This window comes from Pyxicephalus adspersus, chromosome 4, assembly GCF_032062135.1.
Source record: "Pyxicephalus adspersus chromosome 4, UCB_Pads_2.0, whole genome shotgun sequence".
Classification (NCBI taxonomy): domain Eukaryota; kingdom Metazoa; phylum Chordata; class Amphibia; order Anura; family Pyxicephalidae; genus Pyxicephalus; species Pyxicephalus adspersus.
The window spans coordinates 7,132,185-7,192,250 of NC_092861.1; the positions used below are offsets into that span (position 1 = coordinate 7,132,185).

At 41.0% G+C, this 60,066-nt stretch overlaps 1 protein-coding gene across 1 annotated transcript; it reads right to left on the bottom strand.

The window, feature by feature from the left end:
* Positions 1-313: 313 nt before the first annotated feature.
* On the bottom strand, positions 314-58,984 carry DPYSL5 (dihydropyrimidinase like 5). The gene is made up of 13 exons (XM_072407301.1): positions 58,815-58,984; positions 40,758-41,022; positions 20,867-21,025; positions 19,619-19,798; positions 19,047-19,132; positions 18,555-18,557; positions 14,475-14,575; positions 13,367-13,523; positions 12,987-13,128; positions 11,745-11,887; positions 9,860-10,067; positions 9,161-9,329; positions 314-8,251 (listed from the first exon to the last, which is right to left on the bottom strand). Exons 2-13 carry the CDS (start codon positions 41,016-41,018, stop codon positions 8,166-8,168), a joined length of 1,695 nt encoding a protein of 564 aa, XP_072263402.1. The 5' UTR covers positions 41,019-41,022; positions 58,815-58,984; the 3' UTR covers positions 314-8,165.
* Between the last annotated feature and the right edge of the window lie 1,082 nt (positions 58,985-60,066).

Below are 60,066 nucleotides of genomic sequence, written 5' to 3' on the forward strand. Positions count from 1 at the left end.
ATGTCATTGTTCTGGACCTCCAAGTTTTTGTGTGTCTGTTGTGGATCAGTTCCTGTACCCCCAATGATCCACGTTACAGTGTTCCATCCCCAGTCTGGGAATGTAATAAAACCTCTCATGGGTCAGGGAATCTTTCACTTGGCAGTACCATGTGTTGAGGTGAATGAATCCTGATTCTTGTGTCAGCCTGGGGGTGAGAGGATGGCATTGTGCCTATTATAATATTTTTTTCATGGCTTTCGGACATTATTCCGTGGACTTCAGATTTGTTACATTGTAATCAACACTCAGAAATAATGGAGGCAACACCAAGGACATTCCAACTTTTAATGAAAACTTGTTCCAGAATCCACTAGCCCTGTCTATGGCAATGCCACAGGGCAGAACACTTTACACGTTGGCACGGTGGTGGAGTGATGAGCTGGCAGGGGGAGATGGAGTGAGGGGTGGGTAACGAGTCATTGAAGTTAAACAGATCCCGGAGGAGGAAGAGGTGATGTATGATGGAATTTAGTGCAACTCACTTTTAGCACCAATAAGCCAGCAGGATGAGGCATGTGATGGGTGCCACAGATGGGGGGGCACAAGGTTTGGGGAGATATTGTGGGTGACATACTTTTTGCCTCTCTACCTCCCTCCTAAATTTAAAACAGCACAGAAACAATAAAAATAACACAAATTCCAGCTACAACACCACAACTCCAACATACACACAATGAGCAAACCATACAGCTAGGGATCAGGGCGTTGTATACCAACCAGCCTGGAGGATTTGACATCTGGAGGGACTACAAGTCACAACATTCTCCGCCAGATCTTATATTATCCAATCCTAATGGATACAAAAAATTGACCATTTTAGTTTAAAATAAAATTCTGAATTCTGATTGGTTGCTCAGGGTATGGCAGGTACATCATCTACTTGTGTTGTTTTACTAAACAAGTCTGCACCCCCCACCCACACACACACACATACTGCAATCATAGATCCGGAAATTCATTGTAGTAAATAGTAAATTTCCTTGAAATGTACTGACCAATCAAATGAGAGTTACCACCTAGGGCTACAATTACATTTTTTAATATATCATATTGTATGAGAAAATCCTTCCAGCATCTACTGATCTAATACTACAGTTTTAAAGAGAATCCTTCTCTTTCTACAATACCCTGTATATGTAGAGAATCCTTCCTCTTGTCACCTGCAGTTTCAAGAAGAATCCTTCCTATGGCAATCACATTTTCATAAACATGCATTTATTTTTATATCTAGTGTTTTATCTATTACCACTGTTTGCTATCTAAAGTATACACCAAGGCCATGATTTCAGACTGCTTCCTGTCTTACTCTTCTGATCTAGCAACACATTTTGGTAAGGAATCCTTCCTACTGCAAACTATAATTACAGCTCTATGTCCATGGTTTTTCAGAATCCTCCCATTGTATCTTTCAGTCTAGTAATACAGTTTGGTAAAAATCCTTCACATTGCATGCTGAAATCACAACTCAATTTTTAAAACAAATACAAATCACAAACAATTTTTATAGTCTGTGAGATTCAACTGATCGAACATTCTTCCTACCTCATACTAATATCCCACTCGAAGATCTGAGAGACTCTGCCCCTCCTATCTGCTCATTTATTACTAAAGTTTTGTAAAGAATCCTTCTGCATGCATACTAAAACCACAGCTTTGCATTTATGATCTGAGAAACTCCTTCCTATCTATTGTCCGATCTGTAACTACAGTTCGGTAAAGAATCCTTCCAACTGAATACCTAAATCATATATCCATGTTCATGTTCCAAGAAAATAATTATAATTTTATATTCTAATCTAATACTACAGGTAAGTAAAGAATCCTTCCTACCATTTGCTAAAATCACACTTCTAGTGTGATATTAGAGGACCATTCCCCCAATATGTTTTTCTCTAGTACTAAAGTATAAAAAAATCTTTCTAGTGCCCATAGCAGTAGCATCACCTTTTATATACATCTGTTACAGGGTTACTTACACTAATCCTATACACTACTTAACCAATCAATCACTGCATTGAAGAAAATCCTTCCTATTAAATACTCCAATCACAGCTCTGTGTGAGTGTTTCTCACACAGGTCTAAGTCTATAGAGGTAATCCTTTCCCTCTTTATATCCATTGATCTGACTCTACGGTTTTATAGAGAATCCTTCCTACTGTATACTGTCATCACACCTCCTTTTACAGAAAGAATTCTTCCCTTCTTTGTTTCCTGATTCCTGACTTGCCAGTTTTAAAGAAAATCTGTACTATATATTGCCAAGCACACATCAGAATTTGGAATCTTTCCAGTTCTATCTATTTATATGATGCTACTGTTTTATAGGTAATGCCTCCTAGTGTATCACACCTTTTACAAAGAGAATGCCTCCTGTTCTCTATTCAATTGATCTGATCCACAGTTTCATAGAGAATGCTTCCCGGCCATCACACCTTTTACACAAAGAATTCTTACCATTCTTTATTTCCATTGATCTGATTCTACATATTTATAAAAAAAAATCCTTCCCACTGTACACTGCCATTACACCTTTTACAAAGAGATTGCCTCCTGTTCTCAATTCCATTGATCTGATTCTTTACTCTCATAGAGAATCCTTCCCAGCCATCACACTTCCTCATCTAATTCTACAGCGTTATAGAGAATCCTTCCTACTTTAAACAACCATCACCCTTTAACATTTTAACCCCCTTTTTTAGGTATGTTGTAGCATTGCAGACAGTCCTCACACTCACTGTACAGAACTGTTGAAGGAATAAATTGGTGTCTCCACCAAGAACAAGCAGCCTTTCCATAAAGTCCTCCTAGGAAATGTCTCCTCACGTTTCTCCTTGGTTCTGACAAAGAGGGGAAAAATGAAGCAAATTTCCCAGATTCCGTCTCCAATTTTACAAATTCTCTTTACTGATATTTTCCCCAAAGTTTTGCCAATTTATGACTTGACCCTGAGATGTCCCCCATGGAGAGAAAAGTGAGAAGGTCTCCAACCACCCCAATATGCTCCTCCCGATGATGGAGATGATTTTCCACAGATCTGTCTACTTTTTGACTATTTTATTGTCGCAGCTTTCATATAAATTTTTTTCAACTGGATAAAAATTGGTTGGAAATTTGGAAGAAATTGTGATGACCACCCTGTCAATCTTCATAAATCATCTCTGTAGGGCCAATAAACCACCAACGTTGGTCAAGACTTTGGGATTGGCAGATCGGCCATAGCCGGATGATAAAAAAAGGTTTTGCATTTACAAGTAGATTGGTAGGTCTGAGGGCTTGCAAAGCTTGGTGGTGGCCAAAAAAAATGTTGATTGATTTCAGTGCAAATTTTTTTTTGCATAGTGATGTTTTGAGATAGAGTTCCTGACTTTTCCTAGATAGATCTCCTGGCTTTGCTTGGCACCAATGAGGTATGGGCTCTCTGTAGATTGATGGAGATCTTGGTTTTATTTGGTTGGATGGATCTCCTGGCATTCCTTAGAACTGAGGAACTCTGGGCTCTCTGTAGATCAGGGGTCGGCAAACTTTTTGGACTTCTAGGCCATTTCAGGAGGTCAAGAAGGCACACTAGGCCAGAAGAAACAAGGTGTCCAAGGAAAGGTTTTTCCCAACCTTGACAGCAAGCGAGCAGCCTCAGTCTTCCGCTCATCCCCATTGTAGTCTCTGTACTTGTACGCGTGCTTGGCATCGAATTGCCATTCGAGATTCAACTGCTTGAAAGTGCTGTTGGTGTTGTTGCACACTAAACACACAGCTTTGTTGCCGAGTTGTACGAAGAATAATTTGTCAGTCCATTCAGGATTGAAGACACAACGTTCGAGGTCAAACAGACTAGTAGCTACGCGTTGCTTATCTTAAGGTATAGTAATTGGGGTTACTGCACAGGAACTCGAGGATATCAAGGGAACTCGCGCTAACGCGACAATTCAATTAGGGCGGATCCAACAATAAATAACTAGGCCAGACTGGAATACTAGCTAGGCTGTATCCGGCCTAAAGGCCTGAGTTTGCCTACTTCTGCTGTAGACTGATGGAGATCTTGGTTTTATTTGGTTGGATGGATCTCCTGGCTTTCTCATCACTGAGCTCTGGGCTGTCTGTAGATTCATGGAGATCTTGGCTTTATTTGGTTGGATGGATCTCCTGGATTTGCTTAGCACCGAACAGTTCCAGGCTCTCTGTAGATGGATGGAGATCTTGGTTTTATTTGCTTGGATGGATCTCCCGGTTTTTACTAAGGATGGATCTCCTGGCATTCCTTAGAACTGAGGAACTCTGGTTGAACATGTGTCTTGGCTTTGCATAGGACTAAAGAGCTCTTGGCTTAATGCAATAGAGCGCTTGGTTTTATTTAAAACAATGAAGCCCTTGGTCATGTGTAGAGCAATTGGTTTCTTGGTTTACATAGCGCCTTGGAGCTAATGGTTTATTTAGCCCAGTGAAACCATTGGCATTCTATATAGCAATTGCTCTCCAGGCTTTTCTTAGTGCTATGGAGCTCCAAATTTTATGCGCAGTAATGGGTTTCTTGGCATAACTTTCCTGTGGAGCTCGTGCCTTACACTATGAATTCCTTAGTGCTCTGAAACTCTTGGCTTACTATGTGTCATGGAGCTCTTGTACTGCTTAGTTCTATAGAGCTCTTGACCATAGCAAAATGTAGCTATTGAGTTTGTGTACTTTATGTAGAGCTATAGGGCTCCCGGCTTACTTAGAACTTTAATGCTCTTGGCTTACTTGATGTTATGAAGCTCTCAGGTTTACATAACACATTGGAGTTCTTGAGATTATGATGAGCAATAGATCTTGTGGATTTACTTGGAACATCTTAGCTTTTAGCTTATGTGGTGCTATTGAGCTCTCGAGTCTATGTAGCACAAAGAGGCTTTTGGCTTATTTAGCATGATTAAGCTCCAGACCTTACTTATATCAGTGAAGCCATTGGCTTGAAAAAAAAAAACACCCAAACCATCATTAATCCACATTGAGCAAGTTATTTACCAGGTATTTCCCAAGATAGCATTCTTGTTTCCATACACAGGGCAACTATAGAAGTCTACTTTTGACCTAACAACTTAATGCATGGGTTATATGACCACATATGGTAATCTTTTCTATTAAATGGAGGCTGCATATGATGGCTCCAGAACTCCTGGAAAAACTGAATGGGCTTGGTCTTGAAGCTCTGTCTTGTCCATTTCCTACATTAGTGTACAGAGCTACAGAGGAAAATTCATACCAAGAATGGTGGTTGGTCTTTTTGGGTAATGAGTCTGCATGTCATGCCTCCCATGTACACTATAAAACCAAATGTATGTGGACACCAAATTACATGAGTTGAGATGATCAGTAAATGGTAAATAGCCATTTTTGGTTATTGTATGCTTCCTCCTTGCGGTAAGTTTAGTGAATGCTCTTTTCTGTTCCATTACGTCCATCTCCTACGGCCTAAAGTCAACTCCATAAAGTCAAGGTTGGGTGACTTTGGTGTCCTGCACAGAACCCTGAGCTCAACCCTACCGAACACCTTTAGGATGACTTAAGCTACGTACACACTTCCAATTATTATCGTTGGTAAACGAACGACCAACGATCCTGCACGATATCTGCGAACGATCGTATAGCACCGATCCTGTACATACAGATAACGACACGATCGTTCGTAGATATTGTACACACAATAGATGCGATCGTTTGAACGATACAGGAAGTTACGTGCACCGCAGGAACGTTCGTTCATCACGCATGCTCAGACCATGGACGATCTATGAACGAGCTTACACACGAACGATGGTCAACGATCGTCGTCCAATCCAAACCGCCGGTCCGGTCGTTCATTTCCAACGACTTTCCTCGTTCGTCGGCGTCGTTGGTTACTTTTTTTACGAAGGATTTTTGCCCAATCGATCGTTCGTCGTTCATTTTGAACGATAAAAATTGGAAGTGTGTACGCAGCTTTAGAAAGCTGATTGTTAGCCAACATCTGACCAACGTTAGGTTCTGCTCATGCTTGATGGCATTTAAAGAACAAAGGCTGATATACAATATCAGTGCCCATTGTTTTAAAATGGGATGTCCATCAAGCTCGTGTAGGTGTGATGGTAAGGTGTCCACAAACCTCTGGTCATATAATATATAGAATGTTCTTCATCACTATCATGTATATTGTTTTAGAACAATTTGGTTTTGGATCTTTATCGTGAATTCCCCCATAGTCTCCTACAAATTTATCTCAAATGACTCAAGTCTGTAGGTGGATGGAAGATACAACGATATAATGACTCCTGAACAACATTTAATGCACACACAATTCTACATTGATTCTCTATGAGCAGATCACCTTACAAATCATATTTTTATACACAGAAGAACAGAGGCGTAGTGTGAATTCCCAGCACTCCCCAAGGTTCTGCTTACATTATTGCTGTGAGAAGGGAAGCAAGGGGGCAGCTGGATGCAGCCCAGTAATGGAGAAGCCCTTTGATAATGATGACATATATGTGTGACATATATGTGTAAAGCTGAGGCAGCCATAGCTCGTGCCAAGAGAGGAAGTATTCTGTATTACCATTTGCAGCCACTGTGCGGTGCTATAGAGTGCTGAACTGGCTATAGTATCCATATCCAGTGGTTAAATATAGGACACTCAGGGTCTGAATATTTGCTGCTGACAATAAAATACACCCCAACAAGGTGCCAAGACATTACTAGCTACAATCAGTTAAAATGCCAACCTACCTGATGCTCCATCTCACAGAACTGTGTGCTTGCTGTATACATTTCTACCCTATTTGAAGACCCATTAATATAGGAGAAGAGAATAGATTAGCACATATTGGTGGTGTTGGTTTGCTGCACATTTAAAACTTTAATTACCTGGAGGTTTCTCCATCCTGGGAATTACTACCTAGGTTAGCAAGGCTCTCGAATTTATAATAGACTGGGGCTAATTCAACAAAACGGGACTGTTGCCTAAAGGGCCAATCAACATATTTGCCTAATCTTCCAATAAAATAAAAAAAAGTAATTACCTGCTGCTGATTATTGCTCCCTATTTTTTTTCCCCTGGTTCTGTAGTGATTCACGGAGACAATTTTGCCATCCGCTCCCAGTTTCATTTGTGGATGGCGCTCTCTAGTGTTTAGACATGGTACTCCAGCTGCCACTATATATGTCTCTACCCTCACCGCATTACTAGGAAATGAATAAACTCAGCGAGCACAAAAAACATCATCAAATATACAAACACAAAAACATAATATAAATAAATACCTAAACAACAAATTGTTCTATATTACAAAAATGTATAAAAGAAAAAGCTGCAAAATCAACTGTGTAATAAATAATGCAAAGTAAAAAGATGGGTGAAAAAAAAAATAGAAATAAATAAAAAAGCCACCGCTCAGAGGAAAGTTATCTCTTCACCCTCCTTGCACTGAAAATAAAGGGGCCACATCATGTGCAGGGTCCAATGAATTATTAGCAACACTTTGGGTGGGAAAAAAAAAGAACCAATCGGATTGATCTACAAAATATAAATTTTGCCCCTTGTGAAATTGTAGAATAAATACTCATGGGGGAAGCTTTATAATAAGATACATTTGCATGTCTGATATTATTTTCATTAACACACCATCTAAGAAAGGATTAAGGATCTGTTTTAGATAATAGCTCGGCCAATCACAGGTTGGCATTTGGGAAGGCTGCAGGTCACCAATTGCACATCTACTCCTGCACCATGGCACCGATGGAGCACAAAGACAGTACCACTCACACTGCTGAGTCATGCCTTGCACACACACATGGCACAGGACATACCAATGGTTCACACTATAACAAGATTGGAAATTAGAACGTTGGTGGTGGAGGAATTCACAAGCAAGTTCTGGGCAGGTAATGGTGAGTTTACGGTCAGCCAGATGGGTCATCACTGTCCATCCTCAGGAAGGGGCACTGTAGTTTGGTGTTGGCAGATGTAGAGTCACAGTGGATTTCTCTCTTGCTCTCTCAACGTATTACAGGTGAATGTTTGTGATTTGTGACTGGGGGGTAGGAAGTTGTGTGGATCTCCTGCAGGAGTGGGGTGTAGTGGACCAGAGGATCAGAGGGTGTCGATCAGCGATGATTACCAGATCCCACTGGATCTGCCTCCAGGGGGTGCCAGAATCCTAGCCGAGGCTCGTTTTGGGACATGGTCATCGATCTGAGCACCTAAAGAGAGGAAGAGAATGCTATAATGATATATGGTATTATAATTTAGATTTGATTTATCCTCACTTCATTCTGAGTGGATTAAAACTGCCCTCCAGCCAAACCTTTAATAAATCTACCCTCCAGTCTCGCTTTCTTTAAATCTGCCTTCCTGCCTTCCCTTTATCAAATCTACCCTTCAGTTCATTACAGCTGTACAGACTGCTCTTCGGTTCTAAAATGTCATACCCTGCTAGTCAGATAGAGCCCCTCCCCTAGCCCCTCCCTCTCCAGCCTAACTATTTGTGTCCCAAAATGTCAAGAGAAAATAAAACTGGGGTTAGTCAGTATCTTTTGCCCCTCTTTATGGGTAAAGTATGTTGTATTTTTGAGTTGGGCCAAGTCGCTCTTAAATAATCTTTTGTGCATTATTGTTGGCCACCAGTAGATAGTGCTGTGTCCAGACTCTAATAGTGAATCAGAAGGCAAGAGTTTGTTACACACTTTACATGAGGACAGAGCACCATCTACTGGTGTGACTCGACTGTAAATAAGATATTTTTAATAGCATTTTGGCACATACTGAAGTATATACAGTAAAGCTTTTTTTAAAAAAATAATTGTATTATCATGTTGACAAAGGGGAAGTGGAGGACAGGGAAAAATTATTAACTGCTTAAGCATCAGCTTTAATTTTTTTCCACAAATAGACGGATAAGCCATACATTAGAGTGAACCTTCATTCAGTGAACATCATAGCTAGCTTTTTAGCCTTGGTCAGGTTTCAAACAGGCTATTCCTCCAAAGCCACTTCTCTTTATTTCTTGCCTGACTGGGGTTCTCTGATGTCATAATGTAAATTTCAGAACTAGCAGGACCCTTTTGCAAAGTAAAATGTACCCTCAAATGTAAACACCCCTCCCTTCTTACCAGACAAGCTAAAGCTGGACTCGTGGAGGTCGCGCATGCCTCCGTGGCGGGTGCTTGGTCGAGTGGGAGTGTCTGCCATCGGACTTCCTGTCTCTTTTTTTCCAGAATGCACCACCACGGCTACATCTCCCTGATACGGAGTGCGGTCTACACACTTTAGGCTCATAATCTAAATAAAAGAAGAGAGAGAGTGGTGTCCTAGTTTTGGTATAATTGTCAGCAATATGAGAAGGAGGGCAAAACATTGAATCTCCTTACAGAGGGTGTGTCCTGTCCCTCCTCGCTACTGCTCACACCCTCCTTAGCAATGCCTGTTGTTTTTTACATACAGCAGCCATACCAGCCACTGCTGTAAAATAGGTTTTCTGGCACAGTGTTTATAAACAGATAAAAATACAAAGTAACATCATTACTTTTGCATCCACTTTGTCCCATTCATCTGTAGATCAATGGAGGAGTTTATGATGTCAGGTAAGCCAAACCACCCTACACCTAACAATGCCAATCAGTATTCCTGAGGAATTCCGAGAAAGCTGCGTCAGGAGCACAATTCTTTAAAGATCTTGGGTACTGTCTGGGAAAGCGCTACTATATAGCATACAGCTGCTGTGTGCTGCAAGCTCCTCATAAATAATAACATAACTCAATAAATGCATTTGCGTATTCCCTGTCTCCCACGTCAATGAGACCCCTACTCACCTTTTCTTTCTGGATCATCTTCTTATACAGGAAATCTGGGTAAGTCCTCATCGGGAAGAAGGAGCCAGAGCCCTCGGCACACATGAAAACCCCATTCTCATACACCACACGTCCATGGCTAATGGTGACCAGTGGCACTCCGTGGCATCGCATGTTTTCATAAGGGTTGAAATCTCCAGCCTGGACCTGGGTACTGGCGGAAATGGTCCTGCAGAGCAGATACAAATAGACATTCTGCAATAAACAGCCTATAGGTCTATCAAACCAATGTACTGTATATACTCAAATATAAACCAATCTGAATATAAACCAAGGTACATATTTTTACCTAAAAAAAACAGGAAAATTACAAAGGCTTGAGTATAAATCTAGGGCTAAAAATGCTAAAGTCATATTTGAAACAGTAATAACAAAAAAGCTTTTATGGATGTGACTAAATACATCCATAATGTGGTATTTTTTAAAACATGTATTTAAAAAACAAAATAATTACAATTAAATCGGCCCATTTCACTTTTGAGTTGGTTATGATGTGTCACTTGCATGTTTTGTGCATTACTGCTGGCCACCTGAGGATGATGCTGTGTCTTCATGTAACGTTTTACAAACTCTCAGATGGCAAGAGATTGTTATACACACGACATGAGTACACAGTGCCATCTACAGACCAAAGTATAAACCAAGATTTATTTTCTTTTCAGGTTAAAAAACTTTGGTTCACTCAGGTTTAAATATACAGTATCTAAGATCAATTGGAAGATCTGATGCTTTAACATTTTACCCTGAGTACAGCACAAGTTAGGAAAACACAATCTAAAGATCTTCCATTAGTACAGAAGCGCTTTTCATGGCATTCAGAGGTTGCTCATTGTGTGAGAGCAGTGGTCAGACTCTCCTACAGAGTAGCTTGTTTATATGTTCTATGGTGATCGGGCAACATTTGTAAATTAGGTGAGGGCAATTTATAATTCTCTGTGAATAGAAGAGATGGAATATTCTTGAATTGAATAAGGAGGTTGCTGAGAAGTGCACTATAAAGTGTTGGGTCTGTAAATGTGTCCTAAAATGTGGTTTAATATTATTATTTATGTATGAGATTGCAGCGTAGGACTAAAAGACGGAAAGGAATCCATTATATTTGTATCAGGCAGATGGAAAGTAAGTATAAATGGTCGTTCATGTGCATTTCCAGTGCGTCTCTATTGGCTGGTGATGGTAACAAGCATTAACATACTGTATTTCCTGCAGGCTCCAGTCTCATTCATGAGCAACAACATTCACATGAGTGAAACAAAATCAAGGTTACATTCATCTGGGAATTTTTCCACATAAATTTTGCACATAAAATATAGATTTTGTTGTTTTTTTTCTGTACATGGTGTAATATTCATAGTTCAGTTATTAATATATACACCCATTTATATCACTTTCATGACTATATACAAAATGACTTAAAAAAAAAAAGAGCCCAGATACTTTTCATGCAATTTGCACAAATGTAAATACTCCAATGGCTATATGATGTCAGATTTATGGTGACGGTTTTATGACTGCATCATGTAAATAAAGAATAGGGACAGAAATAGAAATTTACAACTGGATTCTCTGAATTAAACAGCAACAGCAGTCAATCAAACAACAGTCAAACAATCAGTTTGTTATATGTAGCACAGGATTTCCAATTCTGTTCAGCAAGTGTTGTGTCATTTGCTCCATTCTTTCTCATTTGGCAATGAATCGGCATGACCAACCTGCCTAATGAGCGGTCAGACCGGAAGATGCCATTATTCATTTGCATGGATGTCAAAAATGCCTGAACATTAATATAAAATCCATTTCATGCAGAAGTACAGGTAACCTTTCCAATATCCTAGTTATTACATACCTGGTGGCTTCTGGATCCCACACCACAATGTCGGCGTCCGCTCCAGGGATAATGCGCCCCTTACGTGGGTACATGTTGTGAATCTTGGCTGCGTTGGAGCTCGTCACCGCTACGAATCTGTTCTCATCCATCTTTCCTCCCACCTGCAATACAAATAATTACAAAGTAAGTCAGGTTGAAAAAAAGACATTAATCCATCAAGTTCAACCACTGGGGAAATAAACATATCCCAGATAAAAACCCTATGGACATAGTTGATCCAGAGGAAGAAAAAAAAAACCCAGGTACAATTTAAAATACATCATCATGTAGAGACGAGGGCCACTGTAAGCCAAATGACCTCATGAAATAACTTCAAGAATAAACATACAATGCAGTGTTCAACCAAGATTTTTTTTTTTTAAGCCGAGTTAGAAGAATTTGTAGGTGGGTGGCAGATCCTGTATTGTGACCCAACTACTCAGTAACCACCTAAAAACATCTGGGCAGTTACTGAAAAGTGCTGGGTGGTGTGCCCAGCTAAAAGGGACTGGGGAAAACACTGCACGGTTTATCAGGGAAATTACAGCATAAAAAACTATGGTTTGCATATTATATTTGATTCATTGATTGCCAATACTTACGGCGTGTAACCTGTCATAACCCCAAGCTGAAGATTCCACCACAATGTAACATTCCCCGGGCTTGAACAATCACAGTGGTGGTAAACGTTTGCCATCATCACCTAGTATACATCACATTATGGTGCTCATTTACCTTTTTTTCTTTTTAGCTCACTGCAGAGGTGACAAAACCAGGAACTTGTCATGGCTGCATGCCCCAAAGCCGCCATCTTTGCTGCTGACTCCTGTGATCCACTTTGGACACTGGCAGCCACTGATGATGTAATTCCTGCAGTTTATTGTCCCTAAATCCAGGTCTTTTGTCAACCGTGCCTGGAATAAAGCCAGGCCCTAAGCTACATGGCGACTGGAGTTTAATTCCAGTTCTATTCCAAAGGTTGGTAGTCATATGATCCACTACACTGGAAATTTCTCTTTGTTCCTGGTGGTGAACAGATCATCGAATAGAAAAGCAGGGTGACTATATGCTTGATGATGGTTGGGCATTAACGTGAACCTACATGAACTGGAATCTAATATAGCAAGGATGATAGCTCCATCCACAGAACACCACTATGAATCAAAGAAAAGGGACACATGAGGGTTGGATTGCACCATATTCACACATTCTTACACTCACCACTCCTTTCTCCCAAATGACGCTCATGCGGTCCTGAACTCCGCCCATTCCCTGTGGAATCTTGGTGAAGTCCTCTTTGCCCATGGCTTTCTGTTTGGTGGTGAAGGTTCTGTGGTCTGAAGACACCACGTTGAGGGTGTCACTGGTGGGAAGACACGGGTGATTATTTATAATCAAAGTCTATATATAAATCAGAAAACTTGGCACCATGCAATGCTTTTGGGTTGCTGTGATGGTTCAGGATACTGAAATGTAAATTTGTTACAATGTTACAATATTTGGGTTACAAGGAAGTCGGCAGTGTAAATAATTGTGGTATTACCTAACCTTTTGTAAAATTAGGTATGTTGGTAGATTAGGGCTGAACAGCCTCCACTTACTTGGCCAGCAGGCTCATGAGGTAGTTGGGGGTGTAGGGGTCCAGTCGGAGAGGAGGGACGGTGACGTAGCCTGCAGCTTGTGACCACTCCTGGTGGTAGTAGTGGAGACCGTTCAAGGTAGCGTGGGCTGTGGTGGTCTCTCCATAGACGATCTTACCTGGAGGTTAAAGTTGATTTTGGTGATCACTAGTAATTCTGTCTAAACCTTGTGAACAGTTGTGATTTTGTCTGATCCTGGTGATCAGGATAGATTATGTCTGATATTGGTGATCTGGTGTAATTCTTTTTTTTTTTCTATGATTCACATGACCAGGTGGGATTTTGTATAACACCAGTGATCTGGTTTCATAATTGTCTGTGATCTGGATATATATCTGGTGGTTGGCTGCGATCTTGATATGTGTCTGCTGATTGGCTGTGATCTTGATATGTGTCTGCTGATTGGCTGTGATCTGGATATATGTCTGCTGATTGGCTGTGATCTGGATATATGTCCGGTGTTTGGCTGTGATCTGGATATATACATGTTGATTGGCTGTGATCTGGATATATACATGTTGATTGGCTGTGATCTGGATATATGTCCGGTGATGTCTGTGATAAATGTCCAGCGATTGTGTGCATGGTGATTGGCTGTGATTTGTATATATGTCTAGTGATTGGCTGTGATCTGTATATATGTCTGGTGGTTGACTTTAATCCAGATGCATATCTGGTGGTTGGCTGTGATATGAATATGTGCATGGTGATAGGCTGTTATCTAGATAAATGTCCAGTGATTGGCTGTGATCTGGATATATGTCAGGTGGTTGGCTGCAATCTGGATATGTGCATGGTGATTGGCTGTGATCTGTAAATATGTCTGGTATTTGGCTGTGATCTGTATATATGTCTGGTGGTTGGCTGTTATCTGGATATGTGCATGGTGATTGGCTGTGATCTGTATATACGTCTGGTGGTTGGTTGTGATCTGGTTATATGTCCAGTGATTGGATGTAATCTGGATATGTGCATGGTGATTGGGTGTGGCTGTGTTGATTGGCTGTGATCCTGCACAGCCCAGACACCAGTGATCAGGTAACACATACACACAGCTGAGGGTTCTCACCTTGCATTTTGGCAGAGGCAATGACATCACCTGCTGACATACTGGAAATGTTCACCAAGTAGACAGGGCAGAAGGTCTGAGAAGCAGAGACAGAGAGGCGGCTACAAGATTAGTACCGGCAGACACACAATGGTTAGACTGAGAAGGACCACAACACAAACGATTACATTAACAGACATACACAAACCACGGGAGAGCAAAGTCCATCCTAAAACCCAACTGGCCAAATGCAAATAATTTCCTGTCCCATCTCCTGTCCACAACCAGACATGTCAGATTAATGTTTGATTCTCAGCAGTTCAGGCAGATCTACAGGAATTTTTGCGGACTAATTTCTCTTGGAGATAAATTTCAATATTCAAACAACACAGGGTGAGCAGTCAGAAAGGTGAAAAGAAAAGTTCATAGCAGATGACAAACACCATGCAAGTCACATTCTAGGCCTGGTACATCAGGTGTGCACTATGGAGCAATAGAGGAGGGTTGTATAGTACCCATTGTGGTATCAGACTCATGAAAGACCTTTTGAGCTGGAAAAAGTGAATAATGGGCAAGAATCATTTCCAACCAGAGACGTTAGGCTTTGGCCAAATTGCTGTCTTTATGAAGTACCTGTCACACTTACCACCTCCTCACTAAAGTACCTCTCTCCTGCGTATGTGGGCAGTTCTGACCCCTGTCGTGCCTACACATGGCCAATCAGGAGATAGGCTCTTGATAAGCCCCTGGCTATTTATCTGTCTCAGTCACAGTGTTCGTGCAAAGTGACTCCACACTACTGTGAGCCCCCTAGCACCGCTACTGTCCCACCCAGCTATTGCCCGATTGTCTCCCAGTTCAGCTCCTGTTCTAACCTCTTGTTGTCCAGTTTGCTGTGCCCTTGGCTGTTCCCTGGTGCTTTTTCCTGTATTGCCGTTCCTGCGTCCCCAGTGTCTTCCTGTGTCTCCTGCATTCCTTTTGCCCTTGGTGACCCCCGTGTCACCTGTACCTCCAGTGTCTGTATTGTTTGTGTTACCCTGTCTTCAGGACCCCTCGTGTCACTGGCTTTGTTCCTGATCTCTCCTTTTTGCTGCCACGGCCTCTGCTTTATTTGACTATTCTCTGGCCTTCTGATTCAGTAGCACACATTGTTCTGGCCGCCCTGGTGTGCCCAGGGATAACAACATGGCAACAGCCTGCAGTGTAACACTCTCACCTCTAGAGGCTCTAGAGAAGACCAGGCTGCTGCTTAGATTCTGCGCCTTGGCAAGCTGTAGCGCCCCCTAGAGGCACTGTCTCTCAAACCGTGACAGTACCCAGATACCACTCATCTATGCCCAGATAACATTACAATAAGTGAGCATGGTCACCCTAGGACAGAAAGTGTGTTACTGGTGAGATCACTAGGTGAATAAAAAAGATACTAAAAACTAATGCAGACACCATATCCCAGGTCTGGTAAACTGCAATATATTGAATGGTCACATGGACATGGGTTCAAAGACATGGCACAAGGGTCACTCAGATCACAAGCCACAGCGCAACAATCACAATCATTGCGGGAGTTCCGAATTCCTAAATATTAACGGGGACCTATGGGCAGCACGTACTCCACCTACTTTCAAAAAAACAACAACATTGGTAAATGCAACAAATATTTCATCCATCTGTGAGCTCATCATGACTTTCAACAGTTATTAATTTTATTATTATATCTTATATTACTTTTCATAACCGATAGTAGTTACAAATCCATCTAGACTTGTTCTGGACCTTTGGGCAGCTCAGATCAGTAGTTAAATGTCTTTAACATTACAGAATTATTTCAGTGGCATATAACACACACATTTAATGGTCCAGAACAGAGCTTTGATGGTGCAGTCACCATTCAGTAAGTGATGATTCTCAGATTGCTAGGTTGGTATAATAAAAAATGTTCTGCTTCCAGCCTCTAGAGAGCGATGTTGCAGCAAGAAAACTCCCAAAGCATCAGCCAGGTTACAAGAAAAAATGAAATCTTTAAATTTTGCAGCAGTAATTACATGAAAACTGACTCATAGTATTTCTTTATAGTTTGCAGTACACCTGAAATAGGAAAGTTTGAGTGTTAGTAGTGTGAGCTAGCAAGCGCTATTGCAGTGAACAGTAATGCAAATCCTTATGAAGGACCAGTTATAAAGACATCTTTGTAAGAATCTAGATTTCCACCCTAATGTAATGACCTCATGGGGTTAGGTGGTTAGATGTGTGTGCTGTTATTTTGTTACTTTCTCACCCCATTAGCCCAGTGTTGGGCTACCAAGCAGGTTGCCCTTTCCGCTGCCTGTGCTCAGGGATGATGAATGTCACTATATCTAAAACTGTAACTAATAAACTATAACTAAAACTGTCAATGAACATGCGCATGGCTTTCTTTCATGTTATCCTGACAGCACTTTTATTATTATATATATTGAATAAAAACCACACTGACACGAGTATAAGCCGTAGGCACAAAATGAGTCTGTCACTGCTACTATTCAAAACTATAATCAACTGAGATGCCAATAAATTTATAAGAATCAAATAAATTCATATCTATTCATATATAATTAATATTCATTAAGCATGCTTGGATGCTATGCATTGATGTGATTTTGTGTAATCCTCTTTATTGTTAGCTTCATCTGTTGCTGCAATGTTTTTGTGCCTGGTTTGTAATGACAGTTTCTGTTGTTTAGCAATCCTTCAGCAATGTTTTGTCATTTTTTCCACAATATTGATATCTATTCATAAATACATTTATTTTTAAAACATTTGCTGGGGGTAAAAAAAAGACACATGAGCTCAACCTATATATCTTTTTTTTTTCTTTCTTTTTACAGGTTAAAGTATTTTGTACTTTTAAATTATGTTGGATCACTTAGTTATAAATAATCACTTGTAAGTTATTGTTGTTGGTAAGTTATAAATGTCACTATATCCTCATACCAATACATTGTTACAAACAATGTCTCAGATGGCAAGAAACTGTATATTCTGTGTTATAAAAGCAAACCGGGAAACCTTACAGGCTAATACTCGGCTTGACACTTCTATTCTGATTCAGAAAGAATACAAGTAAATAATTAAAAAAAAAAAAGTTAATAAATTATTACAAATTGGTGACTGTTTTTAAGTCACAGAGAGGACCTTACCCCCCTAGCGGTATTCCCGAGTGTGACTCAGGGTGGATTTACCATGCAAAAAGCGGTAATCCTGAGTCACACTCGGGGTCGCTTTAAACTTCAAAAACCCACTTACCTTGTTCCGTCGGCATCCCCCGGCCTCCTGCTGGTCTCTGCAGGTCCTCTGGACACGTCTTCTTTCTTCTTTCTTCAGGTGGCGAATACAGAGATGTTCTCTGGGGTTTTCAGGTGTTGTCGGTGCCTGCGTCGGTGCAGGCGGGAGGAGCGGCGGGAAATTCAATTAATTTTGTATTGGATTCAATACAAAATAGCTGTATTGAGTCCAATACAAAGAAATCTTTAAATAATATATATATATAATTATATTATATATATATATATGTTATACATGCTACTGTACAGTTATATTACAGGTTTTTTAACATTTTTTTTAATTTAAAGTTTATTATTAATTGCATTAAATATTGGACATATTTTGGTGAGTTATGCCTAAGAATTATACGCCTACAATGTAAAATACATTTCCATGCAAAAAAATGTAACGCTTTTTGCTTGGAAATACGGACAGAAATAAAACGCTAGGGGGGTTAACAGTAGAATGATGCTCACTCATAATCAAATAAGCAGGCAAGGGTTGGGGAGGTGAAAAGAAGTGTAGATAGCTATATAGTGTCGTTGAAAGTGGATCACAGTGGTGCAATATTCCTCCATTTATTTACATATGTGAATTTTACCTGTTTGTTGTATCAAACATCTCGGTGTTTATTATTCTAAAGATCCTATTTCACAGCTTTCTAATTTCAGGGTTCAAGAGGACACTGAAGGTTCCTTGGTCAACTCTTGATGAAAGTACTATTACCAACCTAAAACCATCATTTAACCAATGATAGTTCTGTAGCCATGAGGACAGCCGTGTGGACTCCATCATAAATACTGACTGAAAAGTCCATTTGCCCAGCTGGGCTATGCAGAATCACAATTCTAATGTTCTGTGTCTTGGTTCTCCAATTAGATTTAGACATTTGCTAACAGTTGCTGGATGACAGGAGAATGGCCCACCTTAGATGAATGGAGTGGCAGAGACATACCACCATTCCTGGACTATGATTTGTAGAGCAGATGCTCGGAGTAACGAGATGTTCTGTACTGTCTGGGGGAATTCAATGCACACCTTGTGAGATATTTGAATAACGCAGACATTATATTACTATAAGGCACCTACTAAACCCTCCGACACTATCAAACAGATTGTGGGCTTGGTGTTTTGTAAGTCTCAGAAATCACAGTGGTAAACTATCAGCACTAAGTAATACAATGGCATTTCAGAAATACAAGATGATAATAATAATTGGTCAGATGTTACCACTGATTTCTACTATAAAAAAAACACTCCAACTGTAAGTTGTCCTTCTGGCACTAGAATGACCAGACTGATTTATTTACCTCCTCGGGTCGGCTAATCTCGATGCCCTCAGGGCCAGTGATCCCCAGATCCAAGGTCTCCTTGGCACCCTATAAAAGAAGTAGTAAGAAATGTGTTCTTAATATAAAAAGACCATGTTCTCTCTAACCCCTTTTTAGCTGGACGCCCCACCCCGCACTTTTCAAAATCCCCCCGAATGTTTTTGAGTAGTCACTAAGAAGTTGGATCATAATACAAAGAAGATGGGACATTCTAAACGGGTGAGCATTAAAATGTTGGAACAAAGTATGAGGGAGGGCAAAAAGCTGACGGAATTATAGGGGTTACTGGATACCTTTGACAACAACAAGGAACACTAAATGTAATTGTTGCCCTGCCATTTTTTGACCACCCACCGACAGATTCTTCTCACCAAGTTGGAATTGTGGAGAGAAGACTACAGTATACAGACAGAACCTAGAAAGCACTTCACTTCTGGAAGCCTCCACTGAGTAAATTGTCTCTCTCTGCCCCTGTACCACCAATCCCATGCCAACTGGACAATTGCTAACAGTTATTGTATGATAGGTCCTCACCTCAGACACCAGGTCTCCATTCTCCGCATGGACTCTGGCCACAGCCCCCAGGTCTTTACAGTGTCGGAACACCTGGTAGAGCTCATTGTCCCGCAGCATGTACAAATCCTTATAGGTCATGAACATTTGGAAGGAGTTGACTCCCTTCTCTCGTACTAAGGTCTCCATCTCAAACTTCACCTGCAGGAAAGAGACACTTGGAGGTTATTATTAAGCCAATATGTGCAAAACCAGCTCATCAAAAATTGGTCATCAGAGCCCATCAATGTCTGGTATGAACGTTTCTGCATGGCCAATGGAAATGTATGCTTCTGACAAAAAAAACTCATCTTACAAAGCTGGAGAGGACAGGTAGTTGTGTCACCCAATCCTATGCCTGGGTCTTACGAGATCGGGTGACGTTACAAGGAGAAGGAAGAAGACGGAAGAAAATGGTGGTGCTCGGTGTCCAACCTGCTCACCGTCAAGAAGAAAGACTGGACAGCACAGGACTGATTGGACCAGGATCGCAGAGGGATTGGTGGCTTTTTTAATGGAAGTTCCACTTTACACCTGATTATCATGGATAAAAAAATCTTTACCCTTGCAGTAGGTTGCCCTCCCCAGTGCAAGGGTTAGCTGCTCGTTTACTTAAGTAATAACAAAAAAGGTGGCATACTAACTCATTCCTCACTCCTTCAGAAGGCAACACTCTTCTCCACTGTAAAATGCCCTGGGTTGTAAGAGGACCCTATGTGTCCCCCTGTACTCTACAGGACTGCTGGTCCTGCATTGTACGGGATGACTTTAGAGAGTTATGATTGGTCCAGCAGCTAAGGAAATAGGCTTTGGGGTTGCACAAAGAGGACTAAGCCTGCAGGAACGAGCCATGAGGTTAGTATATAAATTTATTCATCATCACCTACACAAAACAAGCAGTTAGCTCTTGCAGTGACAAGGAGGTAAAGATTTTTTCTGTTTTTCCTCTATTTTGGTTTGCTTAAAAAAACATTGGAAGTATTTTTCTATGTAAGTTTATTATAGATAGACCTCATCATACTTCCTGTGTTATCTCAAGGAGATGGTTTCTACTTTCTAGTACTTGTCATGGGCTACAGAATGGTTAGTCTTTATGCTGTAGGTATCTGAGAATGTGTACAGTTGAGTAGTTTAACAAAAGATTTTGGGCACCGATGACAACTGGGCTAGCGTACCTGTTTTGGTAATTTTGCTTTGACTTGCACTTGAACCATATTTATGAGCTATTACCTTGGGTCCCCACCAGGTGACACCCATATGCAGAGCATAGTCACAGCAAACTTTGGGGTCGGCGAGGCTCCTGCACTTCTCATAGGCATCCAGCAAGGAGATGTCCTTATCCGGAAGAACATGACCGATGACCATGGTGGTGCCGCCCATCAGTGCTGCCTGCAGAATACAGAAATGAAGGCTGGTTAGTGATCGATGAGTACAACTTTAATTATGATTTTACTTCTTCCATCTTTGACCCCATTGAGAAGATATTCTCTCACTTAGGTGACTTTGTTCTGGCAACGCAACAAATAGGGAAATACACAGCAATACAAACCTGTTCCAATCCCCATATTCCATCCAAATGAAAGATGGAAGTTGGTAGAAGAAGGATTATACTCCCCTCAATGCCTCCTACCTTCCCAGACTCTTCAGTATTCAACACAGACGTGTTGGATGTTACATCATATATATAACCCTATAGACAAAGTTGATCCAGAGGAAGGCAAAAAAAAAAAAATACCCCCAGTACAATTTGCTCCAACGGGAGAAAAAATTCCTTCCTGTTTCCCAGAGGGAATCGGATGTTCCCTGGATCAACAGTTTCTGTTATCTTTACTTTAAAACTTTATTCCCCAGTTATATTCTGTGCTTCTAGAAAAGCATTCAGCTTTTTCCTAAAGCAATCTATAGAACTTGCTGAAACTACTTCCACATTTTCACAGACCTTACTGTGAAGAATATGGAATACACTCAGGATGTCTATGTACCCACCACATGCCAAGCTCCCATCCTCCCTTCATCTATATCATCTCCTGTATTGAGGTATAGCTCATACGATGGAACCAATATGTCCAGTGGGGAACACAACCAGTCAAATGTCAAAAACTGTTATGGAGGCTTTGGTGTCAGAACACTGAAGGTCACACAGGCCACTGGAGACATAAGTATAAAAGCTCTTCTACTGCAGCAAACCTTTAAATGGATGGACAGGGTGAAAGGAAAAGTTTATTGGGAGAAACACAATGGCTTCCATTGTTGCCCTTTACCATACTAAACCATCGATTATAATTCTGCAGGGAGTTTTTTTTTCTGTCTGTGGAATTTATTATATTATCTATGGCATTTATTTATGAATGTTAGTTGTTTTTTTTTTTTGAGAATAAAAAGAATACCACTGTGTGTTTACAATGAGACTGCATTTAGAAAGAACCGGTATCGTTATTGGAATTGGAATTTACATATGGTTTATTAAGAACATCAGCTGTTTCATTGCATACTTTTCAATATTTTCATAAACAGGTGAAGTTCTTGAGAGCAATGACATAACATCTGTGCATCATGATCATCTGTATTGCTCTCTTGTCACTTAAGCTCTCTTGTCATTGCTCTTGGCCACATGCCAAGGTGGTGATTCTTTTGCACTGGGGAATGTAGACGCCCTCTGGTTCCCCTCCATCCCTTTGATAGCTCAGCTGGTAGAGCGGAGGACTATGATGTAAACATAGCAATCCTTAGCTGCTGGTTCAATTCCTCCTCAAAGGAAAATTTTGCTCCAGTCTCTCTCCAATTTAATCTCAAGGTTATCGCCAACTCTTCAAAAAAGCATTCAGGAGGCACTATATGGACCTTGCAACTTGCTGTTCATGTCACTTTGGCCCAGTCCACTTTCCATCACCAACTGCTAGGCCTGTCTAGGGAAGCCTTTTTTTGCCTTACTTTGGATCGTCCCGGGTCCAAGCTAAGCATTGGCGTCGGACTGGAATGCACTTGCTTTGGTTCTCCACAGACGATTCTCCAAGGTGGAGTTCAACAAGCCCATGGCCAAGAAACTCAATAGGCGTATACATCCTGAGGAACTCAATGAGAAAATTATTGGGAACACCTGTACACATAATTATTCATGCAATCAAACATGTGGCAGTAGATCAATAATTAATTCATGCAGATTTAGGTTGGATACTTCAGTTAATTGTAAAAATGAAACACCAAAATCATTTCTATAATGTGAGTGTAGCAGGATTGTTCATACCAGATGGACTGGTTTGAGATCTTCTTTAACTGCTGATCTTCTGGGATTTTCACACACAGCAGAGTTTACAGAGAATGGTGTAAAAAACAAAAAAACATTCATCAAGCAACAGTTTTGTGAATGTAAACGCCTTGTTGATGAAAGAGCTTAGAAAGAATGGCCTGACTGGTTGGAGTGGATAGAAAAGCTATGATAACTTATACAACTGTGAAGGTCAGGAAAGCGTCTCATAATGCACAACAACCCTGTAAATTAAGACTATTATGATAGCAAGCATAGGCCTGTCCAAGTATTGGTATATTATTCACAATACATTATTTAAAAAGTGTAAATGTCTTTGTATACTAACCTACAGAGACTCAATGAGTGAGAAAACAAAAACAATGATGACCAGGATCACCCCTGAAGAAGCTTACAGATGAGAAGATTTTACTGAAAATGTTTAGTTGAAACCTAAACATTCCATCTTTTCTATACTTTGTATTTGGTACCCAGCATTCCAGATGAAGAACGTTACAGGATTGCTTAGGGTTATTGTATCCACCGAGAGACATTTGGGGAATTATTTTGGTTTCCACGGACAGAAAAGTGTACTAATGCCCAATATTTTGAGAGTTATGGCAGGGGAACATACATGCTCTACATGGTGGATAAGCTGCGTGTGACTGTCTAAGAATAAGAATAACATTACATATGGATAAAGAACATTATTGCAGATCTGCAGAAGACAATTTAAACACAAGTCCAAGCATGGACTGTCAGCTTCAGGTCAAAAGTCAATACTGGGTAACAGTAAACCAACATATCTACCAGAATCTAAAATGGGTGTTGGGATTTCATGTTGTTGTGCAATCAGTATCTATGTTGACAAATTTCATGGTGATTACATTGAGATGACTGTTACATGAAGAATAGAAATGTTGAAGTGTGCTCCTGATACTCATTAGAACTTAGAGGGCTGCTTAGAAAAGCAAGGGACCTTCAACAAAATAGTCCAAATCCAGGTGAAAGTGACTGCCCACTTCTAGCTATATCAGAACTTGGATGAATGAGAACATTCATGCACAGTGGACAAGCATTACAATCCATACAGGAGTACCAGGAGCTGTCCACGGCTCTGGTGCTGAAAGCCGGGTCTGATTTCTTCACAATTTCAACTTTTTTCTCCATTTCAACAAAATTCAGATTTCACAGATTGGTGGTTCTTCAGTAATGCCAATGATCCAACCTGCTCTACCACCAGGATCAAGAGCGTCTTTTAGGAGACGTTCTTCCGAAATACAGCACTTGGGTGATTGATACTATGGTTCTCTGGATGTTTGAAGATGAAGTGCTACTGACCTCTCAGAAGGCCACCTTATACCTAAAATGTTTTTTTTAAATGTATCTATGGAAAGAAAAAAAAAACTTATCCCTATAGGGTTAATAATTGCAATTATGAGGTCATTACTTAATTTCAAAAGTTTTGTCATAGGTCATAGTTTAACTAGTCAGGAATAAAAATTTGATCTCACAGGCCAACAACAGGGCTTGGCCCATGGAAGCTTCATGTTGGTTAACTCTCAAGCTTTCTGTCTGTTCACAATCAGTGTGTGTTGTGGGTGAATTTGATGTTTTGGTTCAGATGCGTTAGGCTTCCACCATAGGAACATCAAAATGGGATTGGCAATGATTTTGGCTCAGTTATTTACCTCATACTGGTGGATATGTGGAACATTAATATTTGGTTTATTGGAGGTGTTATGGATATTTGCTGCTTCCCTCTAGAGCAGTACCTGAAGGTGAATATTGTGGGACAGTAGAGCGTCCAGGCCACTGTGGCTGCAGCCATACACTGCAATGAGAACGGCTGGTACATCAAGGAGAACCCCCTGGTCTTCCTGTTCCTGGGATCCACCAGAATCTGCAAAACTGAACAGGCCAAACAGACGTCTCGCTACCTGTACAAGGGCGTCAAGAAAGGATTCATCCCGTTGGATATGTCCAAGTTCCAGGAGAAGCACAAGCTGGCCAAGTTGGTTCCCTTCCTGGGTACTTCAGACATGAAGAAGGAAGACAGCTGACCAAGAAGCTGAGGGAGTCCCCCCAACACGGTAGTCTTGATGAAGTGGATAATGCGCACCCTGATGTGCTCACTGTTATGCTGTAGCTCTTCGACGAGGGTCGGCTGACAGATGGGAATGTAAAGAGCATTGAATGCAAAGACGCCCAGTATGCTTGGACAGGAAGCCCAGGAAATAAACAGACACAGACTAACTGAAAAGCTGCATGACATTCAGGTCAAAAAGAAAATCACCATCTCCAAGAAGTTCATGGATATCTGCTGGCTTTATGTGAGTTTTAAACTTTGCGTTCTTTTATCTTTTTTTCCAGTGCTGGACACAACGATGATGGATTGGGCATGATCACAACTCACTTGGTGTAAATGGACACAAAAAGAAGTATATGGCCACCTGGATCAGCCTTAGCAGCTTCAGGAAAATGAAAAATATATATTTAGGTATGTGGGCAGCTCTATCATCATAAATTAGAAAGAAAATGTAATTCTACATTACTGCATCAGAAAACTGGGAACGGCCAACAGCTGAGGGTTTATACCAATGAAGAAGAATTTTAGCAACAACATGGTATGTAGCTGAATTCTACAACACATGTAAAAAATACTGAAATTATAGAGAAAATACAGTATTTTATAAAAAAAAAAAAAAAAAAAATTGTTCCTCTTGTAAAAAGCTATACCAGAAAAAAATCAACATTTCATAAATAAATAATGGAAAGCAAAAATGTTTGCAGAGAGCAGAATACAAGAGCAGCCAATGTAATTTAGCAATTACTGCATCAGGGATTGCTGGCTTTATGTTCTGCATATGAACTAAAAGGAATCTTACAAAGAGATAACATATCTGGATATAAACCACAGAGGTCATGGTCTCTGCCCTTTCAATTTTCTAGTGTCAGGCCATTGTTGGCAGTGTCAGTGACATTACGATCTGGTACCATTGTGTGAAAAGAAAGGACTTTTTTTTTCCTCATACTAATATACTGCAAAATAATGTGTTTAGAACATGCATAATGATACATATTAAAATGCATACAGTAACATGGGTCGTAGGAGAAACATGGAAGACTATGGGAAACATAGACAATGTTCTCATCCTAGAATTATACTCTATAATGGCTTTTCACAGCCTTTAACATGGAGGAACCCTTAAAATAACTTCTGGGTGTGGTGGTCAGTGTGAAGAATGGGAATTGGTAAGAATTTCACCCTTACAGATAGCCTAAAACATCAGTGGTATCACCCAAACCTGAAAGGTCCTAATTGGTAATTGCTCAAGGAACCCCTTGCAACCTTTGGAAAAGGTAGGGTTCCATGGAACCTTGGTTGAGAAACACTGGTCTACATGGACAACAGTTTGTAGACTCCTAACCATCACATCTTTTCAAACCTCATCAAACGTGTTGAAGATCCCTTTCCAAACCAATGAGCATTGTTATGCAGTTGGCCTTGCTTTGGGCCACATAGAGGATATCCTCTGTTATCATTCTACCCAGTTTGAAGCACTTTGTCTGTCTTGGAAACCCAAGAAGATATCCTCATGTCACCTCATAAGATGTCCTCTCCCTCTCCAAACCACGAGAAGAACAGGTGAGCCTCCATATCTCAACCAACAGGTACTCACAGCCATAAACAACTATCGTATATTACTCATCTTTCAATATCACCAGGCTGGTATTTATCACAGTCCCTAAGTACATTCTGAAGATGAGGATTTCCTCTAAAATGTTTCCTTATCTCCTACTTTTCCATTGATAATATTCACCCCTATCATTCCAGAGTCCAATGCCAGAACCCCAATGGCTATCACAGGCTTCCTTATGGTTCTATGCTGGGGGTGTGACCTGGCAACAGAAGAAGGCAGAGGTGGGCTTAATGCCAAAGTCCCTACTGGTCACTAGGACTGGAATAGAAAAGAGTTCCTTTATACACCTAGAAGTGAAATTGAATTTACTGGGTATAACTGGACACCGGTACCTTTCTGTGTCAGACTTTTCCCACCTTTACGCCTCCTGACACCTTAGGACATTGTTTCTCGACCTTTCTAACTTTCAGGTCTTCAGAGAACCCCTGCTATTCACAGCTCACAGTATATAAGTGTGGTGTTCTGTGGGAAGAATCCATTTTACATTGCTGGTCATTGGAAACAATATCACCCTTACAGACAGCCAAATAGATCATTGATGTCACTTAAACTGACCTGAGAGGCACAAACTGCCTATTGTTCAAGGAACCCCCAGCAACCTCTGGAGGATCCCTAGGGATCCACGGAACCTTTGTTGAGAAAGGTCTGTCTTAGCATGGAATCACTGAAACACAATGAACCCTACTGGTTTGCTGCATGGACCCTTCCACTCTTAGTTGTATTTCTGGAGTTCAGAGAATTATTGCTGTATAAAGAGTAGGTACACATGAAATTGATGGTTTAGTTTTTTTGGGCGTGCCCAGACCCAGTGGGGTTGATGTACTAAAGAAATGTATGCCTGTAAATGATCAGATTGCAGGCAATACTTCACTTAGCTTAGTGAATGAGATGACACTGACCTGGCGTCAACTGTCCAATCACGTGTGTTCTTTTAGATCCCCTTACCCCTAATTGGGTATTCTTTGCAAAGTGAATTTTCACTGCTAAACTAAGTAAAATATTCCCAACAAGTTAATCATTCATCTTGCAAAACAAATGGCCTATATTCCGTTAGTGGTTCAACCGCAATGGGGCTGATTTACTAAAGGAATACAGGTTGTTCACTCACCAAGGTAAATCAGGAATTTAATATATTTAACATTCAGAATAAAGGAATGCACAGGATTGGATGGTTGAAGTCAGCTGAGCTTCATCCCATTCACGTAGCTAAGTGAGCTAAATCCTCATGCAAAGGACATAATTCATATTGCTAGGTGAATGGCTTATATTTGCTTAGTAATTCAACCCCAACATCTTCAATAACGATTTAGCGGTGAATATTTCATGTGAATATTATATTTATACCCTTTACAAATCATCAAAGCTAGAAAACCTTTTCTGGAATTAAATGATCAAACACATAATTCCGTGCCCGGGGATTTATCGGCTGCTGTTTAGGTGCAGAAGGAATAATATCCCTCGTTGGTCTGCTTGGATTCTGATTGGTTACTATAATAACTCTGTTGCTGTAAATGAATAATCTCCCTTTTATTATATCATAGTATAGCTGAATATTGCCTGTTGTTTTTTTCCTTTAATTAAATCCCTTGTTATCTTGTGCCCGTCGATTGCATCGGGTGATGTCAGCGCCGAATCTCTTTATACAGACACACGGAGGTGTGGATGCTGGACGATGATAAAAAAAAAAAGAGACAAGATCAGAATATTTAATCTCCCCCCCGGCTCATCGTTGCTGCTGAGCGATTATCTCTGTAGAATAGAGCTGAATTTCCATTCCTTGTCCTCAAGACAAAGCCCTGGACTGGCTCCCATGGGGGGCGCTGTTACCAGGGAAACTGGGCAGTCCCGCTCACGTGAGGAGCCCGGATTTCTGTACAGAGGGGCTGGTGGGTCAACGAGAGTTTACTGAGCTGGTGAGGGCACGAGTGGGGGGGACGTAGTAAAGGGAGACTGTTTTTGTATTTTTAATCGACCCCAGTATTTAGAGGTAATGGAAAATCAATCACTACTATTGGAAATGCATGGATCTGGAGAATGTTTAGTGAATGTCAGATTCACTGCTTTATAAATAGTTTGCTCTGTGTATTGAAAACAATAGATTATGCATTCAGTAAAGAGCAGGAGGCAACCTTTGTGACAACGGAAGACTTTGTGGGTGTAATTTGTTTGGAATGGTCATTGGTCCTAACCTCCTGGGCGGTAACCTAGAGTGTGGCTCGGGGTAGAAAAAAACAGCTGATAGCGGTAACCCCGAGCCACACTCAAGAGTAGCTAAAAAAGATATTAAATAAAGACTTACCTGGTCCCACTGGCGTCCTCCAATGTCCTGCCCATCCAACAACATCCTCTGGCCACGTCCTCTTCCTTCGATATGTCCCCCGGTGAGTGTGCTCACATTGTCCGGGAGTTTCCAGGGACGTCGGTGGGCAGAAGTTCAAATTATTTTGTATTGCATTCAATACAAAATAACTGTATTGAATGCAATACACTGGATTTATACGGCTTAAAGCGGTACATTGTCTTTCATGAAAATGTATTTTACAGTATAATATAATAGTATAAGTAAAATAAAGTTTGAAACACAAAATGATGTCTAAAGTTTATTTATTTATTACATTTATTTCATTTATTTTTTATTATTTTGACATGATTTTGTGTTTCAAACTTTAGTATACTCATACTATTATGTTATACTGTAAAATAAATTTTCATGAAAGACAATATACCGCATTTTAGACACGTAAATCCGGACATAAATGAACTGCCAAGAACGTTAAAATGGAAGTCCATTCGATGGAAAGGCAAACTTAGAAGTCATTCTAAGTTTGTTTGTCACCCCATACCAGGAAAGATCTTTATGTCACAATCAGAGATGAAGATCTCCTTTGGCTGGGGTCATTATCATTCCTTAAATCTTTTCATGCCCTAAAAGACTGGTCAATAAACATTTTGTTGCCAAACAATTTAAAGTCATTTTAGGTTATGTTTGATGCACAGATGATAAATATGGTATTGGTTTTTCTAGATTGGCTCTAGTTTTTGAATGACCTCAAAAAATGACCTCAAAAATAACTTCATGAAACATGAAAATTAAGCAAAATAAACCAGATATACCTACGAATACAAAATTATTTTTTTTAAATACTTAATGTGAATATATTCTATGTTCAGTTTATTTACAGAACTAATCACAAAGAAGTCATTGAAAAACTCTGTTTGTCTGATTTCCTTTTATGCTGATGATCAGGACAATCACATTGAAGGCTCCAGTAGTAGTCTGCCATCATGTCTCTATCCCATCCGCCCCGATACCTTTCTTCCATCACCTTTATATCTTGATGGAACCTTACTTCTTGTTCCTCACTGAAATCGCCAAGGTTCTCTGGAGATTTTTGCAAATGGCTATGGAGATAGTGTACCTAGTCATAGTAGAAACCACAAGTTTTGTACCAGTTCTTCATAATTTTGTGCTTTATGGTTACCCAAGAAGTTCCTGACAACCATGGCATAGCTGTGCCAGGCAGAAGCTTTAGTATCAGTCATGTAACTTGTGAAATTTTAATCATTTATCAGTTTCCGAATCTGGGATCCATCAAAGATTCCTGCTTTTAATTTTTCAGTACTCAGTCCAGGTAAGAATCTACAAATGTATTTGGAGCAATCACTGTCTTTCTTCAGAGCTCTAACAAATTGCTTCAATAATCCCAACTTTATGTGTAGTGAAGGGAGAATGATTTTTTCTTTGTCAACCATTGGCTCGTTAATAATGTTCGCTGCATGTTTTTTCATGTTTTCCCTTGGAGGCCATGTCACTTTTTTCCAGTGATCCTGCTTTGCTCTAATATCCCACAAGCAGATGAAACATGGGTACTTTATGTATCCACTATGCTGTCCAAGTAGGAAGGTCACCATTTCTAAATCAACACATATGGACCATTGGTGTTCATGATAGCAAAGCTTTTCTAAGACCATTTGGATATTTTCATATTCTTCTTTAAGATTTGTTGAGTGACCAATTGGAATTGATGCAAAGTATTTGCCATTATGGTGTAAAACAGATTTCAAACTTCGAGTGGGACTGTCTATGAAAAACTGCCAGTCTTCTAGACACTCTACACAAGTTTTGCATACCATATAGGGAGCCCAATACTTATCTTGGTCCCCCAGTTTAATACCAAAATATGCAAGATATGCTTGTTTCACAAATTCTGTAATGTTTCTTCTCTGTTTTTGCTGAGAATATTCACCACAAATGTAGCAAAATACATAAAGGTCATTTAAACAACATCTTCTTGAAGAACTCATATTTCTTTAGAAAAAGATAATGTATGAAACGAAAGTTTCATGAAACAATGCTACATTTAATATATAAAAATGCAAAACCCACTATGTAAATAAAGATTGATTATAATCTGGTGTGTTAACATTTGTTCACAAGAACTAGAGCCAATTCAATGAAACTGATGTAATTTCTGGATTCAGCAGACCTGAAATACACTAAATATATTACAAAATCCTTGGCAAGTGAAAACATTTTTTAGTTGTGCTGTATATTAGTTTAATCCTTTACTCCCCATCTCTATATAGAAATTAGAAATTGCACCCTGAGACCCTGAGCACCTGAGATGAGCTATTAAAGGTACCCATTGTATACTCGGCTCCCTTCAGCCAGCCACACATGTGCCGGCTGGAAAGTAGACCCGGCTCCTATTCTGCTCGATGGTGAGTGAATCTGCATTCCAGCTCAGAGGATGGAAGTTGGGGTCACAGCAGGCCACAGTAATTATATCTACGTAATGGACCATCCCAGATATGGGCTGACATTTGCATTTCTTAATGCAGACCTATTATGACAGTAAGTACATTGGATCACCTTTACTAATGCTCAATATTATGTAAGAAAAGGTGAATCTTCTTCCTGATGATGGGTTCTTTGACACCAAAATACCAGTGAATCTATTCTATTCAACAGCCTACTGAGAATGCTGCATCAATGCACACGAAATGAGGGCTTCCCAAATATTGGCCGATGAAACCCCAGTATGCCACAATTCTGTAGAGCCGCCAGGCTTCTTAAATAATTGAATAAGCCAATTAGACCCCAGTGTGCCACAATTCTGTAGAGTTGGCAGGCTTCTCAAATATTGGGATAGGCGGATGGGACACCAGTGTGCCAAATTCTGTAGAGCAGAAACTAGAAGTGTCCTTCCTCACGTGGCAAATCAATATGTCATGCCACCAAAGGCAGATACAAACCCTTTGGAAACCAATGAGCTTCCATGCCTATATGGTGGGGACATACCCTGATTACCAAAGCACCCCCTGTGCTTGTGTATTTGGCACTGCCCCAGAGGGTACAAAGCAATGTAGCTGATGTGATGCCATTTACCAGGAACTATTTTTTTTTTGTGGGGGGTTATTGAAGGATATAAAATTAATGCTTTATTTTTAAGGAGAACAATAAGCATTTCTTAAAAGCAACAAAGTGCTTTAAGAAATCCACATTTTCAATACAAGAGTTGGGGAAAGAATAATTTAGATGGCAACACAATATTAGAATATTTACCCGTCCAGTTGGAAATATCTGGATCCAATGTCTATGGACACATTTTGGGTGTTTTGGTGTGCTGCATCAAAATGGACCCAAAGTCGAAATGTGATCATTTTAATTTCATGGATTTAACAACTTAAAATTAAATTGGGTTTTAAAAAGAATTTCCAAGAAGTACCGTAAAAATAAACACTTATTTATAAAAAAATCTTCCTGTACAATCTTCTCGGCAATCTTCCTGTACCTAGGCAAGCTGGTATCTTAGAGCCGGTTATCTGCAATAAATGATCATGGAGGGCACTGGTGCCACTGAGTGATAGGGGGTCACAGGATTTAGGATAAGGTTTGGTAATGTCACTTCTGAACTGATCAATGCTCTCCTTGCTGGAGAGAAGGTTGTACCTGAAGGTCTGTAGTGGAAAGCGCTCCCTGCCTGATTAATTCTATGAATCTGTGCTTCCTTCCCTTATCCTGCTGCTTCTTCATCATTAACCCAACAATCATTGGAACACGAGGCAGCCAAGACATGAGGAAGCAAAGAACCATCATTAGCAAGATGGCCTCCTCTAAGCAGTGACACAATGCAGAATGAATCAAAACAAAATCATTAATGGGGAAGAAATCAACCAAAGGTAGTCATCAGTCCTTAGTAAAAGCTCAAGGTTGCAGTGTGCAGTAACAAACCAGCCTATGTATTTGTGCACTGCACCCGAGAAAATATTGCACATCTTGGTTTTTAGTCGATTGCATTGTCAGGATGGGCTGCTTAGCACGATGCATGTAAAAGGCAAGTCACGGCAAATGCTTTAACACAATGGATCCCAACGGGAAAATAAGAACCTAGTTTAAACAAATTACATGGCAGAGCGTTCCTCTTGTTTCATGGCAGCCCAGACGTCTTGTTTGAAGGGTGAAAATGATAGTCTTATCCATAAAAACCGTGATAATTAGGTCCCTGACCCATTGTGGTCCAGTTTCTGCATCCCTTTCCCACAATCTCGATATAAATCTTTCTGTCTTTTCCTTGACTATAATGTTTAAGATTTCCAAGTAACAAGAATTAATGGCACAGGCAACCAACAAAGTAACAATTGCCGGCCCATTTAAAACAGACAACCAGAACAATGGGGAGCAATGTGACTATTACATGATATCTGTTTTTTTAGCGATGTCTCTTTAGGACAGCTTGCAAATTTTAGATATTCCAAAAACACACAGCAGGTGGTCATGAATATTTCTGTGACATGGAAAGTGCCACATAAAGATAATACAGACACAGCCAAATGTCCTATTCTCCCCCAAATAATAATCCCGATTTCAAGATGTCCTCATTGTTACTAATCCGCTTTTCCTGGATACAATGATCTGCTGATATTCCATCCGACTGCACCCAAAGAATTATGCACGCTGGTATGATGTATAAACCCAGCACAAAAGATTTCAAAAAGAAGACTCTACATCATGGCAGCCAATCGCATTTCCTAACTTTTTCTAAAACCAGCACTGGAAAAAAGAAAATAAAGCATTTAATTGGCTGTTAACAAATCAGGCCGTTTTCATTTCCATCCAGTGTAAAATATTCCTTACTATTCCCAGCTAGGGTGACAACCTGTTGTCGTTTTCTCCCAATTGTGCTCCTATGTTGTCATCCGTCACACAGGCTTCTTTTTCAGTTCACGATCCACTATTATCAGCGTTAAAGATCCCACTTAAGCAGCTATTACTAAGTGCATGTTCACATGCAAAGGAACTAGAAGGAATAAAACATGTAAAAACAGTATTTAAAACATAGTAGCTCATTGTACACAACAATGTATTTACTTATACAATACTTATACAATGATTTCTTTTAAGTAATTGTAGGCAGGGACCCAGAGCATTATCACATGGAGAAAGTTTTCTCTATGTAGTGACCATATGTGTTACTTTGCACCATCAGAGACCTTAGAAATGTCACCATATGTCAGTATCATATCACAGCCGCCTCTGCCCTGTCCGTGATCCCTCCGGCTCTCACTGTAAAGAAAATGTAATGGTGATGGGACAGCTGGACTCTCAGCATGATATATCTGACCTGGAGATCTCCTGGACTAATCCCCTATTATACTTTAATAACTAATGGGAGATTATGACACCCGGCATCCGCCAAAGGAGTGACCGCCTGACGGATGGCAAATACAGCGGTGTCCCCACACTAGGTCCAATGTTACAATTACATCTTTGTTTGCAATACAATGGCAACAAATAACATGACGTGCAGGAAAGACTGCAAAAAAGGAGTTCTTTTTAATATATAAAAATACACTCTGCCATTTTATTGGATACACCAGTACCGGGTAAGACATCTTTTGCTTTTATATCTGCAAAAATTCTTCATGGCAAAGATTTAACAAGATGCTGGAAACATTCCTTGTCCATTGATGTGAAAACATCACAGGGTTGCTGCAGATTTCTAGGATGCATATCCATGTCATGAATCTTCCATTTCATCATATCCCAAAAGAGCTCTATTGGATTGTGATCCGGTGACTGTAGAGGGCATTAGGGTCCAGAAAATTCATGGTCCAGAAAACCAGTTTGAGATGATTGTAGCTTTGTGATATGGTGGGTATCCTTCAGAAGATGGGGGCACTGCGGTCATAAAGGGATGGACATGGCCAGCAACAATACCGGGATGGGCTGTGGTATTTAAATAAATTAGTACAAAGAGACCCAAAGTGTGGCAAGAAAATACCCCCAATACCATTACGCCACCACCAGCCCAAACCATTGATAGTAGGCAAGATGGAACCATGCTTTCATGTTGATACTGAATTCTGACCCTAGTATTTGAACGTCTCAGCAGAAACCAAAGCACATCGGACCAGTTAACGTTTTCCTAATTTTGGTAAACCTTAGCAAATTGTAGCCTCGGGTGCTTGACCTTAGTTAGGAGGAGTGGCCCCCGATGTGGTCTCCTGGTGCTGTAGCCCATCTGCTTCAAGGTTGGACGTGTTGTACATTCGGAGATCTGAAGGCCTTGGGTGTAACCAGTGGTTCTTTGAGTTCCTGTTGTCTTTCTCTCAGCATCAGTCGTAGCATGAATCCACAGCTGACAAACTTGCAGAATTTTTGTGATACAATCATAACAACATGGCCCCGAATTTCAATGAAGGTTTGTGGAATGTGGAACACATAGCCATGAAGAACTGATGATGAGGAACAAAAGGAGCCGCTACCCAGTACTATCAGAGGATCCCAATACATTGCTCAGTATAGTTCAAGCCATTAAAGAGTAGAACGTTACTAATCGGGGCCCTCAGATGGATCCCGAGTCCTCCAAGCAGACTGGTGGCCCTACTAAGGACCTGACTGGAAATAATAATGAGGATATTTCAGTAACCAACCATCTGTAACTAAGATTAGTAAATGGTATTTTTCATTCTTTGTAATTGTGGGAGAATGTGATATTATTCACCAGTACTATAGCTAAAAGAATAAATCCAAAGGAAGCTCCAAACTGATCTTTTCTCTTCTTCTGCTCTGGTGGGGTCCTAACTCATGTGTGCACATTCATAGGAAAAGAAATGCGATGAAAGACATCAATTTTGAGCTGGACTTTTAAAGCCAGTACCATCAATATAATACAAAAATAACAAAATTTTATTAATATTAAACATGTGTGCACATTACTGATTACCTAACGTGGACACTTCCCTTTGGTGGTCCTTTTCTAAAATACCAGAAGATCAGTGATGGTTACAGTAAGTACAGAATGACCATGCCCTGTAAATTTGTCCAAGGCTACCTGGTCCATAGAGTGATAATCCTGTCACTTCTGCAATGAAATCACACATCAGCATTGTTAACCTGTGACCAAGGTAGTCCTAGATGGACAAACAGACAAAATGGAAATATACTTACCTTAACCCCACCTTCACCAGTAATGCTTCATCAAGATGATTCAGCAACGTAAAGTTTAAGGTAATTGTCCTTTGATAGTGATGTAACCACTGCTGAAATGTTATTGGAGGCGAATCAATTACTGTATATACTCAAGTATAAACCAAGATTTTATTTTTCTCTTGAAATCTTGATAAATACTCAGGTTACAGCAGTAGATGGCACTGTGTTATTATGTAACGTGTGTTACAAACTGTTTAGATCATCAGAAGTTTAGGACATAGTGCCATCTTCTGGCGACCAGCAATAATGCACAAAAGCTCTTTTACAAACAAGTGACCCATCACAACCAACTGGAAAGTACAAAATTCTATAACCTGTAATAAAGTGGGAAAAAGGAGAAAAGACCGATCCCATGAAATGTTATATCATATTCTAGTATATAAAGTATCTAACAAATTTTACTGTACCACCCTCTTGGCACAGAGAAGGGGGGACGTAATGGGAGGGGTTATATCGATTTAAATGAATAAGCAGACCCTTATTTGCAGTCAAGCAAGTTCTACTTTAAAACTCCAGTTGTTGACTGAACCTAGGCTAAGACAATGTCATCAGTCTGCTGCAGGTTGAGGGAAGGATTTCCGCAATCTATTACATACTGATCATACTGCAACAATCTGATCATACTGCAACATTGTAACTTTGTGAAGTCATAAGGTAAAGCTGCGTATACACTTCCAATTTTTATCGTTCAAAATGAACGACGAACGAACGACGAATGATCGATTGGGCAAAAATCGTTCGTAAAAAAAGTAACCAACGACGCCGACGAACGAGGAAAGTCGTTGGAAATGAACGACCGGACCGGCGGATCGGATTGGACGACGATCGTTGACCATCGATCGTGTGTACGATCGTTCATTGATCGTCCATGGTCTGAGCATGCGTGATGAACGAACGTTCGTTCACTTCCTGTGGTGCACGTAACTTCCTGTATCGTTCAAACGATCGCATCTATTGTGTGTACAATATCTACAAACGATCGTGTCGTTATCTGTATGTACAGGATCAGTGCTATACGATCGTTGGCAGATATTGTGCAGGATCGTTCGTCGTTCGTTTACCAACGATAATAATTGGAAGTGTGTACGTAGCTTTAGAAACGGCAGCAGAGCTGATCTGTTTTAGCTGCTTCAGATATATGTGAACACGGCCCAGCACAGGCACCTTGATTTATACAATTATGTCATCTCTTAAGCCATCCTCTCCGTAGACGTGTACCCTGCATAATGCCTTAATAAAGATGCTTTTGGAGGTGGTGTTACACCGACAACAAAGACCTGATTCATTAAAGCTCTCCAAGACTGGAGAAGATAGACTGTAATAAGCGAACCTGAGTGATCCAGCAAACCTGGAATGGATCTGGGCCAGGATTGAAAACATTTGCCAAGTAATAATATTAGCAAAAGATCTGCAAATCCATTCCAGGTTTGCTGGATCACCCAAGTTTATTTCCATGATAGTCTATTTTCTCCAGTCTTGTATAAATTAATAAATCAGGTCAATCATGTAGCATCTGCAAAAACATGAAAAAAACATGACAGGTCCACTTGAAGTGCTGGAATTATAAGTGATACAGGTTCTCTTTATGCCTGTAGCTCCTGCACATTGTCCTATACATGTACCTGTGAGCTGGGGACGGAGGGTGCGTCATCTCAGGAGATAAGAGCATCTTCCAGGAATATGGGGCACCTATTGCCCCCGGGGGTATTTGAATGGATAGAGGCCCTCCCGCCACAGGTTATCTCATTAGCGGACTTGTCATCCTTCGGTATACATTGGCCGCATGTGTCAGGGAATGTGTGTGTTGTGAATTATTCATGGCGCAGTGTCTGGAGCCGCCGTCTGCTGTGTCTGCGTTTAGTCTGAGTCTCCGTTCCTCTGATCTTCCTCCCGCTTTATGTCTATTATTCTACCCCGCTGCACAGTGCGTCACCCACCGCAGCTTCATGTTTGACCGAGCCTTAAATTTAACCCTATACAGAATACCGATTCCTTCAATGAACAAAGAGAAACCAACACCTAAAATGTCACATATTGCTGATTACCAGATATTTAGTGGCTGCATTAGTTTTCATTTTTCAGCATTTTCCTTTACCTGGTGATCAGCCAATAAAATACTTCCTGCCCTAAAGTGAAAACTAATTTTTCCTAATTTGGACGTCACCCCATCACCATTACATAATAGGAATCCTTTTGTAGTTCAGTAAAGACAGCTTGAAAAACAAATTACATTATCAGATATTAGAGATTAGAAAGTTGCGGAATCCTGGCAGGATCAACGTGTATTTTCTTTTGATGTATACTGCAATATATGATACTTTAGTTCTTCGGTTTAGATATCCTGTAAAGGTATTTTTATTGATCACAATGTTACAAATGAATGTAATCCCCAAAAATATAAATAGCAGGTCCTTGAAATAGCAGATGTCCTATCCTCCCCTCTCCTGTGTTATCCACTTCCGTTCATTGAAATGCTGCAGCCTCCATCAGATTCTTATTTAACCCTCCCGGGAGTGTTGGATTCCTGTGACCCCCGCTACACTCCATGGTTTCATCCTCCATCCTCTTCATAACTGCTGTATTCTATAGTGACCTATGGATCGGAGGGCTGTACCACAACATGTAGCGGGGGTCACCGATATCCAACCCTTCTGGAAGATCGAAGAAGACTCCTATGGAGGTGGAAGTCTATGAATGAAGTGATGGCTCAAGATCTCCTCGTTTACAAAGACTTGTATTTGGATGATGACAGCGTTTAAGGATTATGAATTCCAAAATAGATCTCAATGCCATGTGACCACTGCAAGCACCCATTATAAAGAAATCAGGCCCAACTATTCCAAACCATGACAGATTTTTTGTTTCATCAAAAAATGTTTTTCTACTGATGTTCTAAATTCTAATTGTCTCCCTTCTCCAATCACCCTGGTAGAAAAACGAAGTGCCAGCTCCTGTCACACAGCAAAGTCTTCCTGCAGGTAATTAGCAGCGCAAAGAGACTGGAAGTGATTTGAGGACAATCAGAATTCTGATCACATGACTGGGAGATGTCAAAAAACAAAGAATAAAGGAACACACCATCAAAATAAATCATATCACCGTTTGCCGTACACTGGAGCGTTCTGAATAGAAATGCACCAGATGCAGACAAAGACGCTTTCACTCCAATATGAAAGAGGATCAGAAGGAGCCAGCTGTCAATCAAAGTTCCTAAATGGATATAACTCATCTGTGTAAGCAAAATTACAATCTCTAATTATAATGGAACTATAGTTAAGATTTCCCTTTCTAAATACAGGTTTGCCACAGCATTATTATTTCTAGGAACAGAATCTTTTTTTAAAAAATAAGTGCCTGAAAAGTTTAAATGATTTTTTTTACAAAGGAGTGTGCTGGATTTAGATCCCCACTTTGATGTATGAAGAAAAGAATAAAAGCCTCTGATTGCTGTGTATATAGGCCAGGGCTTGTAAAGGTTGTGTGAACAGACCAGGACTTCTGATAGCAGTGTAAACAGACCAGGAAATCTAACTGCTGCCTATACCGGCCAGAACTACTCATTCCTGTGTGAAAAGACCAGGACCGCTGATTGATGTGTAAACAGACCAGGACCGCTGATTGTTGTGTATATAGACTGGGACTTCTCATTTCGGTGTATACAGACCAGGACCTCTCATTGCTGTGTAAACAGGCTAGGACATCTGGTTGCTGTAAAAGCAGGCCTGGACATCTGATTGCTGCATATAAAAATCAGGACCACTAAGTGCTGTGTAAACAGGCCAGAACCTCTGATAGCTATGTATACAGGCCAGGACTTCTGCTTGCTGTAAAAACAGATCAGAACCTCTAACCACTGTGTAAACAGACCAGAACTACTGATTGCTCTGTAAATAGATCAGGACATCTGATTGCTGTATATACAGACTAGGACCGCTGAATGCTCTATATACAGACCAGGACCACTAAATGCTGTGTCAACAGGCCTGGACCACTAAATGCTGGGTATACAGACCAGGACTTCTGATTGCCGTATAAACAGGCCTGGACCACTGATTGCTGCATATACACACGAGGTCCTCTAATTGATCTATATACAGAACAGGACATCTGATTGCTGTATAAACAGATCAAGGCCTCTGATTGCTGCGTAAACAGACCAGTAAGTCTGCACTGACAGTAAATGACTTGCTGCAATAAAATGGTGTATTTCTACGATGTACAGTGCCTTCTCTCAACAGGATATGACCTACCAATGCAGTATGGCTGCTCCCAGCACTACAGTATCGTCACACTATGTTTTTTTGACAAATTACATCATTTTGGGAGATAGGTTGGATAACCATTGAGATACTTGATTTTTTTTAAACAGTTGCGTACAAGTGTTATTATCCAACCAATGGCTTGTTCGGGTGGAAACTTAATTTTCCTGTCAACCTTTGTTCCCGTGATCGTGGTCAGCAGAACACTCAGACTGACTCTCCCCAGTGGGGACATAGACATAAATAAAACCCTTCCACCAATTAAAATTGAAAATATATATTTTGACTCTACATAAATTTTAACCCAACTTGTTCTAGATTCCATCCCTCTGATGGTGGCTCTGATGGTTAAGTTTAATTTTACATTTACCCCATGCTGGTAAAAAAGAAGGTGAGCCCCCCCCTACAAGTCTCCTACCTTGGTACCATTGTAGAAGTCGTCCATGCAGGTGGCGTTCATGAAGGTCTGGTGGAAGTGGGTGCTGGTATCAATCCCTCCGGGGATCACTAGCTTACCGGTTGCATCAATGACTTTGGCCCCTCCTGGGATCATCAGCTCCCGGCCCACCTGCTGGATGATGCCATTCTCTATATATACGTCAGCTTCCTGCGTGCAGTCATCGTTCACCACCTTCCCCCCTTTGATGAGGATGCGGGCACTGGCGGTGTTGGCGGTCATGGCTCTGAAAGACATGATGACACCAAGTCAAAGATGATTTCCAATAAAGAGTGCAATGCAAACAAAATAATTTTACCAAATAATTGGTTAGCAGAAAATCTGATTTATTGACCTGGAACAAGGATGGGCATGTCATATCTATGGACACCATCCGGACATTCTTTTTTAGTGGCCTAAATTATTTTAATTATTTAACTAATTATTCATGGCAGCCTTGTTTTATGCAGTTGGGTTCATTGGAATTTTAATTAAATAGAAATGGAGTTAAATAGAAACCCATTTGATCCTCCATAACCCCATCTTTGATAATAATAGCGCAATAATTGCACAATAATAGCGACTGAATCCCAGAAGCTGCAGTTTCCTTGTTTGCATGAGCTAACTGCAAAACAACCATATAGGTGAACAGTACGGAAACAAATACAACCAAAATTCCCATTCTGATAATCCGGGGTCTATCCAACTACTGATAACAATATCAATGTCCATTCCATGTAGCAATAAAACCTCATTAGGGGGGTGGGTATAATTTAAGGAGCCTCAATGAACAATGGGCACAACATGGTAGGTGAGTCCGTAGAAAACATGGAAGATTGGAAGTAGAGATGGGAAAGATTGTGCCCATACCTACCCAGTGCCTTTACCAATGGCTCCACCATTCAAAATAAGTAGGGAAGAAGCCCATGCAATGGAGCAGATTACCAAAATGGCGCCCAGCCACCACTCATAGCTAAAACTCTGAAGGAGAGGGGAACCAAGCAACACCCAAGGAGGAGTTGTTTTGGCTAGGGACAATTCAAAGCTCCATTTCTAATCTACCTACCCATGCAGCATCTACAGAATGCTCCACAGACACACCACAGAGGAAAGGGTCATGGGAAAATCACCTAAAGGCCATGTGCAAAAGTCTGGAAGACTAATGGATCCAACACCAGATGGGATTGTCTAGGCACATCTTTTTGTACAATGAGTGGTTTACTCCTCTGGGTCTTTTTTGGTAGACCCAAAAATGCTGACAGGAGAATATTGGGATATGTGGGGGAATGCAAAATGGCACCAACAGAAATGTATTAATTATATGATGAGCAATACTTTAGTACAAATGTGTAGTTATCCATTAACTGCAGGCATGCAATGTATGAATAGCATCAAAAACTTGGGAAGAACTGACATCTTTGGACATTATATAAAAAAATCTGCAAGCCTTCCCCTGTATCATAAGGAAGGAATAGAGACCCTGTGAACAGACGACATTGAAAACAGACGGTGCCATAATAATATCAGAATTCTTGGCCTCCTGAAGATATTGGTGGGAAGCAATACCAATAAATTTGTGGTCAGCCGGAGAGACAAACCAGGGCTATCATTACCCAATCAGCTGCAGAGCCGTGTGGTTATATTTGATCCGCGAACTGCCAACCAGCCGAATCAAAGTATTAACTTGGAAATCTCGTCGTTCTTCATTTCGGCTGATTCTGCCCTCTTAACAACCCAATAACAGAAGAACACCCAACTTGGAAAGTCAAAACCGCTGAACCCTTATTCAGCAAACTGGACTACTGTCTGAGTAATTTGTAAAAGCATCACAAATACCTATTACAGGTAAAACAAACAGGAAATAAACATTCTATTAAGATTCATAACTGGGCCAGGAAGGTGGAATTGTAAAATGGAGTTTTAAAGGAATTGTAAATGTTATTCAACCCAACAAAAACCACTGCAGAATTCTATGGAAGACAACCTATTGTGCCAAAAAAATATGGAGTAAAGCCAAAAAATGAATTAGAACATTAAGACCTTCAGCCTTTTGATCTATGTTTTAATATTGCCAAATTTGAAAAAAAAGGAATCTTACAACAGCACAGCCAGCCTGTCCATATATTTGGTAGCATTTCTCTCGATCTTTCTTTTAAAAAAAATTTAAAACGTACACTAAGGGTCCCCTTTGGGTTCACGTGGGTGTCATATTTTCATTTTAGCAGCTCAAAATCCATATTTCTTTTTTATATCCCCATATTCATTCCTTTAAGAGCTATTTGTAACATTATATAAAAGGTAGCTAATCTAAATTCTTTTTTTTTATAGTTTTATATCTTTATAGTTTTTTTTTGGGAGGGATGCCCTCCATCTGTACTGCCACGGCGCTAAAGACTGAAGAGGCAACCCCCAACCTACTGGAATACTTGCATCACATGCAAGTAGGCTCCTTCTGTGTGTGCCCGAGATCCAGCATGCATCATAATGGGCTTTCCTAGAATGTAAAAAAAAGTACTAATCTAATGCACGTGCCAGATTGTGTGAATTGGGGTAACATGAGCAGAACCGGAAGAAGAAAGAAGATGGCCGCGCCCACTGCTCTGTCCGCTCTGAAGAGAAGAATGAAGCCGTGACAGTGGAGGACCAACCGGTTTCTGAAAGAAGTGAGGGCTTTTTACCAGTGAAGGCAATTAGTATTTCTTTTTTTGGTGAAAGTTCCACTTTAAGTCTGCCACAGTTATAAATCAAGACTGTAAACAGAATGATGCTTGAAAGTCAGTAGATGTTCAACCACCAGGCCCCCTCCATTGTTAGTAGATGGCGGTCCTCTCTGTTCTAGGAGACTTTAGTGACACTCTAATAGTCACAAGGGTCCATCTACACTTGTCAAGGTTTGTTGGGTGCCTATTTATAACTTTTAAGGGGTTGCGGGTACCAATAATGGACTTTTTTAAATCTGTGAATCTGTATTGGTGTACTACTGGAAATGATTGCCCGTTTTCTCCTAGCCCAATGGTCTATATATCTAAAAAAAAGAACGTGTGTCCTAGATTGTGATGGGAATGGCTGTGTTTGCACCTACCCAGTGCCATTACTAATACCCCACCATTCAGAAAAAGTAGAAAAGAAGCCCACAAAACAGAGCAGATAACCCAAATGGCGCCGGTCATAGCCATAACTCTTGAAGGACAACAAAGTATATGCACAAGAGGTGTCAAAGGGATCATAGGCCTGATTTATTAAAGCTCTCCAAAATTAAAGAAGATACACTTTCATCAGTGAAGCTGGGTGAAGCTTTCTTAAAATATTTGCTATTTGCTAGCAAATGTTTTTAATCCTGGACAAGATCCATTCTAGGTTTGCTGAATCATGGAGCTTCACTGAAGCTAATGTATCCTCTCCAGCCTAGGAGAGCTTTAATAAATCAGGCCCCATGTGCTGTCTATAGTATATCACAATGATTACAGCTTTATATTATATAAAATGAGAGACAACATTAGAATCTTTAAACCATGACACGGCATGCACACCAAGACGACATGAATAACAAGGTCCTCCGGTGGTTGTCACCTGGTATTTCTCAGACTCCTTCTGCTCTTTCTGTCGCTGTAAGATGTTTAATAATACATGTCCGAGTTCATCTACAATAATGTTTTATTTAGTTCGCTCACCAGAGCATGAAAATGGATCAGTTCCCCTCCACCCATGGTTGGCGGTCACCAGGACGCTGCTGAATTTTGCAGTGGGAGCTAAAGAACCTCAGGTGCAAAGCTAATGTCTACTATAGTTTAATGGGGGCAGGAAATGTTTTAATTACAATGTCTTTATCAGGGAATCTAAAGCCTTCAAGAGTTAATTAATTCAACTCTTATGGTCTTTCCAACTTGTTTCCGGACATTTGTAGACTTCTTCATCATTGATATTAAAATTAGTTTATAATCTAATTAATATTAGCGCTGAACAAGGGAGTTCAAGTATTGCCCTGCAATGTGTTGGGTTAGAAAACAACACCTAACTAAGGGAATCACTGAATTCAGAACAATTTATCCTTTTTAAACTTTTCACTATCACTTTTTGGCCTGAAGAGCTCACTTTGGTTGTATTTTATCTATTCTTCACCAAATACGTTTTTGTTTGTGAACTGTCTACAGCAGCCTTTCTTGACCTTTTTAACATGTGGGAACGCTTTAAATAATTTTAAGGTCTATATAATAATAATTAATAATTATTAATAATTATTACTATATCCACATCTCACAGTATAATAGCATGGTGGCCAATGGGAAGAATATTACTTAGATTGATGGCCATTGGGAAGAATGTCACCCTTACAGATAGCCAAAAAGATAATTGGTATCACTTACACTGACCTGAGAGCCACAAAACTGCTCATTGCTTAAGGAACCACTAGAAACCTCTGGAGGAACCCTGGTTGAGAAACACTGATATAGACCTGGCGCACATGGTAGCAAGTTGTTTGCACCAAGATTTGTTCAGAGACACAACACTTGGCTATAATTGTGGTCGGAACTTCTTAAAATTCCCTTCCCTTATCCCTTGGAAAGTGATGCACACAGCTTCAAGTACCTGTAGGAATTCTAAATTGTAGGTTTCATATAAATAAACGTCAACATCACAATCCAGATACCAAAAGCTAATTCAAGTACAGTAATGAAACAAAAAGAAAATGAAGATAAAGCAAGGTGCTGAGACTTTTCATTGAATACGGTAAGCTAAGCCTTTGGAAATTATTTTTATCATCTACGATGATCATTTGTGACTTGGTAGAGTTGAAATAACTGAAAGCCAATGAAAAAAAAAGAGAGATAATTCGGGTTAGGCAGGAAAGGGCTGGATCAACCTAATAAACATCAGAGAACCCTTGAAATACCTTTCGGGTCTTAAGGGAACCCTTGACAATAATAACAATATCAACAGCTCACAGTACAAAAACTTGGTGGTCAGTGAGAAAAACGTCTCATACATTGCTAGCCAGTGGGAAGAATGTCAGTTAAACTGACCTGAGAGACACAAGCTGCTCATTGCTCAAGAAACCCCTAGCAACCTCTGGAGGAACCCTGGAGTTCCATGGACGCTTGGTTGAGTAACATTAGAATAGAAGATGCTGATGTCCATGAGCCAGGTAATGAGGCAGTTCAACCCTATTTGCTGCAGCTTCTCATGCAAGAAGGTTATACAGCTATGAAGCATAAAAGTAAGGGTAGAAATTAGCTTTAATATTCTTGAGGAACATTAAAACGGAAAAGGAATCATCACGTTATCTCTTCTACTTTGCAGGTCTAAAAAAAATGTGCATTCCTGGTGCATGGACAAAAGGAGACCCCTCCAAAGTCATGCAACCAGCAGCATCAGCAGTTATATTGCAATATCCTGCAGCTGCTGCTCCCATGGACTGCAATACTCTGAGATATACAGATAATGAGTGCAGCGGAGCTGTGCAATGCAGCGTGAAGCCCTCAGCTGTGACTCAGGCCATGTGCTCATCTTTCATCTGAGTTATCTCATCAGCAGGCTGAAGCCCACTCATCTTCTCGTCACTGAGCCGATCTGACAATCTACAACTTACTCCAGAGAGCGGTTATGTCAACGCTACAGTCTGCAGCATGTCACAGGTATCCGAGGAAACAACTTACATACTACAGCCTGGTGAAACTGGAGAACCTGGTGCATGGTTTAGAACCAATGTGCCACCATGTTTTAAATTTTGCCATCTATTGGTTGGAATTGTGATATGCCTTGGTGCTCAAAACGATCATTGGATGATTGCAGGAAGGGCTGAGAGCTTTACATATAGCCTACTTGGCTACTGCCTGTTCTGGGGCAGCCAACCTTGGAACTACAAATATCTTCAGTGGTGGCCTATTGTTTAGTAATCTGGCATGGCCGAATGCTAAATGACGTAGTTAGACACATATATCAATAATGCACAATTGCCTTCAACAAGGAAAATCCACCACATAAAGCTTTAGGGTGAAAAACAATCTAACCAGCATTTCCTAAATGTTTTAACATGGGGGAACTCTTGAAATCACTTCAGGGAACTCCTTCTATAATTACTATATATCCACAGATCACAGTATATTAACGTGGTGGTCATTGGGAATAATATCTCTTAAGGTGCGTACACATTTCCAATTTTTATCGTTCAAAACGAACGACGAACGATTGGGCAATTGGGCCCAAATTGGGCAAAAAATCGTTCGTAAAAAAGTAACCAACGACGCCGACGAACGAGGAAAGTCGTTGGAAACGAACGACCGGACCGGCGGATCGGATTGGACGACGATCGTTGAACATCGTTCGTGTGTACGGTCGTTCGTTGATCGTCCATGTTCAGAGCATGCGTAATGAACGAACGTTCGTTCACTTTCCTGACGTGCACATAGTTCCTCTATCGCTCAAACGATCGTATCTATTGTGTGTACAATATCTACGAACGATCGTGTCGTTATCTCTATGTGCAGGATCGGTGCTATACGATCGTTTGTAGATATCGTGCAGGATCGTTCGTCGTTCGTTTTCCAACGATAATAATTGGAAGTGTGTACGTAGCTTTAGATTGCTGGCCATTGGGAAGAATGTCACTCTTACAGATATCAAAAAAGATCATTGGTGTCACTTAAACTGACCCAAGCACAACTTGATCATTGCTCAATGAATCCCTAGCAACTCTGGAGGATCCTTGCTTACCCTGTTCTAGATGTATGAAGGTCCCAGATAAGTATGTCCTACAGAAACAGGAACCTTCTTTGTAAGGATACCACAAGTAGATTATTACAAAACAGTGGGTAAACACCTAAACAAGGGTTTGGAACTCAAGGCACTTAAAAATACGTGCATGGCTTGGAAAGACAATGGTTCCGACTCATGGTGGAAGTCCAGGACCAGTGGATCAATGTCCAAAAGCACATTGTTTGAAAAAAAGTTTAGTAGACCACAAGTAAAATAAAACATATACATTACAAGAGACAAACTTCTCTTTTGTGTCCCAATAGGGTGATGCATCAATGCCTGTCCAATTAAGGGCTCCTGGAAGCTGTGCCAGGCATATCCATATAGGAAATGACCCTGGCGCCAACCCAGAACCTGTATATTAGTTTTCATCCTAATATGATTGGAGCAGTTGTTATTGGCATCAACTGTCTACACTACCCAATATCAATCAGATTGCTTTGTCACTGTCCACCTGACTGGCAAAGCTCAATTTCTACAGGTCCTGGGATGTGGCACAATCTATTTATAATTATAGATATGGTGTGAACTTGACTATTTTGTTTTGGTTTTCTGTACTGCACAATAGTCATAATAGAAGAGAGGGGGTGTACTGAAGTCCAACAAAGGGAAAATAGTCAGGGCTGACAACACTGCTGAAGAATTCAGTAAAGCAAAAGCAGTGTTGTCAGCTCATTACAGCAAAAGAAGAGGTCATTGGATTTCCTTGATGGTCAACAAGTATCTTTTAGTATCTTTCCATAATTGCAACATTTTCAAGGGAGACCTCTGGGATAAAATAGAACCTTGATTGCAGGTCATCACCTTCATAGTTGACATCATTTATGCCTTATTTGCTTAAAAAAAGCAAATACCTAGTCTTCTCCCATTTTAGCTGTGCACACCACCTGACATAGCCCGGTGGTTACTGAAAAGTTGGGTCACAATACAGGTGCAGCCACCCACCTACAGCTTCTGCTCACCCAGCTTAAAAGAATTCTGGGGAGAATACTGCAAATATCTATAGATACTCCAATATCTTGGATGCAAAAACTCACAATAAAAATGGAGGCTGCTACAAAGAGGGGTACCTCAATGGAAATGCCCATGGTTTTGGAATGGGATGTCATAGGTTTGATGGTCAGGTGTCCATAAGACTTTGGCTACATAATGTGTGTCCTTATCTGCACATAAGGGGGGCTTTGCATACACAGAACATGCAGGGAGGTTTTGCAACATAGATGGACCCCAAGGCTAGCTAATATTGATGGCAAAGAAACGCAGAGATGTCCTCTTCCAGATACCAGAGACCATTGACAACATTTTTCTTCTCCGTACAGCCACCCCACAGGAGGGACATGCTGAAAACATGTACGACTGCTTACATTGGTCCCACCAACCCTAAGGGGTGACTTAGCTGGCCTTCTTCATTTTTATCACAAAAATCTGCCTACTCGTTAGATCTAGCTCGGCTGGACTGGGAAAAAAAAAACTCAAAGCCAATCCTGCCGAATCCAACCCACACCTCAAACAGTGACCTAGATAACTCTGAAGAAAGAGAGAAAGAAAAATGTATACACTGAATATATATATATCACCTTAACAAGCTGAGCTCCCCCCAGACTTATCTTCTAACAAGGGATCTGTAAGGACATCATTAATCATGCCGTGATACTACGGTCACTGTACACAACTCGCTGAAATGAAACGGCTTCAGGCAAGTTCCTTAATTGGTATTTTACAGAGTCAGATAGTGTTCTTTACATAAATATATATAATGCTTCCTGGAAGGAAGATCCAGCTTTGCAGAATTAAACACAAAAAGCAAAAGGTCACCAGGAGGTAAAGGTTGGGCAGAAGGACATTTAAAGCATTTTTCCCAGCTTTTGGTGGCTTTTTTGCTTTTGAGCTTACAATGCATGGTGCATGGGTGTAGAGCTCAGATCTATACATGGAATTGCCAAGAATAAACCTAGATGCCGGGGACATTGTTACTCCCACATGTGCATCATTAGCGTCTCTGCCCAATGGCTGAAGAATATCACAGTGAACCCTGAGGACTTCAGGTAAGGTAGAGCTTGGCTCTATTCCAGCCATGAATAGACCTAAATGCCAGGACAATGAAACTCATGTGTGCAGGATCGTAGCAGACCCAGAAGACTCTGAGCTTTGCAGTACAACTTCTATACACAGCACTGTCACAAAGTGACCCAGATACCAGGGACAATGAAACTCCTATGTGTGCAATATCATTGGCCACAAAATGGAAGAAATGAATAGCACTGGACCCAGAATACTGTGGACCATGCTGTATAGAACCAGCTATATTCCTGGCACTGTCCTAGATAGACCTATGTGCCGAGGACAATGTAACAGCTTCATCTGCATCTTCATTGGCTGCTCTGTTGCCGAAAAGAATCGTGGTGGACCCTGAAGACTACAGGCTATGCCCGTTTTTATACCTGACACTGCCATCGATAGACATCATATTTGGCCTCCCAGTGGCTGAAGAGGATCATGGTGGACCTAGATGACAAGACAGGGAGCTTGGAAATCAGTGTGTGCGAATATCAGCAAAGTATCCTGTGCACATCACACAATTATGGAATAAGCTCACCTACACCAATAAAAGTTTAGTTCTGCTTTGGTTATCCTAATGTATGTTTGTCCCTATAGTGAACTCTATGTCTTTAGAAGGTGGAGCCATACAGAGCCAACAATGGAATCTTTATGTCTGCTTTGTGAAGTGGATGAGGAGAGTAAATGCAGATTGCTGACACTTGTTCAACACACAAGAAGGGGGTATAGAGAGGGCTTACAGTATTTCCCAGGGCTTTTGTCTCCAGTTTTGTATTGCACCACATACCTCCTTATATAAATTGTATTCATCAGTAATTTGGGATTTTGGGAATACCCAATTATGAAGATGTGATTTTACAAGTCTACAATGTTTCTCCTAAATGATTGTTCATACAGAAACAAAACCTTTGGTTGTTGGAAAACTGTGTGTTTGTTGGTTAGGGGGGCAAAAAATTGAAAAAAAACTCACTGCACCTTACCTAGACTTGCACTATCCAGCACACCATGATGTTCAGTAGCATGTTGCAGTATGAGTTGGGCTGCGTTGCCTTAATACACTACTAATCCGCTGAGACCCTCAATGCTTTTTAGAACTACAGAACCCCACTATCACCATGTCATGGAGGAGAACAGACAGGAGGTGTTTGGGGTTTTAACTTCCTGTGCTTGGATGAGGACGCTTATTATTGTGCATTGTACAATGGTATATTATTAATATTATTACACAGTATTTAAATAGCCCAGACATATTACGCAGCGCTGTACAAAGTTTATAATAATGTCACTTGCTGTCCCTCAAAGGGGCTCACAATCTAAGGTCGCTACCATAGTCATATGGAACAAAAGTTCAATTTTGTGGGGAAGCCAATTAACCTAACTGCATGTTTTTGGAATGTGGGAGGAAACCAGAGTACCTGAAGGAAACCCACACAAACACGGGGAGAACCTGCAAACTCCATGCAGATATTGTCCTGGCCCAGATTCGAACCTGGGACCCAGCGCTACAAAGGCCACCGTGCTGCCCTATAATGGTATAATGATACATACATTGTGGTACTGCACAGGGTAACGTACGAATATTACTGCAGTGCATGAGGGCCCCTTCCCATACTGTATAATAAAGTGTGAACTCTGCTGTTCTGCATGTGATTTATCTCCATATTTAGAATAAGTTCAGGCTGGCATTAAAACAAGCTCGTGGTTTACTGACCACCAGGCACCAGGTAACAAGTAGCAACCCTTTGGCTTGCCCAAGTGTTTGCAAACCAAAAAAAATGTCTACAAAAGAAGAAAGTCCATTTAGGCTTTTGGGAAGGCAATGCGCCCTTGAACGGGGCATAATGTCGGAAAAAAATGTGCATCAACAATACCACCTGAAAAAAAATAAACCATTTTTTCCAAGAATAAATATTTTTTTCATTAGGTACCACTTGAAACCCTGCTGGTGTGAACTCTTACCCCTAAACACTTTTGATACATATTCATGCCAAGCAACATCTGGCATGACTCTGGAAGCAGCGGGTAATTTATACATCTTGGAACTAATTAATAAATTAATCCTCGGTGCTCAAGAATAATGAATATACACTTCCTCTTAATACGTTCATTTTATTGGAGGACACGGATCATAACCCGCTGTATTATCAATGTATTGTCCAAACAGGGGCGCCAAATCATGCCACAGCTTGATTTCCCCTTCTGCCCATCAAGATCTGTATTTCAAAATCCCCATATGGTCCAATGACCCAGCAAACAGAATGCTTGGAGGAATAGCTACGTCCTGGGGGTGGCTAAATCTGGGGGACAGATCCCATCAATGGCTGCAAGAGAATACGGGTGCAAACCAGAGACTGCCATGTACTGCATGATTTAGGCCGCTCCAAGTCATGGCCCAATGGGCACTTACATACCGTGCTGTGCCAAGTATGGTGCAGCACAATGGGATGAAGCTTCAAATGGATCTACAGATTATTAAATTCTGTTTTTAATATAAAGACTGGGAATCATTGCAAGGATTAAAAATGCTGCAATCATATCCAACACATTTCAGGGTTCATACATATGCCCTTCATCAGGGCTTTGGGTGAGGATAATAAGTGTAATGTGTCATCATTGGTAAGTTATTACATGCTGGCTAAATGTGGCCAACATGGGGAGTTGGTGCCCATGCACGTACACAGCAAACATACTGTGTATATTAAATAATTGCCTTTCACATTTCAGGGAACCTACCTGGTGGGTAGCAATAAAGCCGGGTCACTGTGCTACAATACTAAGCAAGAAGCAGTACCTGCCTATGCAATGAGGTGATATGCCTCCTGCCACTATACACAGAGATTGCCACCATGTGAAAAGTCACATCACCCTCTGAGGTCTGTTCTCTTTTCACACTGTGATGATGCATGCAGTGTAAATTACGGGATTGGCATTGGAAATGTATAATTATCCTGCACATCCAATTAATACAATTATATAGGCTTTATTGGTGGTTTTTAAAAAATAATAATCTGCTTTCATTAAACAATGCCGTTGTGCCCATCAGGAACCCACCCTGAGAAATGCCACTTGTTCAGGACGTGGATGTAAATGGGCTCCGGGAGATCAATGGCACTGAGATGCAACCAAGGACATTTGGAAAGCCAACTGTTCAGGATCTCACAGAGGCTGAGCAATGCAAGACCTGCGCCTTTGCATTTGTAAGCCACCCCTCCTCCACTCTTTTACTTACCTTACCCCAGTTTACTGAGGTCTCAGCTGTGTGGCCTCCTTGGCACCAATTGACATCTACTCAGAATCATCCCTACCAGGCTCATCCATGCACGCCGCAATCCAGAGTGCATATTCTGATAATAAATTGTGTATAGAACTGAATGCAGACAGCAGTGCCCATGCACAGACCCAATGGAGCAGATGCTCAGAGAAGGCTGCCCAGTGCCTGCAGAGGCTGCACAGCGAAGCTCGCACATTACATAGACAGTTGTTAAAAACTGAGGATCAGGCAGGTCTTCAGTACCCCATAATGCCATGCTGCACCCCTCAATATGGCACCTGACTGTCGGATATGAAAACACACCCAAACCTCGATTGGAGCAAAGTAAAGATTTGTATGCCATATGTATTACATATCTGTGTTCCTGGGCTTTTTATCAGGGTTTATTTTGATACCTTTAATCAATGCCATTGTATCGGGAGGGTACCAGTGACTGGTTCCTTTGGCAATAGTATTGTGGTGCCGGTTTTGTGGAGTAACGAGCACCCAGCTCTGGTATAATGAAGAGTGATGAGCCCACACAACACGCCTCAGCTGCAACCCAATGATCGGAGACTTACAGCAGCTTTCGGGCCACTTGTCATGTTCATTACCGAGCCTATGTGAGCAGCTGGGGCCACCGCTCATCCCTCAACAAAGAATGCAACCCCCACCACCAGCAATCTTCAGCATGGCAGAAGCCCCCTCTGTCATTCATCATCACAGGCCCCACACCCTACACAGGGCCAGAAGCAGGTGACGGGCAAAGTGAGCCGGGGCCGGGTCTACAATGCCGGCAAATATGCTGTGTTGTCACACTTTGTATGTCATCGGCGTCTGTTATCTGTAAATGTGCAGAGACAAATTCTGAGGATAAAAGGATAGTATACCGGTCACTGGGGTCATCAAAGACGGAATGCCAGCAATGGACATAACAGGAACCCCCTGTGACAATAAATATATGGATTAGTGGATGAATAATAAAAACTGCTTTTGTCTCCATCATTTATCATCCTCAGGATTCAGGGGTCTGATTTAATAAAGATCTCCAAGAATGGACAAGATGGATAAACCTGAGTGATCCAGCAAACCTGGAATAGATTTCTTTAAAATAATTTGATTTTAATTGGCTTTAAATCCTGGACCAGAACGGCTCCAAGCTTGCTGGATCACCCAGCTTCTCCCACCATAATCTATCTTCTCCAATCTTGAAAAGCTTTAATAAATCAGGACCAATGAGTTAAAATAAAAAAGCATAATTCTGCTCGGCGTTACAGCTGCTTGCAATACCTGCTTAGCCTATTGAATATTGCTTGTCACTGCTGCCAGGTACTCAATGGTTGGCACCAATGGTTACACAACAAAGCTCAGCCTGCAAAAATACCTAAATTACCTAATTATTAATTATTCCTAAAATAGTGTGAATGGGCTCTAAATTGTCCAATGAAGAAAGTCTGAACCATTTCAATGGCCCAGGCAGTATAGCGGGTATAGGCAATGGAACAGCAGGTATAAAGAACTGGAAAATGCTGGAGATTTTGCTGCAAGAATTACCAAGGCATACAAAACACAGCAGCTAATAAACACTATAAGTGACTCTATTAGGGGGTCATTGATATCAGACAGGGACTACCCCGAAAATAAAGCAGGTTGAAAAATATTGTGCATCTGGAAATTGAATAAAATATCACTTAGCACAGCTTCCAGTGCTGATCTGTTATGACTATGTGAGTTGGTTGAACAGTGTCCCCCCTGCATCATGTCATGGTTCCTTCTATAGATGCCTGGTGACTGCAGAACATCATAGGGATGTGGGGAACTCAGGAGAAACCACTCTAGACAAGGGGGGGACACTAGAAGTGTGGAATCAGACGGGCAACAGATGCTCTGCAGCAAAGTAAGGTTAAAGCAACGGGCCAGTGGGTATGTATGTATCGATAGGTATGTTTAAAGCTTCTTTTATCCCAGGGTGGAACCTGTGTCATTTAGTTGACCCCCAAAAGGGTCACTTAAAATATCAATTTTGTAGCAATCGATCAATACAGTCAAACACAATGCAGAAATCATCATTCATACTCTTCTCAATCCATACCATAGGGGGCACCTAAAGTTTACTGAACCTCCATGAATCCCACAGGAGTCATAATGGCAGGAAGTTCCGATTATGCGGTGCCACGGTGCAATTCAATAACCAATTACCGGTGTCACCGCAGAAATGAATGGATAGTTACCTAAGCTACAACATTATCAGTTCATTATGGGGAAACCAATTGGAACGAGGAGCATGCTGGGACAATGTCAATGGGACAGCTTAAGTCAATAAGTTCATTTTGTAGCTCCATGTGATAGGCTATAAAGAAAAAAACGATCTCCTCTGCTATGCCTGAGCCTTTATATTTAAAAAGCACCGAGCCATTATAATACCATCTATGAACCAAGAAGTGCCAACGAAACACAACTCCTTAAACTGATCACGTGTAGTTGTAGGAAGGTGACAACACTTATCGGAAGCAACAATTCTGCAGACCGAGTGATTATCAAAGCACTGGTGACTCCACCCTGAGCTCTCCACTTCCTGGAAAGACTTCCAAAATGCAGCGGTGAGGAGTTTGCAAGCTCTACTCATAGTGCCAGTGATACTGTACAGACCAGCGATCAGTAAGAGAGCGCCAAAGGTGCGGCCGGCCTTGTTCACAGCATCCCTACTCACCTAGGCTAGTTCACCTCTGAAAGGTAACATTTATACCAGTAATTGGTGCACAGTGGTGCCATTCATTCCAAATAGCATTTCAAATGGCTCCCCACTACAGTTTGCTGGAGAACCTATGGGGCACTGCACCCTGCCACACGGTACCCTACATAAACCATAAAATGACTATTTCTTCTGCCTTCATCAGAGCTTGTTCTGGAAGAGGGTGGAGCTACTGTTCTTCACATATGTGTAAACTTCATTTTGAGCTCTGTAAACTAGATTTGTATAAAATGATGTGGATAACCTCAAAACAGAAAGCCGAATCCACACCTACATAATATATATGAAAAAATATAAACAAACCCCTATGTGGTCACTTTAAAGCCTGAGCTCCTCAAAAAGCCCCCACCTAGGCAGTATTTTATGACTGAGGTCATCTTGTGGCAGAGAAGAGGTACTGCAGGGGACGTCACCCGCAATAAGGTTAGCAGTACAGGCAATAGCTGGCATTACACAGACCTGCTTGTATAAGTAGCAGAAACTCTCTTGCAATCAGCTTCCTTTTATCCGCAGTTATCAGTCAGCTGTATTTCTCATTATGTTCGTTTATCAAAAAAAACAAATTATAGTCGTGCAAGCTCCTGCTACATTTCACACAGCAAGATCAGACATAACACAAATGTGCCCAGGAAATGTCTTAAAACATAAAGCTGGTAAAAGGGAATCTGTTAGCAAATTACCTTCCTGAGAAGCCTCAGGAAGAAGCTGAATGTGGCCACAAAGTCACCAATGCTGAAAGGGTTATTACAGGCAGGCACAATATAGGCCAGGGAGACTCCAGCAGTCTATTGTATTCCCAGGTTGCACTGCACAGAATGTGCACAACAATGCCCAGGGAAGCTCCTGTGTAGGCTGGTATGGGACCAGCAGAGAAGGGGTTAATGCTTGATATGTCAGTTCATGAAAGTAAGTTTTTTTTTTTTTTAATGCAGCAAACTGCACTGCATGGCATGTGTGGTGTGTTGATGTAAGATACAGCACCATAGCAGCACCACATGCTGTCACTGTGCCCTAAAAACCATTATAAATGAAGAGCACTGCAATGCAACCTACAAAGTGCATTAAAATGCATGCATTTCGCTGCAATGCATAAGACTGAAACCAGCCAAATAGTAATATTACCTAAAGTTTCCTGTTAACCTCTGTACAACAACACTCAGACCTGAAGAAGGAGGCCAATGCTCTGAGCCAAAAGGGGTTCTGTTGCTTTAAATAGTGACTTTCACTTCAACACTGGGAAAAGCAATAAGAACTACTTCATTGTCCAATCACAGGTCAGGGTGGAGAAATGACTTAAGCTGCGTACACACGGCAAATTTTTCTCGCCCGATAATCGGTATCGGCCAATTATCGGGCGAAAATCGGAAATGTCTTAAAACATAAAGCTGGTAAAAGGGAATCTGTTAGCAAATTACCTTCCTGAGAAGCCTCAGGAAGAAGCTGAATGTGGCCACAAAGCCACCAATGCTGAAAGGGTTATTACAGGCAGGCACAATATAGGCCAGGGAGACTCCAGCAGTCTATTGTATCCCCTGGTTGCACTGCACAGAATGTGCACAACAATGCCCAGGGAAGCTCCTGTGTAGGCTGGTACGGGACCAGCAGAGAAAGGGTTAATGCTTGATATGTCAGTGCATGAAAGTAAGTTTTTTTTTTTAATGCAGCAAACTGCAGTGCATTGCATGTGTGGTGTGTTGATGTAAGATACAGCACCATAGCAGCACCACATGCTGTCACTGTGCACTAAAAACCATTATAAATGAAGAGCACTGCAATGCAACCTACAAAGCGCATTAAAATGCATGCATTTTGCTGCAATGCATAAGACTGAAACCAGCCAAATAGTAATATTACCTAAAGCTTCCTGTTAACCTCTGTACAACAACACTCAGACCTGAAGAAGGAGGCCAATGCTCTGAGCCAAAAGGGGTTCTGTTGCTTTAAACAGTGACTTTCACTTCAACACTGGGAAAAGCAATAAGAACTACTTCATTGTCCAATCACAGGTCAGGGTGGAGAAATGACTAAGGAACTTTAGCAGTCATTGTCTTTTATTGGCAATGTGTGAATACCAATAATATGATCTCAGGAAGTTGGGAGGAGCAGGTTATTTAGGCACATGAAGGGTGCTTGTAGTTATCAATCATAATCAGCACCCAACAAAAAAATCCACCACATATCCTGCACCATAACCGTATGACACAAACATGATAAAGCAGTAATGCATGGGCAGGGAGATCTGACACCAGCACTTGGAGTGTCAGTGTGAAAGAGACTGCCAACAAGCATACCCTCAATACAAAAACTGAACCAACTGTATAAAATCTTCACTGGCATACATAAAGTTAATCAATGAATGTGACCATCACTGAAAGAGCCAAGCAGCACAACACTGCCAGCATGCAGCAGCCTGGCATAAACAGTCACACTGATGGGCTCCCTCATTAGGGATGCCTATGGGAAGGAATGAATGTGCCAGACTACAGACAGCATCAATCAGGAGGATACTAGGAAACAAACAGCCAGCAAGCATCCCATCAATATACAAAGCAGAGTAAATGTAAATTATTCCTATTTATTATAAAAAGAAAAAGAGCACCAGAACTGAGTGGGTGAGAGGAACAATACTGCCATCATGCAGCAGCCTGGCACAAACAGTGGCATTGATGGGATTCTAAATAAGGAAGTCTATGGGAAGCAATGAGTGGTCTGGCAGCATCAATCCGGAGATCAGAAGGTACCCCCTCCCCCCCATCAATATACAAAGCTGGACTAAATGTATAATGGTTGTTATTTAATAAAAAAGGGAAAGCAATGATTGAGTTAAATGTACAATGCTGCCATCATGCAGCATCCTGGCACACATAGTGAGGATTCTGATGGGAAGCAGCCAGCATACATCACCATGAACACACAGAAAGCTCCATGTCAGTGTAATGGGTAGCAATGAATGGGCCAGGCTACAGACAGCAGCAATCAGGATATTAGGGACACACAGGCATCATGCACCACTATAAATACATACAGCAATCATAATATTGTCAGCAGACACTGGCTCCCTAATTTGGACGTCTTTATAGAACTGTGCAGAAACCCCATAGCCTACAATGAATAGGGAGGAGGCATGCAGCTGCTTATAAATGGCCTGTAGCCTGCACACAGGGATGAATTGAGCAATGGGCAGCCTGGGTGGCATGGTGTGAAGTGGGCACCGGGCAGCACTGACCTGCTGTGTCTGGGCTCGGTGCAGCTCTGGCTTTAGCTGGCTGGGCTGGGCTCTTCTGCGTGCGCCTCTCACAGAACCTTGAAACGGTAGAGACACAGGAGGGCGGGTATCTTCGGATGACAGATGTCAACCTCCACCAATAGCAGTGCTAAACTCTGGCAAGCATCCTAGAGTGAACCAGAACGGTAAACCCGATAGGTCAACAGTAGCAGTAGTTCTATTTCTGATGTCAGTTTATAAACTTGGCCTTGACTTGAACTACGTATCCCGACATACAGCGCGGCGAGCGGCTGGCGAGACTGGGAGGAGTCTGCGCATCCCTAGGATGGTGGGGAATCGTCTTACTGGTTGCCATGGAGACCTGTGAGGTACCTGACAATGACGGAGAGGCCCAGCCATGTGTTACACCCGGGGGAGAGGAGATATTATTCCTGCCGGGGCACCACACACCGGCTGCCAGCTCTATGTACACACACAACGCTGTGATATAGTACCAGGCCGCAGATATGAGGCCATATGGTGCTCAGACATGACATGAAACTTCATATATGGGATTCATGTTTATACATCTGACCTATCTCTATTACTATACATTTATATAGCTCTGTCATATACCATAGTGCTGTACAGGGAGCACTGAGCAAGTCACACATTATTTTTATACATTTATATAGCTCTGACATATACCATGGTGCTGTACAAGGAGCGCTGAGCTAGTCACATTATTATTATATATCTCGGACGTATACCATAGTGCTGTACAAAGGAGCACTGAACCAGTCACACATTATTATTATATATTGATATAGCTCTAACATGTACCATGGTACTGTACAAGGAGCGCTGAGCTAGTCACACAATATTATTATACATTTATTTAGCTCTGACATATACCGCAGTGCTGTACAAGGAGCACTGAGCCAGTCACACACTATTACTATTTATTTATATAGCTCTGACATATACCACCGTGCTGTACAAAGAGCGCTGAGCCAGTCACACACTATTATTTTACATTTATATAGTTTTGACATATACCATAGTGCTGTACAAGGAGCACTGAGCGAGTCGCACACTAATATTATACATATGTATAGCTCTGACATATACCGCAGTGCTGTACAGAGAACACAGAACCAGTTCCAGCAGTCTCTGTACAGAGGAGCTGACACTCTAATGTCCCCCCAAAATCACACACTAATAATATACAATTATTTAGCTCTGACATATACAATAGTGCTGTACAGAGATC

Coding starts and splice junctions, on each gene's coding strand:
- DPYSL5 (XM_072407301.1), bottom strand. CDS start 41,018: ATGACCGCCAACACCGCCAGTGCCCGCATCCTCATCAAAGGGGGGAAG. Junction 13,524..14,474: donor TGCCTCTGCCAAAATGCAAG/GTGAGAACCCTC, acceptor TTTAACCTCCAG/GTAAGATCGTCTATGGAGAG. Junction 9,330..9,859: donor AGATGATCCAGAAAGAAAAG/GTGAGTAGGGGT, acceptor TCTTTTATTTAG/ATTATGAGCCTAAAGTGTGT.